At 36.0% G+C, this 58,079-nt stretch overlaps 4 protein-coding genes across 5 annotated transcripts; 3 read left to right on the top strand and 1 right to left on the bottom strand.

Moving 5' to 3' along the window:
- Positions 1-7,197: 7,197 nt before the first annotated feature.
- LOC109020755 (sm-like protein LSM5) lies at positions 7,198-9,967 on the bottom strand. Its single transcript, XM_019003278.2, has 4 exons — positions 9,774-9,967; positions 9,545-9,668; positions 7,747-7,819; positions 7,198-7,494 (listed from the first exon to the last, which is right to left on the bottom strand). The coding sequence occupies exons 1-4, from the start codon at positions 9,808-9,810 to the stop codon at positions 7,462-7,464; spliced, it is 267 nt and encodes an 88-aa protein (XP_018858823.1). The 5' UTR covers positions 9,811-9,967; the 3' UTR covers positions 7,198-7,461.
- A 13,831-nt stretch (positions 9,968-23,798) lies between these two features.
- LOC109020757 lies at positions 23,799-29,197 on the top strand. Of its 2 annotated transcripts, XM_035694557.1 has the most exons (4): positions 23,799-23,925; positions 25,497-25,744; positions 27,635-28,807; positions 28,931-29,197. In XM_035694557.1, the coding sequence occupies exon 3, from the start codon at positions 27,655-27,657 to the stop codon at positions 28,789-28,791; it is 1,137 nt and encodes a 378-aa protein (XP_035550450.1). In that variant the 5' UTR covers positions 23,799-23,925; positions 25,497-25,744; positions 27,635-27,654; the 3' UTR covers positions 28,792-28,807; positions 28,931-29,197. The 2 variants fall into 2 exon arrangements, with proteins under 2 accessions (XP_035550450.1, XP_035550449.1); XM_035694556.1 differs by having other exon boundaries at positions 25,497-29,176.
- A 3,182-nt stretch (positions 29,198-32,379) lies between these two features.
- Positions 32,380-34,205, top strand: LOC109015729. The gene is made up of 5 exons (XM_019003279.2): positions 32,380-32,633; positions 32,719-32,803; positions 32,897-33,354; positions 33,576-33,801; positions 33,913-34,205. The coding sequence occupies exons 1-5, from the start codon at positions 32,628-32,630 to the stop codon at positions 33,930-33,932; spliced, it is 795 nt and encodes a 264-aa protein (XP_018858824.2). The 5' UTR covers positions 32,380-32,627; the 3' UTR covers positions 33,933-34,205.
- A 10,156-nt stretch (positions 34,206-44,361) lies between these two features.
- LOC108982513 (F-box/kelch-repeat protein At3g24760) lies at positions 44,362-47,385 on the top strand. Its single transcript, XM_018953913.2, has 2 exons — positions 44,362-45,710; positions 46,911-47,385. Exon 1 carries the CDS (start codon positions 44,530-44,532, stop codon positions 45,688-45,690), a length of 1,161 nt encoding a protein of 386 aa, XP_018809458.1. The 5' UTR covers positions 44,362-44,529; the 3' UTR covers positions 45,691-45,710; positions 46,911-47,385.
- Positions 47,386-58,079: the final 10,694 nt, after the last annotated feature.

Here is a 58,079-nt window from a genome sequence, read left to right as displayed (position 1 = left end):
TCTCATAGTCATAAAGTAACTTATGGCCATTCAACTAATTTGTTAAAAATATTTATACGAACACTATTAAATGGTATTACTCCATTGAAGTTTACGTACCTATCTCTTTAATTTGAGATCCTCAAGTTGAGATAAGAACTGGGATCCCCTCAAATTTGGAAAAGAACTCAGGACCCTCATTCGAACAAGAACTTGAGAGAACTTTGCTTCTCACATGGACTGTTTAGATAATATTAAATGTTTAATAAATATTGTATCTTCCACCTCGTGTGTGTGTATATATATATATATATATATATATATATATATATCTCCTATTTAAATATGTAAAATAAGTCTTATAAGGATTCACATCATCTAAAATAGAAAGATGGATACATGAATGTAAGTTTTATAACATTTATTGAGAATTTAATGGTGCCAAATAACTATAGTCTATAAATGTTAAATTAGGTAACGAGAATCACATCCTAACAATATTTATTGAATATTTTAATATTTTATAAAGATTTCATTCGAGTATTTATAAACATTGTAAAGTCCATTTTAAGCTTTTGTGTTTTAATAGAGAATTTAGAGACCTGAATCTGAGATATTTCACGAGATGTAAATGTCAATGTTAGGAGCCTATTTTATAACATTATGTAACAAGTTTTGGCAGCAACCCCTGCATTCGGTGGAGAAAAGGATCTGAAGGGAGGTGAGAGGCGAAGTGGTTAGGGTAGAAAACCTAAGCCACTTGCAAGTGAAGTGTTTGTCGAAGGGGACTTTCTGAGGAAGTGAAGGAAGGACTTCCATGTACTTGGTAGGAAGTGGAAGTCAAAGGGAGATTGATCACGGGCTGAGCCTGGGCCAAGCTTATCAGGCCTCTTAAATTAATTGCTTAGTTTATGTTAATGGATATTACGAATTGGGCCTTAGGATATCTGGGCCATCACTTTTAAATTTGCTTTGTTTGGCTGTTGTTATCTCTTGGGTCACGCACGTACAAGGCTAAGGCCTTTTTTCTATATTTTGCAAGTCTTTAGTTTATATGTTTTCTGTAGTGAATGTGAAGATCTATCTAGAAAGTAATGAAAACCTAATTTCCTTTTTTCATATTCTCTGTCTCTCATCCCCTTTGTAGAGGCGCTCCCCTCAAAGTGAGCTTTTTCCTTGTGTGTGTGAATCATTTTTGTCTTGGTGTGTTACAAGTGGTATCAAGAGCCACCGATTACTGGCACTGTTTACAATGACTGAGGGGACAAGACTCAACCAACTACAAGATGGGCTCATTGCCCTAAACAAATCTTCAGAAAATCAATAAAATGAAATGAAAAAAGCTTCTGATGCTAAGTTTTTACACTTGGATACTGAAATGGCTACCCTCAAAAGGCAGAATGAGGTGATAGTACAACAACTAGATGTGTTGACAGCAGAGATGCAGAAAAGACAGCCTCACGTCAGCCCCAGGGACTCATCCTCCAGTGAACAAATTAGGGAAGACGCTAACAAATGCAGCTGGATCAGACTTTTTAGTAACTTTTTCAGTAGCAACAATACCAGCAGCAACCCTACCAAAACCATCAATTTCAGCATTAAAATAGTGGCGATGTGCAGGCGCGAATAGTGAGATTAGACTTTCCTATTTTTAATGGGGAAGATCTTGCAGGTTGGATTTATAGGGTTAATCAATTTTTCCATTTTCACAACACAATGCCACATCAGAGACTAAGGCTTACTCTTTTCACATGGGGGTAAAGCCCTCATTTGGTTTCAAGAAATGGAAGAAGCAGTCCGGTTCAGGGACTGGGACACATTCACTAAGGCTCTGTTGATTTGATTCAGGCCCAATGCATATGAAGACCCTATGGAAGCCCTCACTAGATTAAGGCAAACTAGTACTGTAGAGGACTACTAAGCAAGGTTTGAAACATTGTCTAACAGATTGAGAGAGTTGTCGAACATGTACAAGTTAAGTTATTTTTTGAGTGGACTAAAAGATGAGATCCAATTAACAATGCGTATGTTCACACCCACCAACCTAACCACAACATATAGCCTAGCCAAAATTCAAGAAGAAAATGTGAACTTAACCAAAAAAACCCCAAATCCAGCCTACTATACTCACCTAACCCAGGCATTTTAAAAACACCACCCGCCCACCAAACAGACCCAACCAAAGACCAACCAACACAAACCAAGTTTTCTCATCCACAAAATCACCCAAAACCAAATGAAAGAGATGAGGGAGAAATGATTGTGTTATCATTGTGATAACAAGTGGGTCCCAGGCCAAAGATGCCAAAATCCCAAGTTATATTTACTAGAAGAAGTGTTACTGGGTAGTGAGTACAGTAAGCCCATTGTGGAGGAAATTTGTGAACAAAGTGAGCCCACTCAAACAGGTTTTGAAACCACCACTACCCCCATCCAACCTAGAAATATCACTACATGCTATTACCGGATCACATAATCCATGCACAATGAGGGTGAAAGGGAGAATTGGAAGCCAATGGGTCAGTATATTGATTGACAGCGAATCCACTCACAATTTTTTAGACCCCACTATCATTAAGAAATCCAACTTGCCAATAGATGATATGGGAAGAGTCAAATTAAGGGTTGCTAATGGGAATCTCATCCCAAGTGAGGGAAAATGCAAAGATGTAAGATTATTCATTTAAGGAACTGCCTTTCTTTTAAAAGTACAAATTCTAGTATTGGTAGGGTGCGATATGGTGTTGGGTGTCAAGTGGCTAAGGGAGCTTGGCTCTATCTTATGGGATTTTAAAAACATGTCCATGAAATTTTGCTATGAGGGCAAAGAGGTTATGTTGCAAGGCCTTACATCAATATATATGATCGAAGAAGGGTCATTATACAAAAGTGACAAAATGGAACACAAGGGAGTCATTTTGCAGCTCTTAGAAAAAGACACTGCCACTGACCAGCAAGTTGAAGAGGCCATTCTAACATATATTCAGACCCTGTTGGGCCATTTTAATGATGTACTTTTTGAACCAAAAGGGTTACCACCCCTACGTACCCATGACCATGCTATAAACATTATCCCAAACATCAACCCCATTTCCATAAGGCTCTACAGTTACCCTTACTATCAGAAAGATGAAATTAAGAAAATAGTTCAAAAACTCTTGAAAAAGGGGGTAATTCAACTTAGTCAAAACCCTTACTCTTCCCCTGTACTGCTGGTTCGAAAGGCCGATGGCACTTGGCGATTGTGTGTGGACTACCAAGGGCTGAATAGTGTGACCATCAAGGATAAGTTTCCTATCCTGGTGGTGGAGGAATTAATGGATGAGCTGCAAGGGTTAGTTATCTTTTCAAAGTTGGATTTGAGGTCCGATTACCATCAAATCCATGTTAGGCCCAATAACATTCCCAAAATAGCTTTTAGAACTCATGAAGGGTACTACGAATTCCTAGTAATGCCCTTCGGGCTTAATAATGCACTCTTCACTTTTCAAAGCCTTATGAATGAGGAATTTCACCCATTTCTATGAAAATTTATACTTATTTTTTTAAGATATTCTTGTGTATAGCATATCTGAAATGGAGCATATTACCCACCTAAAGCTCACTCTTGAGACGCTGAGATAACCTCTTTGTTTGCAAAACAATCTAAGTATTGTTTTGCTTGCAAGGAGATAACCTATCTAGGCCATTTAATCTCAGCTAGAGGTGTGAAGGCAAACCCCGATAAACTCAAAGATATGATGGAATGGCACTTACCAAAGTCCCTAAAGGCATTAAGGAGATTCTTGGAATTAACGGGTTACTACCAGAGATTTATTAAAGGTTATGGAGCAATTGCAGCCCCTCTAACAAGAATGCTTGAAAATGATGAGTTCTGTTGGAGTGAAGAAGCTAAGGTGGCATTTCACAAGTTAAAAGAAGCAGTGACCCAACCATTGTTTTAAATACCATATTGTACCAGTCGATACAATCGATATATGCTTTACCAGCCACTGATCTAGTATATGTATTACATATATTTCGGCCTTTAATTTTTTTTCTTCTTCTTTTTTTTATTTTTTCAAACTACAAGCTCATTTTTTGACCCTCAATTCAGACTAGGCTATTATGATTTATATATATGTATTTATATATAATTTATTCATATATCAACTATTCCAAAATGGTACACGAAACGGTACTTGTATTGAAATATTTCATTCTAGTGCCTTGACCGGTACGGCATTCGATACGGTATTCAAAACTCTGGACCCAACCCCTAGTGTTGGCACTACCTGATTTTACTATGCCATTTATGGTTGAGTGTGATGCATCCGGCACCCCTATGAGGGATGTTTTGATGAAACAGGGTAGACCTATAGCTTTTTACAACCAAGCTCTAAAGGGCAGGGCACTTTCTATGTTCACATATGAAAATTAACTTTTTGCCCTTGTCTCGGCAATGTTGAAATGGAGACCCTATTTGCTAGGAAGAACCTTTGTGGTGAGGACTGACGAGCAAAGCCTTAAACACTTGCTAGATCAAAAAATTGGAACACCAATGCAGTGAAGGTGGATTACAATGCTTCTCGGCTATGATTTTGTCATGGAATATAAGAGGGGATCTGAAAATAGAGCTGCTGATGCTCTATCCAGAATGGAGAAAATGGAAGATGGGACACTTATGTTGACTACGTTTCCTAGTGTGGAGTGGGTCTAGGAGTTGAAACAAGCTTATGGTTCAGATGCACACTTGCAAATACTCCTAAAGAACTACAACAAGGGTAGTTTGAATCTAAGCTACACCATAAGTGAGGGTTTGTTTCCTTACAAAAGTAGATTATACATTCTCGACAATGAAGACTTCAAGAATAGGCTAATGGAACTCTCACACAGCAGCTCGTGTGGGGGCCACTCAAGTTAAGACAAATCTATCCACAAAATGCGAAGGAATTTTTATTGGCCCGGGATGAAAAAAGATCTCAAAAAATTCATTAAGGCCTATGATATTTGTCAAAGAGTGAAATATGATAATTCACTACCCAGTGGACTACTACAGCCCTTACCTATCCCCTCCCAACCATGGACACACATAACGATGGATTTTATAGATGGCCTCCCAAACTCTCAAGGCTACAATAGCCTCTGGATTGTAGTAGATCAATTAACGAAATACAATCACTTCATCCCATTGAAGCACCCATACACTGCCAAGACAATGGCTAAATTATTTCTCAAGCACATATTTAAATTATATGGGCTGCCAACATCAATTGTGTTGGATAGGGACAGCACCATTACAAGCCAATTTTGGCAGGAACTCTTTTCCCTACAAGGAGTTCAGATGGACTTGAGCACAGCTTATCACCCGCAAACGGATGGCCAAATCGAGGCTGTCAACAAGTCGATAGAGAATTATTTTGTTTCACATGTGACAGACCAAAGGATTGGGTGTTATGGATTTCCCTTGCTGAGTGGTGGTACAATGCCACTCAACATCTATCCACGAAATTGACACCCTTCGAGGCATTTTATGGCTAACCCCACCTCGGATTCTAGACTATATCCCTAGGATAGCCAGGGTTGACTCAGTCGACTAGACACTATACAACAGGGATAAAATCACAAAGCTCCTTAAACACAACATTTAACAGGCACAACATCGAATGAAGAAATACTCAGACCTGAAAATGAAAGAACAAAGTTTTGAAATGGGAGAAGCAGTATACCTCACAACATCGCACCCAGATTTTATGGCCCCTTCAAAATTTTACAATGGATCGATCCATCGCCTACAAGCTAGATCTTCCACCATCCTCACAGATCCACCCAACAATTCATGTGTCTCAACTTAAAAAGAAATTGGGCTCCAAAATTTCTACAATCCAGACCCTACCACCAGTTGATGAGCACGGTGTCATTTACTCAGAGCCAGAGGAAATCATAATTAGAAGAATGTGGAAAGTAGGGAACAAGGCAGTGGTGGAATTATTTACCCGTTGGCATGGCCAGAAGGCAGCGGATGCCACTTAGGAAACTAACTCATGGTTGAAGGAGGGCTTCCCACACCTTGCAGGCAAGGTGTTCTAAGGGGAGGGGTATGTAACAAGTCTTAGCGGCAACCCCTGCATGCGATGGAGAAGAGGATCTGGAGGGAGGTGAGCGACGAAGTGGTTAGGGCAGAAAACCTAACCCACTTGCAAGTGAAGGACTTTCGTGTACTTGGTAGGAAGTGGAAGTCAAAGGGAGATTGATCACAGACTGGGCCTAGGCCAAGCTTATCGGGCCTCATCACTTTTAAATTTGCTTTGTTTGGCTGTTGTTATCTCTTGGGTCACGCTTGTACAAGGCTGAGGCCTTTTTTCTATGTTTTGCAATTCTTTAGTTTAAATGCTCTCTGTAGTGAAAGGAGGAACTGTCTAGAAAGTAATGAAAACCTAGTTTCTTTTTTTAATCTTCTCTATCACTCATCCCCTTTTTGGAGGTGCTCCCCTCGAAGTGAGCTTTTTCCATGTGTGTCTAAACCATTTTTGTCTTGGTGTGTTACACATTATGAGCTACAAAAATTTGTTGATACGTGAACTTGAGTAACTTTTAATAAACCTTAGCAACTTGTGGATACACCTGCCAATGGGTGAAAGAAATTACGAGCATCGTAGTTGGCGGTTGAGAGAGGCACCGTCTTGAGAGGGTTTCACTTTCATTCATAAAAAATCAACGTGAATTTAGTAGAATAAAAGAAAGGTATCAGAAGTATTTTTTAATGCATATTTGATATTATAAATTCGACGAGGACAAGAGCAATAAATTCTTCGAGGAGCTGTGGCAACTGCCAACCTCAAATGATTCGATCTTTACACCACCAAAAGACATTGAAAATGCCAAGAAAATAAAATAGACATCCCCTTGCCCCCTTGCCCATGTAGTGACCAGGAATTCTTCTTTAAAGCCCACATTTGAGAAAAATTATATTTTCAAGTCGGTGTATAGAGCACATCAAGTAAAGTACTTATAAGACATAATTTAATTTGAAAAATAAATTTTAAAATGTGAATCTAACAAATTAAATCTTACCATTTAAGTAATGTGAATGATATACTCTACACATCAAATAGCTAATTCAAAACTCCAAATTTAAGTACTAAATTATTTGTTTATCATAATAGGTAATTAGCCCTTTGATTTTGACAGCAGCAGAGAAGGTCAATAACATTTTTGAAACAAGCCATAAGATATATCTGGAGTAAAGGTCGAGCTCATGGCACTTGAAGTGGGGAAAAAAATAATACATTAAAAGTAGCAAACTACCAAAAACTCTACTTCATGATCATTAGGAAAACCTACTTCCCATTATCCTACAACCATGACAATTACTACACAACAAAATGGTAGAGAAAAAGAGCATGCTGGTGATCAGAATTTTCATTAAAACAGAGGAGTAATCTGACCCCAACCCCAATAAAAAGGAGAAAAATCGAGAATCAAGTAAGGTTAACTGCACTCTCATTCTGGATCGGGCGAACCACCGGGAACGAGCTGCATTTCACCCAAAAGTATAAGCACAGTGATTTAGATATCTAAAACATATATCCCTTCTCCCTTTTTTTTTTTTTTTTGTGGTAAGGCCACCTTTAGCATTAGTTACAATAAGCAAAAAGCAGCTAAAAACCTAAGACTTGCGGAAAGTAGTTTAAATCATAGAATTCAGAGACTCAAGTGTAATGAGAGACCTGTGACTTTTGATTTATTTATGGCCAAAAAGGGAATAAAAAACACTCTCACACTTACAATGGCAATGTTGTTTCCATTTAGTAAAATCTGATCAAGCTTTGTTATCCGCCTCCCTTCAGCAGTGATCTCACTGTGTACAAACATAGAAGCAGAAAAACTAATATAATCAGGAAGAATGAGAAGATCCTTTCACCATCAAGATTTTTTATGATTAAAAAAAAAAAGTAGACAGAGCATAGTTGGAAGTAGCATGCACGCACACTGGAGGGGTGAATAACAGAGGGTGGGTCAAAGCAACACCATTACATACTAAACAAGGCATTCTTGTGAGAATATACCATGAAAAAACATTAAGTGATTAGTAAAACCTCTGCCGATGTCACTAAATGAAACTAAGTTTTTGTATCTCAATCTTTTTTCTTATTAAGACCATACAACTGTAGAAGATACAGAAAAGTAATTGCAAAGTGATATAGAAGAAGAAGATACAAATAAATATAATCTACATTTTCCAAATTATTTTCTGCTTTGTAAGAAAGCTAGTTGTACTTTTTCCATACCTTCAAATTGTGTCGGCAAAAAATACACTTTCCATTACTAAAAAGACACTGTCCATTGAGAAGAAACACAGGGAATTGGAATGGCAAAAAACTGCTAAAAAGATCAGTTCAAAAAAATGCAACACACAGGCATACAATCCCACTTAGTCATGCATTTAAAATAAGCCTCTGACAACAATTTAAAAAAAAAAAAAAAAAACTACACTTGATTTATTCAATAGCATTTGTGTGATAACCTTGAATAGGAAATTTGAGAGCAAGTGAACTCCTATCTCTACATAATATCGTAATATTAGCTTTTCTGACCACAAAAGGCTTGGAGAAAGTGAATAAAGCAGCGAATGAGGTATCACTAATTCCCATCTTGGACTCTTTACAAAGAACAGTATATGAAGTTGAAAGACGTCATGAGAAGGATGCGCTAAACTCAAAGATTTGGAATACATCACAGTTACCTAATTTTTTTTCAGCAAGTCAAGTCAGTTACCAATCAAAAAGAAATACAATATACTGTGGTAGAGAAAGCATTACTGTGTTCCTTACCCCTTGTTTCAAACTTAGAAACATGTGACCCCCTAGAAAATATAGACAAAAAGGTTCAGGAAAACAATAATACATGCAACCTCTCCCATGGATCTAAAGATACCCTAAAAAATTGCTTCCTTCTTTTCCTAGATGAGAATTTTCCAAATATTTGGACAAGAAATATTTCATCACAAGATGGAGAAATCGGGTGCAACAATGAATTTAAACAAGAGAACCACAGGGCCCTAACTGAAAAATAAAAGGAAGGTTTTGCATTTACACAGCCATTTAGGACGTGACCCTGCAAAAACTCAAAAGGAGGGTGTCCTCGCCAGGGGCCAGACTCAAAATTGCTATTTGGAATAAACATTACCACTCTATTAGGCAAGATCACAATGTATCACCTCAACACAAAGGCCGGCAGCGAAATATGAGATCCTTTGTTTATTTGTTTTAAATCAGGTGTCCCCTTTCCCTCCTTTTCCTGTTAGGACTTCGATTCCTCTATAATAAAAAGGAGCATTTGCCTATTCAAATAAAAGCCTGTGTGCTGGAAACTTTATAGATGATGGTACCAAATATCTGAATTTTGTCTATTAACTTTCCTGAGCAATGGATAGAAACCTGGAAAGCTACTTATCACCTCTGTTACCTTGTCCCATGGCCCAGGTACACAAATAAGAAAACAATTCCCAGCCCGATTAGCATAAACTACAGAATAAATCTAAAAAACCTAATACAGGACATGAGCAATGCGGTGAGGAACATACTATTCAGTAACGTCTTCGAGGACCATGTTGACATAGACGTCGAAGCCCCTGAGAGTACCAACGAGCTCCTTGTCTCCCTTCATTATTACCCAAATCTTCGACCCTATGCACCTATCAATTAGCTCTGCACATTTTCCACCACAGAACCCCCAAAAAAAACCAGTTATAATTTGGCCTTCGATTTTCTTGAGAAAAAAAAAGAGAGAGAGAAGAAAACAAAGAGTGGGACCTGATGGGAGCAGCTGTGAAGGATTGTTGGCGGCCATTCGAAGTTCGAAAGCAGAAACCGGTGGCAGAACTGCGCGAATCGAGATTAGCCTTCGTGTTTGAAAGTGTGCTCTGGGATACGCAGGAAGAACTTTCTTTTTGACAAGGATCGTGCTACAGCCCCCGCTGGGAGCTCCCGCTGGGGCTGTAGTGTATTTTTATATGTGTTTTTTTTAAGTTGTTTTTTATATAATTTTTTTTAATATTTTTTAAAAAATAAAATAAATTTAGAACATTATTAAAAACACTTTCTTAATCAAGAAGTAAAAAAAAAATTATTAAAAAATACTTCCTTAATCACGAAATAAAATAAAAAATCATATAAAAATATTTTATATTTTACTTCGTGATTAAGCAAGTATTATTTAATAATATTATAAATTTTTTTATTTTTTAAAAATATTTAAAATCATTAAAAACATCTACATAAAAAAAAGAATTAAAAAATACACATAAAAAAATACACTAGAGCTCCAGCGGGAGCTCCAAGCGGGAGCCCCCAGCGGGAGCTCTAGCATTTTCCTTTTGACAATAGCAAGAGAGAACAACAGTAATGATATTTGCAGTGCGCAACTGTCGCGCATTTTAATTAAAATGAGTAAAAATATAAAATTTTACGGTGAATTCTATTTTTTTATTAAATACGTGACATTTATATAATGAGAATGGTTACACATCAGCCTATCCTCTCCACACATTGTATCTGACATCACTTTTTTTTTTTTTTTTAAACCTACAATGTTAAGTGTGATGCGGCTGCAGCGCACAATAGACTGCAATTTATATTTTCTTTTATATAGTTTAGAGTTTTGATAGTTAAGAGTGTAACTTTGTGTACCCTAAGTGGTAATCTCTTATTATTATTATTATTATTATTATTATTATTATACACAAAATGCACTACCTCTCATGCTCTCTCTCTCATCCGTCTACGCCATTCACTTTAAACTCATTCAACGAAACGCACCATTTGATGAACACATCAGGTGTGCACTCGGATGCATAGAAATAGTGACTGCTCTGAAGATTTATTGTATAACTTATGATTATGACTCTATAGCCACACATGGGGCTCCCAACAGTGTATTTTTTTTATGTATTTTTTTAACACTTTTAAATATTTTAAAAAAATTCATAACATTATTAAAAAATATTTACTTGATCATTAAGTTAAAAAAAATGTCACGAGCCCCCATATGATTGTATGCTTGCTTAAAAAATGTCAGTAGCATTTCTCATTTATGATTATATTTAGTATTATTCATATATAATAGAATATAAATAATTGGGATTACAAAAAATAAAAATTTCTTAGAATAATTAGAAATCTTGAGTGATCGGCAAGGTTTTGGATCAACCTAAAGATACTATCAAGGAATGAATACTAGGACCAAATGGTGCATCAAGGTTGCAAAATATTCTATATGAATGGCAATGTTTTACTTCAAAAAAAAAAAGTTGGAAAATGTTCATGCTTTGAATCTTCTTCGCCTCGCACAACACCATTTTTTGACCATATTTTTTTATGTTTGTCGGATCACTTTAGGCTTTGTTTGGTGGATGAATTAAACTCAATTGTATTTGAGTTTTTGGCTAAAGGTGCGCGTGGGGTCACGCGCCTTTCATCTTTTTCTTCTTAGGGTTTTTGTGATCGCCACTATTGCTATTAGAGTCCATGGCCCCGTCAGCCCTAACGACGGGGCCTTCTGGCACCCAGGTTGAGATGCCCATGCTTCTGGCGATGGTGAACCCTCTACCAGCATACCTCAGGCATCGAAGAGCTTTGTTGGTTTGCCTGTGAATAATTGTTATGTTGGGATTGCCCTGCCGGCTTCGACTGCGGGCTCCTCCCACACCTATGTCGAGCTACTCAAAACTCATGCACTAGCAACCTCTTCTACTAGTATCCCCATGGTTTCTCCGACGAATTTGAACAGCTACCCTGCATTTATTTTTTCTGAGAAGGAGATGGCAGTGGCTGAAAAATCTGTCAAAAATACCTTGGTTCTGAAATTCCCTCGTGGCCGACCTTCATTGGACAATATCAAAATACATGTGGTGAAACAGTGGGGGCTTACTAGCATTCCCACGATTGGAATTTTTTATAATCGGCATATCATGGTGATGACGAAGAGTGAAGATGATTTCACTAAAGCTTGGGCAAGAAAGGCAAGAGAAATAGAGAGCTTCACATATCGAGTTTTCAAGTGGTATCCAGAGTTCAATGGAAGAGAAGAACCTCCTCTGGCTCCAATTTGGGTAAATTTTCCATCTCTGCCGCTGTATTTTTTTTGAATTACCTTATCTTCATATTTTTTGAAGTGATATGGGTAGATTCTTATGTACTGACAATCTGACTAAAAATAGGACTAGACCTTCATGTGCTCGTGTATGTATTGAAATGGATATCTCAAAAAATTTGATTGATGGTTTTTGGGTGAGGACATTGGAGAATAATGGCTTTTGGCATCCTATGGTATACGAAAAAGTCCCTGCCTACTGCTCCAAATGTAGGCAATAATGACACTATGCAGGTGTTTGTCAAAATGACTCTAAGAACAATCTTTCGGGCAAATCTACTAAACCCATAGGAAAAGCCCCAAACATGAAGTATGTTGTTAAAAAACCACAGGGTAGCCAAAATGAAAGCCTTATGTGATTTAGGAGGCTAATACGAAAGACAATGAAATATTACACAACAAAATGGAAGGTCAGACGGAGACAGGTAAACATGAGGTGATGGTGATAGCTAGAAAGAATATGGAAGAGAAACTTCTTGATAATAATAGACACAACGCAGAAAGAGAGGATATTGAAGACATTACTGCTAAAAAGGAAAAAACAAAGGGGCAAAGGCTTGATGTACAGGTCCAAATGTGTGTAAAGCAGAGGTCCATTCAATCCAAAGAAATCTCAAACAGTAGTCTCACAAAGAACAATGCTGAGGCTACTTGCGGATTAGTACCGCCGTTTGAGGTGGATAACATGAGAGGGTCTAGCTTGGGAGAAATAGATCTATCAAAGGGCCAAAATTCACAGGGTGAATCAGCTGAAGAAGAGGGCCTTATGAACCCGATTTCAAATTCTCTCAATTCTCTCAAGGACCTGGATGACGAGGAAGAATTGTTACAGGCCATAGTCAGTTCTCATAAGGGGTATAAGTCACATTCTGAAAGACAAAAGCAAAAGGCTAGAAAGAAGGTAAGAAGAAAAAAAATACTAGTCCCTAGTTGATGGGACTATACTTACAAATTATACATGATCCCGAAGACCTTGGTCTGGAACATTTGTGGGATCGGTAATATGCCCACAATTGGAAAGCTGAAGAAAATTGTCAAAAAGTTTAAACCTAAAATGATTGCCATTTTTTAGCCTTTTATTAGTTTCAATAAGGGTGAAGCAATAGCTAAAAGATTATAGATGCAAAATTTTATATCAAATGAAGAGCAACACAATAAAATTTGGGTATTCTGGATGGATGATATTTCATTTTCTCCTGTTTCCATTCATCAACAAGCCATTACAGATTTCATTAATTGTGGTAATGTGTCATACATGGTTTCTTTTATTTATGCGAGTTGTGGGTATTTAGATAGAAGGATTCTATGGGATGAATTACAACAAATCTCCATCCTTAGTAATAAATGGTTGATATGTGGTGATTGTAATACTCTAAGGAGAAATTATGAGAAGATTGGAGGCAGAGCTAAACCGCAAGTGGTTATAGATTATTTTAATAATTTTATTTCTCAATGCAATTTGTTGGAACCTAGTATTGATGGTTCCAAGTATACTTGGTGTAATGGGCGTGAGGGACAAGCACGTATATGGGCCAAGTTGGACTGTACTCAGTTTCACACGACTTGCTTGTGGATTCTCCTTGGTCCTATACTGCGGTCTTAGCTAGGACATGTTTTGATCATAGTCCTCTCGTTATTCAATTCAAAGAGGAAGTTCTGAGATATGACCCTCCTGCTTTTAGATTCATGAGGATGTTGTGCACACATAAGTCTTTTACAACAGTCATCTCAGATAACTAGAACCAACCCATTTATGGGGGAGGCCTCATGAAATTTGCTGCTAAAGTAAAAATGTTGAAACCCATCCTCCGAACTTAGAATAAAGAGATTTTTGGCAAGGTGAAATTACATGTGCAAAATGTTGAAGATGAAATCAGGAATACTGAGGCTCAATTAATTGCTCAGTACATGCATGTCTTAGCTAGGACAATTTTTTATTTGAGTTGGAACATGCAGAAATCGCTCGTGAAATGGCTAAAAGAAGGGGATTCAAATTCCAAATTTTTTCATGCAACTCTACAGACTAAAAGGAATAGAGGGATGTTACAATATATGACGCTAAAAGATGGAATGAAACTCAATTCTCCCTAGGAGATTTATGAGGAAGTTGTTAATTACTTTAAATATGTTCTTAACACAAAAGGGGTGCATCATATGGATAATTGGAAGGATCTATTATTTCAATCGGTTATCATAGATGAGGAAAATGCTGCTCTTTGTCAAAGTCCTTCGTTGTAGGAAGTCAAAACTGCTTTGTTTGACATTCTAGAATATAGCAGTCTAAGACCTGACGAATTTGGTTCTTGTTTCTTTATGCATTGTTGGGATATTATCAAGGAAGTCCTTCTAGAAGTTGCCGCTGATTTCTTTCATGGCTCTTCTCTACCTAAATTTTACTCATCCACTTTTATTGTTATTATTCCAAAAGAAGACAATCTCTCGAGTTTTGCTAAATTCAGGCCCATTAGTTTGTGCACAGTGGTATATAAAGTATTCTCCAACATTCTGGTTAATAGGCTCAATCATTTACTTCATAAAATTGTCTTGAAAGAACAAGGGGCTTTTATCAAAGGCCATAATATTCATGAAAATATAACTCTTGCCTAGGAGATGATTCAAAGTATGAATGCCAAGGTGTGTGGAGGCAATGTGATGATCAAAGTAGATATAGCTAAAGCATATGATAGACTCGAATGGAATTTTATTATGGAGGTGCTCCATGTTTTGGGCTTTTCTACTAAGTGGAGACACCTAATACCAAATTGCGTCACAACTCATTTCTCTCTTTTAATGAAAGGCACTAGTAAAAGCTATTTCCAATCTTCCCATAGGTTGAAACAAGGAGATCCGTTATCATTTTATTTATTCATTATTGCTAAAGAAGTCCTGGGCCGATTAAGTAATAAAAGTGTTGCAAATGGGAAGGTCATTGGATTCAAAACGCAGATGAGCTTATGATCTTTCTAAATGAATCTAAGAGTTTGTTGAAGGCTTGCATGGATACTTTAAGGTTGTATGAGATCATTTTTGGCCAGAAAATGAACCATTATAAATCTGTTATATATTTTGCTAATCAGACCTCCATGTATGAAGGGTCGTTTCCTTACTTATATTTGGGTACACCTATATGTATGGGTAGTGTTCGTGCTACTTACCTTGAGCCTCTAATTCAAAAGTGCATAAGAAATTAGCCTTTTGGAAAGAAGCTTTACTCTCTAAGGGGGGTAGATTAGTGCTATTAAAGCATGTGCTGGGTAGCATTCCTATACATCTTCTAACAATGCTTAAAATGCCTCGTAGTGTGCTTCACAAGCTTAATTAAGTTTTTGCAGATTTCTTATGGGGTACTAAAGATGGCAAGAGAAAAAAAGAAATTGGTGGTTTGAGATAAAATTTGTAGGCTTACGGAAGAAGGTGGGCTAGAAATACGAAAAATAGAAGACATGGAGTAAGCTTTTCATATGAAATTTGTGTGGCAGTTCCTGTACAGTAATTCTCTTTGGCCAGCTTTTTCCATGCCAAATATAGTAATATGCACTACCCTTTCTTAATTGATCACAGGTCCTATAAATCTAGTTTTTGCAAGGCCTTAAAACCATTGTTGAAAATGGTTATTAGAACATTAGCATTAGATTAGCCACCATATTCTTCAAATTTTGACTAATATGTAGTTTTTTCACTTTTAGATAATCATTTAAAACTTGAAGTCTACATTAGATTAGTCATCACACTCTCTATAATAATAAAATATTATTATTTATTATTTTTATATATTTTTAATTAATTTTTTTTTTCATAATCTCCAACAATTATATTAATTTTCATTTTCACAATCCAATAAACAAAGGAATATTATTACAAACACGAAATGTTTTAAGGAAAAATGAGAACAATATGAAAAATAATTTATACCTTATCCAAATATAAAAGTTTCATCACTGCCCACAGTACAACATTCATATATAGTTGCTGCCCACATTCACAAACACAGATATTTATGATCTAAAATAACAAAAAACCACAAAATAGCATAGCCTACAACCCCAATACAAATACAACCCCAAAATAAAAACAACCCCAAAACATTACACCAACAATATGATCCTCATATATAATCCCCATAAACACTTTTCATAATATCATTTTCATTATGAATATTACAACACTAACAGCAGTTTACAGAAGCCAATGAAATTTTAATTACTTGTATACAAGCAGCAAAACTAGGAAACATAAATGAAATTGAGCCTTATCGTGTTAAAATCAAAACTAAAAATTGAAAAACTCTTGCTGAAGACAAAATCAAACCAAAACAACATCAACAAAATCAAACCCAAACAATAAAATCAAGAGTAAAATCAAGGCTAGAGTTTCGAATTTTACCATACTATTGCTTGTCGTGCTGGAGAGAAGTTGTCGCGGTATCATGCTGGAGAGAATAGTCATGGGAGAGAAAGATGGAAGCTTTTTTAGCTGCAAGAGAGAAAGAGGGAAGAAGAAGAGAAATAAGAGAAAAAAAAAACTAGAATAAGAGAAATAAGGAAGAGATGCGAGAGAGGGAAGAAGAAGAGAAAGAAGAGAAAAAAAAACTAGAAGAGGATAAAGAAGGAAGAGACGCAAAAGAGAAAGAGGGGAGAAGAGAAGAAAGAAGAGACGTGGGAGAGAAAGATGGAAGAAGAAAAAGAAAGAAATCGTTGGAGAGAGGGAGTCGAAATTAATAAACAATGCATTTAGACTTCATACAGTATTTTTCATCTTTAAAAAAAAGATGAAATTACTGTAGATTATATTTTAAATGAAATGGGTTTGGCTAATTCAATGTGGGCCAACTATTGATAAAATTAGTTAAATTTGAAGATGAAATATTGTTTGAAGAAGTAGATGTGGATGCTCTTAGGGGTTTCAAATGGATTATTAATGAAGGTAATATCCTTTTCTGTTTTGAAAACTGGTCGTCTCTAGGCATCCTGGGTGAAATATCAGAGATCACTAATCCCTCTATGAAAGTAGCCGATGTTTATTTTGAGATAGGGAAAATTGGGAGAAAATACAAGAGTTAGTGGGGAATACCCTTACTGGAAATCTAAAATTACAAAATGTCAAGATTGCTATAGGTCTTGACATTCCGATATGGAAAGCTAAACAAAATGGTAATTTTTCTACATCTTCAACTTGGAATTACATTTGTGATTGCAGAGAGAAATTGGAGTGGACTAAATGGATATGGCATTCTTTACTGCCTAAAAACAATTCTACTTTTATGTAGAGAGGTATGAATAATGGCCTGCTTTTCGACAAGAATATTATGAAATTAAATATCTCTATGGCATCAAAATGTGAATGTTGTAAAGTGGCTTCATGTAAGTCATTGGATCATGCACTTCTGATGTGTGAGATTCTCACGTATGTCTAGATGGTATTTGAATCTACTCTAGGGCTGAATATTGGGTCTGCTCATACATTGGAGAAAAAATACATCAATGGTTATCTAAGTTTCAGGCGGTTTCTCAAATCAATGTGGTGATCGGTATTCTACCTTATATTATTAGTTAGTTTCTCTAGATTTTCATATTCAAAGCCCGCATAGAGGGGATTGTGGATTCAGGGGAGCAACTATACAATAAAACCAAGCACTTCCTAGCTCAAGTCTTATATACTAAATCGAATAAAAAGTTCAACAAAGCTTTAGATAGTGCTATCTTACAGCAACTCGGCTTACAGACTATGTCTGTCAAGAAAAATGAAGTTCAATTTCTACAATGGATGCTGCCTACACAGAAATTTATGAAGCTAAATGTGGATGGTAGTAGCATCGATAATCCAGGAAGAAGCAGAGGTGGAGGAGTTTTTAGATATACAAAGGGTCATATGATTTGTGTTTTTACCAAACATTACGATATTAGTTCAAATAATATTGCTGAGATCTGAGCGTTATCAGATGGACTAATCATTTGTGCATGGATGAATACAACTCATGTTGAAGTGGAAACTGATTCTAAACTTGTGGCTCAATGGTGGGATAAAGGTGGGCCTATCTAGTGGAGGAGTCAAGCTTACTGGAAACAAGTTAAAGCGATGGTGATACAGATCTCCCACTCTTTTCGAGACACAAATCACATAGCTGACATACTTGCCAAATTGGGTTCTAGTGGTAAAGGAGCTTTCTTTGAGTCCACTCACAGTCTATCGAAAGACATTCTGGGAGCTGTTCGTATGGATAAGGCTGGTTTACACGCTTTTCGTAATAAATAATAGGTTTGGTTACAAGTTTGTTTGTCTTGCCGTTTATTTTATTTTAGTTTATCTTTATCATTGTTGTTTTTGGTATTTTTGTTTTTTTCTGATGTACTATATAGTGCTTATCTTTTTTCTAGTTAGTTTGGATGCCTGGTGTGAGGGGGGAAAATAAAGAAGCCCATACGGGCCCAGCCACCTGCCTAGTCCACTTAGATAAAAACTAGGGGACAAGAGACAATGGGGGTTAGGAGGTAATCGGGGTGTGGGGCTATCAGGAGGTAATGTGGATGCCAGGGAGGCCAGGAGGTAACGTGGGGGTGTAGGGGCTGGTAGAGGGGGCGCAGTCAGACATGCAAAACGGGCTTGGCAGGCTCACACGGGAAAAGGGATTCAGATAAATAAAGGGAGGTTCTTCTTCTTCTTGGTCTCCAGTTCTCCTTCTTCCTGGTCAACTTCTCCTTCGAAACAAAATACGTAGGGAGCTTTAGTCAAGGCCTCTTCTCCAGTAAATTTATATTCAGCATCACCATTGTATAGTGAGATATAAGAGACTATAAACAAGAATATTATAGTGAATTTCTCCTCCCCAAACCCCTATGTACGTAGGCCTGGTGCCGAACCATGTAAATCTTGGTGTCATCTCTCTTTACTTTCTCTACTCTTATTTTCATTCATCGCCATGGAAGTACGCATCGCCGTCGTACAGCCACACCAAAATATTGTCGGGGGCTCCATAAAGCACTGAACAAGGCCCAAGTCGCCCCAATGGGCTGGGAATGACTTTTTCACCCCTTCTGGCCTGTTGAGCGATTTTTATTGCATCAACACCTGGGTTTATTTATTTTTTAATGTGTAACCCTTAGGTATCAAGATGTAACCACAATATTCATCCTCTATAAGTGATGACTATCAATAAAATTAGGAAACCGTCCTTTTCTTAAAAAGAAAAACTAAACTTAAATTATCTCAAACTAATAATTGATGAGACCCACTATTTTCCAATTTTCCATAAAAATTTAAATCTCAACTTACTTTATACATTTCAACCTTAAAAATTAAACTTATCTTAACCTAAAAAAGTTGAACTCATCTCAATGAGACCCACAAAATACTCTATTCACAACTTTAAATTGTTTTTCGTTCTTGCTTAATGTGTGGGTCTTGTGGCCAAGCATACTCGAGAGCCAATTTTGATTTGGCCTCTAGAAAACCTTTGCACGCCTTTGTTATCTTTTTCGATAATCAACAAACTTTCATTCATAAAAAAATTACATGGCAAACTGATCAAACCAAAGTGCATGATCCACAAAAGCTGGGACATGTTCCTACCACATCTGGATATCAAATACATTCCATGCAAATCATGCCAAGCTATGAGCTACCCCATTTCCCTCCCTATAAACATTGCAAATCTGTAAAATGCTTCATTAGATCTTTTACGTCCTTTATCAGATTATCATTTGATGAGGAAGGCTCATGACTAGATTGTAATTCCTGCACCAATACTAAACAGTCGGATTCTACCACCAATTTAGGTATACCAAGTGGAAGACAGAGTTGTAAGCCTCTCAATACAGCTAACAACTCGATTGTAGCAGGTTCGCAATAATATCTTCCTGTTTGGTTGCTACCATGACTACTTGCCCATCTTCATTTCGTAAAACCACACCTATTCCAGCTTTCCCCACATCTGCAAACACTGCCCTCTACATTTAGTTTTAAGAAACCTGGTGGAGATGGTTTCCATTTACAGATTTTTTTCTCTTTACATAGCACTAGAGGTTCTCAACTGTATAAAAGTTTTATGTAGAGATAGAGCATGATTAACTGTTGTCATAGGTTCAATCACAATTTTCTCCATCATTATCTTATAACGTCTGAATCATAAACTCTAACCAATCAAAAAGAACAAAGTAAAATCTGTCTCATTCCCTTTTTCCAAAACAAACCTAACTTGGTCCAAGAAAGTTACCTGCTGCTGAACTTGCTGCAATAAAGGGAAACACTGCAACCATACTAGTCTAACATGAGAGTAAAAAAGAATAGCACGTGCCACATCCTCCCCACTTGCCTGACAGAAACAACAAACATTAGCCTCATCTATTCTTTTATGTCTCAAGTTAGTCAGCGTTGGTAGAATATTTTTACAAGCTCGCCATGTAAAAATGTTAATTTTACTAGGAACTTTCATTTGCCATATACCCTTCCAAAGTTTCTTATCAGCCGTAAGAGAAGAGTTATCTCCATTACCTTCAAAACTCAAATTCTGTATCAACCGATAGGCACTCTTCACAGTAAAGTTCCCACTCGATTCTTCATTCCAAATCCACTTGTCTGTACACTCATCACTTGACAACCTGATCTAAAGAATCTTATCAGCCACATTTGGATTGAAGAAAGATCTAACTTGACTTGTATTCCACAATCTAGTATCTTGGTCAATTAGTGAATCTACTGTTTCTTCGTCATGTGCCTCATTAACAGAAATTCCATCTAGAGCTGGTTGTAAACAGCTATGGCTTGACACCAAAAATCAATTAGCCCTTTAGTACAAAAGAGAAATAGGTAAGGGGATAAATGATCCCCTTGCCTAATACCTCTGGTAGGAATAATATGTCCTAGGAATTCACCATTCACCAAGATGGAAAAAGAAACTGTTTTTACACATTCCATGACTAGATTTACAAAAGACTCTACAAAACTCAACTTCAACATAATCTTTTCTAAAAACAGTCATTCCATCCTATCATATACTTTACTCATATCAAATTTTAGAGACATATAACATTTCCGACCCATTCTCTTGTGCCTCAGATAATTCACAAGCTCATATGCAATCAACACATTATCAGTCATTAGTCTACCCCTAACAAAAGCAGACTGTGATTCAGATATAACATCAGGTAGCAGATTTTTCAACCTATTAACCATCACTTTTGAAACTAGCTTATACACAATGTTACAAAGACTTATAGGTCGAAAATCAGAAACCAACTCACAAGTCTTCTTTTTTGGAATTACGCTAATTAAAGTATGGTTAAGATCTTTAGGGATCCTTCCCGAATTCAAAGTATGCAACACAGCTTGAGTCATTGGAGTTCCAACAATAGGCCAATATTTCTAGAAAAAGAGTGGAGACATACCGTCAGGTCCTGGAGCTTTTGTTGGATGCATTTGTTGAAGAGCCACCTTTACCTCCTTTGCTTCATACGGTCTAGTGAGTTGCTAGTTCATATCTGGTGTGACTTTCCTCTCCACAAAATCTAGAACTCCCTGCTGTCCACTCTACCCAGATGTAGAAAAAAGGTTTTGGAAGAATTCAACAATCAGATTCTTCTTCGAAGTTTCTTCTAGCCATTCACTTTGCTCATTTCTTAGGCCCTTAATCTAGTTCCTCCTCCTTCAAGTATTAGCTTGGGAGTAAAAAAATCGAGTGTTTTGATCCCCTTCATGTAACCACTGCACTATATATTGCTATCTCCACATCATTTTCTCCCTTTTAAGCCATAATTGCAAATTCGCTCTAGCTTTAGACAAACTCACTGGATCAGGTGCTCAACATTTTTGGCTTGCATATCCTCCAGATTTTGCCTCACCTCATTTGTCTTTCTCTTTATATGACCAAAAGACATCTTATTCCATAAATCCAATTGATTACCACAAACTTTAATATGTTTCATTACCCCCTCCATATTATTACTTTCATTTCCATTCCCAGCAATCCAAATATTCTCAATAATGTCAGCACATGTTTTCTCCCCTACCCACATTGTTTCAAATATGAACTATTTCTTCTTTCTTCCTCCAACAAAAGAGCCCTCAGATTCAAACTAGATAGGTAAATGTTCAGAATGTGCAGTCACCCCATGCTTCACCACCAATTGAGGGAACAAACCAAAGAAACTATTATTACCCAAGAAACGATCAAGCCTCTCACTAATGGCTTCATCACCATCCCTTTCATTCGACCAAGTATACTTAGGTCCATGAAACCCCACATCCCTCAAAGAATAGTCCATCAATACTTCCTTGAATGCCTTTATTTGATTCTCAGGTCTTATTCTACGTCCCCTATTTTCACTCATTTGCAGTGCTTCATTAAAATCACCCCCCAAAATTCATGGTACATCATCATTAGCATGTAAATGATGTATCAAATCCCATGTGACAAATCTGCTAGTAGTATGCGAATTCCTATAGATACCCGTAAACCTCCATTCACGAGCATCATCTTCTCTAACAATAACATCAATGTGATTTATAGAAAAGGATTTTAACCGGACCAAAATATCCCTTTTCCATAACAACGCCAGCCCCCCACTCTTCCTTACACAATCTATAGTAAAGCAGGAATTAAAACCCAATTTATACTTACATACCTCCATCTTTCGAGTCGTCAGCTTAGTCTCTTGAAGAAACACCATCTTGGGATCTTCTCGTGCGATTAGATCGCGCAAAGCACGAATTCCTTGTGTGAAAAAAGTTTTTGACTCTCCTATCTTCCAAATTTTTGACTGTAATCTTTTTGTTAAAAAATGAATAGGCAAGTTTGTAATGGATGAGAAAATTTTTATTTATTTATTTATTTATTTTTTGTCATGAAACTTCTTCAAGGCACCCTTCGGATCCATCCTTATAGAGTAAGGTCTTGTGCACCGTACCCTAAAAAATTTTTCTACACAAAACTGATTAAATCTCTGGTTTTTCACTAGGAATGTGGTCCCAAGAGATTGTTTGTACTTATGAGATGTTGAACCTTGGATTTTTGTTTTTTTATAAGTCGAACCTTGAATCTTGAAGGGAGTGATATCACAAGAGTAAGACCTTCACTACTTGGATCAACCCCTTAAAATTTATTTAGTTTTTTTATAAGAGAAATTCATATTTATATTTTATTTAATTGCCTAATAATTGTTTTCCCATGATATAAGTCAAATTCCCCATATAAGACGTGATTTAAAAACCAAAATGCCCTATAGGGCACACCAACATGAATATCATACACCAATTGGCAACCAGCTATTTATTATTATTATTATTTTATAATAATTATCATCTATTTAATATTATATACGAATAGTTTTATTCATCGTTCTTATATTATATATTTGTTAAAAAAAATAATAATAAAATAAAACAGATGTATAGTATAGAAACGAGGATGAATATGATATTTCATTATATACATTAATTTTTAATCACATTAATCGTGTAAAAATAAAGAGTCTCCCCCGCCGGACATGCTACAGAATTAAGTAGCAGGTCTTACACCTACCCGATGCACGCCACGTGTAGATAAAGAAAATCTTGCGGCCACCGGCTGTCCACTTCAAAACCGCCTGTTAAAAAACTTCTGCAGCCTGCAGGGGTCCATTCGTCTTTTTGTTCGCACGCGCAAAAAACTAAAAAAAAAAAAAAACAAAGAAATGTGGCATTTGGATCTTGAGTCTGTCTATATAACCGATAGCGTTATCGTAGGCACAAAATTTTCACTTCTTCAAGCTTTTTTTCTAATTTTTCTCACGAAGTCCTCCCGCAATCTCATCGAATCTGGTGACGGAAAAATTCAATTATTTCGTAAATCCTCACCCTCAGATCTTGATTGAATTTTAATGTTTTTGTTTAATTAATTGTCCTGATTGATTCTGATTCTGATTTAATACGATCGTTGTCCGATCGGTAAATTGTTTATGGTGCGTTTGTTATTTTCATTTTCTAGATTTTTATTTGCAGAAAGATTTTTGAAAATTGGTCGCGTTAGAGTTAGGGTTAGCGTTTGGTAGCGGTTTCAACTTGTGGGAAGGGATTTGACTTGGATGTGATTTAGGGTTTTACATAGGTTTTGAAGCCATTGGTCTTCATGGAAATGAAAAAAGAGAATTTTTGGGGCGATCTTGCAATACCCTCTCTAAGCTTAACCTGTTACAAGTCTACGGTCTATTGGTGATCAAAATTATTTATTTTTTTAATTGAGGAATGTTATTCATAATCCTTTTATTGTCACATGAAGGGATGATGATTAAAAGGTCTGTGAATATCTGTTACAAGTCTACGGTTTATTGGTGATCAAAATTATTTATTTTTTTAATTGAGGAATGTTATTCATAATCCTTTTATTGTCACATGACGGGATGATGATTAAAAGGTTTGTGAATATCATTTTTCATGTTAATAATTGTCTTGATTTTCCATCTACTGGATTTCAATTTGTGTATTTGTTCCGAACTGAAAACTGATGGGTATCTTGTTGACAATTTATCTTGTGCAATTGTCTATAATTGCAGATGCATGTGAATAAAATCTAATGTACATTTGGAATCTCAGAAATACAGTAGAAAGAACCTATCAATACTACAGTAGCATAGAGATGATTGGTTTTTTAGATAAAGATTATTGTTCTCATTTTATAATCATGACTATTTTTAGATAATGCCTAATGCATGCTTATAATCTCTTCTTATACTTAAAACATTATGCTAATGTTTGTAAGAAGAATTCTCATTTTCCAGTGAAGCTTCATAAATTCCATGAACCTTAACCAGTAATTGGCTATAAATGCTGGCTGCTGTGTTATATTTAAATCAGATCTCTCTTGAATTTCTGTTTATTATATTCTTCAATAGAATTCTCAAGTACTTGTCCAATTTTTTTTTTTTTTTTTTTAAAATGCTCGATTACTTATATATATAAAAAAAGAAGTGTTGAAGTTTCTTTAAATTTTTTTCCCTCTTGGATGGCAATGCATTTTTCAAATGTTACATATGGTATACGATTCTTAAGGAAGTCAGTTTTGGATGCCATGAAATAATTTCATGACGATAATGTGAATTTATGCGATTTTTTGAACTGCAGGGTTTTCTAAACTGGTGTTGTCCTCACTACTATATTAAATTCTCACCAGTTGATGGGAATATAGCCCCTTGAGTTTATGAACAGTCTTAACTGGAGCTGCATTTCCTTGAGCTGTTTCTTTTTTCTTTAAAATGAGTTTCCTTTGCGTGTTATAATTTAAAGTAGACACTGTTTCGTTTTATAATTAAAATGAGTTTCTTTTTTACAATCATGTCATCTACCATGTGGTTTTTGATAAAATAGTTGATTGGAATCCGAGTATGTGACTGTCACTTTCGTTTGTTGTACAATTGCAGCTTTTACTATTTATTGGTGACCTGGTGGCTCGAGAAGCAGTCCATAGGCAATTATTCAAGACCTTTTGCTTCGAGTTCTGTAGTACTATTGCACTGCATTATTTAGAACACAGTCTGGAGCATTGCATAGTGTATGCTTGTTATTTAGGATGTAAAGTGACGTAAAGATCTGTATTTTTCAACTGGCAAAACAAGTAGAGATTCAGACGCCTTGATTAGGAAAATATTTAGAGCAACTACTACTCTTGGTGAGTCTATACGCAATTGAATATGTTTTTTTCTCTCGTGTCAGTTTCTGCCTCGTCTCATTTACTAATTACTTTCACATTACACAAATGTGTTTTATTGGCAGCCTTCTTGTTTTATTTCCTGCTATATATGGTTCAGCAGTGTTTATTCCTCTCACAACACAACATCACTTTGTCTTTTGATCGTGTTTGTGGCTTTCATAGTTATCTATTCATTAGTCAGAGTTGTGTTCATCCTAATCTGCAGGGGTAAGGTTTTGGGAGTTAATGTCTTCTTTGGGTGATCCATTGCATCAATGTTTAGAAATTCATATATTAGTAGGCTTTGGTTTGAAATTAAAGGAATTAGTAGGTTTGGGTTTGAGTGGGTCATTCCTGGACAAGTAGTGGAGTCGTTGGCAAGCAGACAGAGCTCTTGTTGAAGTCGGAATTCAGAAGTTTGGAGGATGGTTCCTCTATGCTTAATGTAGTGCATTTGGCAAGTGGTGGAGTTGTTGGCAAGCTGACAGAGCCCTAGTGGAAGTTGGAGTTCAGAAGTTTGGAGGATGGTTCCTCATGCTTAATGTAGTGCATTTGGCTAGAATGTAATGCCCTGATATTTTAAGACTGAGAGGATGGCAAGAGAGTTAAAAAAACCATAGTATTCAGCACCCTCTATGCTTCAATGGCCACTCACACCAGCTCCCCACTCCTTAATTTTCTAGATTTCAAAGTTTTCCATTATTTTTTTCTTCTTACTAGTTGGTTGTATCCCTTTGTATACCTTCTGTGTACTAGGGTTGTGCCCCTCTGTGCTATTCATAAAATTAAATTACTTAGGCAAAAAAAGAAAAAAAAAAAAACTCGGTGAGCATTGGAAAACTGTGTGCACAGAGACTATTCATTCACTTAGAAGTTTGATATTGTGGTCAAAACACTTTTTATCCATCATAATTAGTGGATTAAATTATTTTGAAGTTGTTTAGTTTCAGTAGCCTACTCATTCTGCTCTTGTGCGCGTGCATGCCCTTATTGAGGCACATTTTCTGGTAAGATGTTGGACATATTTTTTTTTTGATGTTTTTATTTTCAGAGACACCTACTTTTAGATCTTGTGCATGTTGCACCTCATCAAGGCTAGTTTTCCAGTAAGATGCTGGTGATTTTCTTTTCTGAATTTGGTGAGGTGGACTCAAACTTAGTTTTATGAATAGTTTTTGTGAATTTAAGAAGTGAACTGAAGGAATTTGGTAGGTGAAAGATTAGCTGAAAAGGGCTTACAGCGTTTTAAGATGGATATAACTGGATGCAGAGAGTCTTGAGGATGCTGTCGAAATTGGATGAGAAAGAAAGTATCACATTTGTTATTTAGAGGACAAGTATATAGGCCAATATGATGATTTCGTTGTGGTTCCAATAATATTGACAAATTTTTCCTATGATAAGGCTGATTAGATGTCGGTCAGTTTGTTCATAACATCTTTTTTGTGATCAGTGACTGTGGTCTATGGTTAGTATCATACTTTTGAATGCTTAAGAAAAAGAAAAGAAAAAACTGAGGACAAGTGTATGTTTTCACTTTGCTGCTTATTTAATTAAAGAACCACCTTGATCATGACGTGATAAAAGACAGTATGATTTTGTTGCCTATTTTTTGGAAGTCTGAAGGGTCCATGCGGGTGATTTCTTTTAGTCATTTTGGTTTTCCATAACCATCTACCATCATTTTTTTTCTGTTTGACACAAATGTGCTTTCATCTCAATTTAGATTAGAATTTCTCTGTTGCATTGATGTGTCACTGACAAGTTTTGCCTTCAACAATGTGTTAAGTTGTTAGTATTTCTGTTCATTCAATGTAGAAGTATGCTTGATAGTTCTGGTTTTCTGACGAGTGAAATGTGCTTGAGTAGTTTACAACAGTGCAAACAAGATGGCTGGTGTAAAACGAAGAATGCATTGTGATTCAGATATATGTGCTCTTCACAAAGAGTTGGATGAAGTTTTGTGTCCTATCTGCATGGACCATCCACATAATGCTGTTCTCCTCCTGTGCAGCTCACATGATAAGGGTTGTAGATCTTACATTTGTGATACAAGCTATAGGCATTCAAATTGCCTGGACCGCTATAAAAAACTAAGGGCCAACTCTAGGAACAGTCCAACTTTACCCAGTTCTTTGCCTGTAAACTCACACAATCCTAGTAATTCCTCTGATATGAACATGAGTACTGACTTAAATGAGGCTAGTGAAAACCACCACAATCTAAATTTAAGAAACACAGTAATATCTGCTGGAGCACCGGGAGGAGATGAACGTGAACCAAGTAGATTTGTAGAAATACAAGAAGGTATATTAGAAACAGTTGATTCTGAATCCTTTCAGGAAGGAGTTGAGATTGAAGATTTAGGTGTGGAGAACTCATCCGAATTAAAATTGAGCTTGAAATGCCCATTGTGCCGAGGGACCATACTTGGCTGGGAAGTTGTGGAAGAGGCCAGGAAATATTTGAACCTCAAGAAGAGAAGTTGCTCCAGGGAATCGTGCTCATTCTCTGGTAACTACCAGGAATTGCGACGACATGCCAGAAGGGTTCACCCTACAACCCGACCCTCTGACATTGATCCATCTAGAGAACAAGCCTGGAGGCACCTTGAGCACCAGAGAGAGTATGGTGATATTGTTAGTGCTATTCGTTCAGCTGTGCCTGGTGCTGTTGTGGTTGGGGACTACATCATTGAAAATGGAGATCGACTGGCAGGCGAAAGGCAAAGTGGTGCAGGGGACACTAATGGCCCATGGTGGACTACCCTGTTTTTGTTTCAGATGATTGGCTCAATGGACAGTGTTGGGGAACCTAGGGCCCGGTCAAGGGCTTGGACAAGGCATCGACGAACAGCAGGATCTTCATCAGAACGGCGGTTTCTTTGGGGCGAGAACCTGTTGGGTTTGCATGGTAATGATGACAACGATGAAGACGTTTTACGAATTTTAGGTGAAGATGCATCACCAGTTCCTAGAAGGCGCCGGCGCTTAGCACGGTCAAGGTCCAATGAAGATAGACCATGAAGCATAATTATATATGGTACATTTCCAGTTCATTGCTATTTACTGGAGTTCTTTTCCAATTTGGGTTGGCTGACCCAACTGGTGTCTTTGCCATTATCGATTCAGTGATACCTGCTCTGATTAAGAACCATGATTTCAGAAACTTATAAGGTCGGTCCCTGTCAAGAAGCAGCAGAAAGTCTGCCCCCAGATGAGGGGGATTCTAGTTTAGCTCAAGTTCTGTAAATGGAGTGGAAAAGAGAGTTTCAATTTTATTGCTAAACACGAGTCACACTTGGCTATTTCCATTGCAGGTGGAAGTGGAGTTTATGCATTGTTATTGCTTGGGACTTTGTATTTGTGTTATGAATTATGTCGGGATGATTTCCATTCGAATTCTTTTCTATCATTGAAGTTATTTTCTTTATTTCTTTTTTTTTATTATTATTCCAAATTGTAATTCTGGTAATGTAATATAATTTTTCAGAACATTCCTTTCTTTAATGGCCATTACCGTTTATAATAAGTCAAATAAATAATTTGAGTAGAAGAAAATAAGATAGAATTTAGCTCTTCAAAAATTGGAATAATTTTAATATTGGTATGTTAGCTTGCAATTGCTTGTATGAGAGACACACAGCAAACGTGGATTGCCTTCCCACCAAGCAAGCTAGAGACCCCAAAACCAGATAAATTAGTGCCACAAGATCCTAAACATTGGTCTTTTCCTATTAGATAAGACATATTCCCGGCCCCAAATCTTAAAAGACAAAGGGACATGTCCATGGGACTGCCAGACACACCCTCTCCTCTCTCTAAAAAACCCAGCAATGGAGGGCAGAGTGCCACGTCAGCTCACTTGGTTTTCATCAGATCCTATGAGGACGAAAGGTGAGATAAGCTCACACACATATGTATAATGCACAACGAAGCAGACCTCTTGCTCTTGGTGTTCAGGGAATATAAGTTTAATTGCTCTGCCCCATGTGTGAGGGCATTAGGAACTTATCCTTGCCCACAAAATTTGATACTTCTGGGTTCAGGTCTCCATGCTCTTAAAATATCTCTTCCCATCCCCCACATGCTCAAGCTAAATTTATAATTAATATCTGAACCATTTTGATAGATATGCAGAGATGGAGACACAGAACATCTACTGTATCCTTAAAATGGAGGGCAATGATACATACACAATTCTTTTTATAGTTTTTTTTTAGAACTTTGTTTTAAATGGAGGGTATTTAGAAGTGGCAATTTATGATACAATTTATTTCTATGAGATGGGTCGTGTTGATTATTAAACGGGTTGTGCGGGTCTGGTCAGGTCGAGTCACCCATTATTTATATGGATTATGTTAAGATTTTAGAGTTAAACCTATTTAATTAAACTGGTCGGGGATCAAGATGACCCATATAGTCAAAAACTTGTGATACGAAACGACCATAAATTGCCACCGATAAAGAATTTATATAAAGTTTGAAATTCAAATAACATGAGAAACTCAAGAGGGTTAGTAACTTGATGAAATGAAGCCATTATACTAATTGTTGTAAAATTGATTGTAAAATAATTATATCCATATCATAATTTTGAAACGAAATATTGTTAGATCTACATGGAATTTTCCTAGCTGGCCTAGGATGAGAAGGAAGCTTGGGGACTTATAATAAATTACCGGCACTTCTGACAACACCATAAGCTGCATTATCTATGGAGTCTCCTTTTGTATAGTGTTCTTTGGTTTATATCATGTGCTTATTCTACACCAGTTTTTGTAGACAAGATCATATTTGACACGTTTTCATTTTAGGTGTTTTCATGCGTTTCTAGTAGTTTGAGCTAATTAAATAGTTAAAAATTGGGATACCGTCCTCTTACTAAAAAAAATAATTAGGCTTTTTCATATGTTTTGAGTATCCGTGTTAATTAAATCTCGAGATGTAATTTCATCAGTATCCATATTAGAATTATTGCAATTATATAAATCCTAAGTGAATCACAATGATAAAAGAAACCATGTGAGGTCTATAACTAGGAGGAGTCTTGCCATGTGAATTATATTCCATATTTTTTAACCACAATTATTTTGGTAGGGTTCATATGAACAGTGAAGATACTTTATAGGTATTGTGGATGTCCAAATGTATATCATGTTAATGAAGACTCTATTAGTTAATGATCTTAATGGTTATTGTTTTTAAACTATAAAATAAAAATAAAAAACATTGATGCAATCGAAATTTCAGATCCCAATTTGAAATTGATGTCAAACTAAAAAGCCCTTAGATTTTGACCCAATTACACAACTATGCCTCAAATTATAATATTAACAAATTTGATCCTAAAACTCTCAGCAAGGTGCAAAACCATCCTTATGTCTCTAGTCTGTCCAAATTGATAATAGAACTCATTTGATGGTCACTTAACCAGTAGAAGGCATTATAAAATGGGAAAATAAAGCTTAAACTAAGCTCATTCCTAGTTTGATAGTATAGTGAAAAGAGAGGAACTTCAATAGAATTAAAAATAAATAAAGCTAGCTAGGCTTAAAGGTTTACTCTTTTCAAATATTCTTTCAGATAATGCCAAGTTCATGCTTTCAAATAAGGGTGGCAATATCTGACACGACCCGTTAACCCAACACGAACATGACACGATAATAATGGGTTTAGGTTTAGTCTTAACGGATTCGGGTTAAAACGGGTTGACCCGTTAAGACATGATTGCTTAATGGATTGATAACGGGTCAATCCGTTTTTACCCGTTATGATTAATTAAGAAAGTTAAAGTTACAATTATACTCTTATACCTAAAAGTAAAATTGTTGGGATTTTAATTTCCATATTTTTATTGTTTATATTGTAATTTTGGACTTGTAGTTAGTTTTATATTTTTTTTTTTATAGATATTATGATTTTAATATTTATATAAAATTATGCTAAACTTAATCAGGTCAAACGGGTTAATTTCAAGTCTATTTAACCCATTTACATTAACGGGTTGAATGGGTCGGGTTGGGTCGTGTTAACCTATTTCGTAATATTCAATAACGGATTGATACAACATGACATGTTATGTGAATGAGTCGTGTTAGGATTTGAGATTTTGGCACGATAAGATTAACGGATCGTGTTTAGATTGATCCATATAATATAATATACATGCCTTGACATGACACAAATACAACCCGTTAACATGATTTGACACCCCTAACTTTTTGCTGGTCCAACATTGTTTTCAAAGTTTCAACTTTCCACCACAGACACGCTTGTACATCAATTAGGACCATTCACCCTCACAACGATAGCCTTTCCCTATCATCTAAACACACTTCATTCTAAGTCTAAGAGCCTTTGATTTCTCAAGAAAACGTTCGAGTAAATCTAGGGGTTAAGTAAAATCCTAGACTGTGATCCATGACATGGGGACCGACCGGATCGATGAACCATGGACATACAAATGTATGGCAAAGAAACATGACACCAGGCTACGAACATCTTGAGTCTTTAATTAATCCAAAGTTTGCTTAATACTGCCACCACATGGTCATCTCCTTATATAATTCTAAACCCCATGTTACAAAAGAATCACAAGCCAACCCTCACCCACTCACTGCCCGGTTGTCTCACCATCTTCCTTAGATTCAGTTCCCTGTCCTTTGTCTTCATCTCCAAAAAAGCCTCAAGACCAGAAAGGAATCTCTAGCAAGCAGACAGCACAGATAGATCTCTTTGTGCTGTCCATTTGACCAAGAAAATTACACCTCTCCCTCTCTCTCTCTCTCACGCGCGCGCGCGCACACACACTCACATACACAGTACTATTATAAAGGAGGCTGTAAGTATCAAACTTAGACATGCAGGTATCCTTTGCACTTTCTTTACCAAATGGTCTCTTGTGTAGCATTCACTCCAAAGCTAAAGTCTCTTTTTGGTGAATTGTAGCAGATTCTTCAATGGCTCTTTAAGGTAACACATGAACAAACAAAGCAGAGCACTTCTAGTCCTTCCAACAAGAAGGAAACAACTAATGGTGAGCCAAGACTTTCAGATCCTTTATAAATTCTGCGCTAATCAAGCACATTGAAAAGGATTAATTTACCTTTTCTCTTTTCCTGCCTGCCAGATCATGAAGCTAAATCAAAACATATAGTTCTGTTTAAGCATTGTGGGCTGCGTGGTAGATTGATAAGCAAGAATTTCAAGCCATTTAAAATTTTATTTAGAAGAGATACTGCAAAGGCTTGCTTCTATAGCACCCTCAATTTAAAAAGACTAGGAAGTATTAACAGAAGGCAGCATCGAGTCCACTCAACAAAGATGAAAAAAGAAGATATTGCTCGGGGATTAGGAATCAGCCTTAAGGTGGCCGATTCTGCTAATCATGCAGGAAATAAAGTTTTACCAATTAGCGAGACAACGTTGTCAACCTCAACTAACACAAATGACCAATGTGGCTCGTCAGAAAAGAAAGACAGGCTTAAAGGGGACAAAACCAAAACCATGTCAAGAATGAAGGAGCTATTGAGATGGGCTGCTGCTGCTGCAAAGTCAGAGAAGGGAGGAAAATTCATTGGCCGAAAGGTAAATTAATTATATAACCTCATGATTCGAGACAAACCCTTTTCTTTGTTCAGTTTGTAAGATTTGGCCTCACTTTGTCTCTTCCAAAACTCAGTTCCCTGGAGAAATGTCTATGACATTTTCTTTGATCATGAACCCTTGTTATGCATGTCATCCTTTGTAAGAATCTTTGGACTCATGCACGATCCTAGACTAAAAGCAAATTAAAATTAATGTTTCAGGTTCTTCACTTTCGAAATCGTGGAAACCTGAGATCAGTTCCAGATGATGATCAACTAAGCAGTGACTCTCCTAAGATCAGTTTTTGTTGGGATGTGGAAAGCTGCTCCACCGTTTCCTCTGCCTACTCAGCAATTTCTATGGCGTCCTCGTCAAACCCAACCAAAATTCAAGACAAAGCTCATATCACTTCAAGAAAAGGAAATTGGATCACCACAGACTCTGAATGTAAGACCCTTTTTTCCCTCCATTTTTTTCCCAACAAGAAAGGAAAAGAAAAGGCTAGGCCTCTTTTCACCTATGTCTATATACTTATTTTTTATTTTTTTCCATTGGCAGTTGTGGTGCTAGAGCTATGAAGAAGGGAGAAAGAAGATTATATCTTCCAAAAGGTTAAATGATATTAACTGTTTTAGGCTTTGTACTGCATCTATTGGTAGGTGGGTTCTTGTTCATTCTAGTTTCTCCTAAATATTCTAGGAGTTTCATTTACATGAATGTAAGGCTCTTAAATGTACTTGCACCATAATGAAGATGGCCTACATGGTGACTTGCCTAGTGTGACTGGAGAATATCTGCCATCCATCTTACCAATGATGATGGATGGATTTTTTTGGAGTGATTTAACACATCTTTTTCGAGCCAATTTCATCGTTTTATCAAATAGAAATGTTGTTTTTTATCCTATATGAAAATACTTTAACCATAAATAAATTATACAAAAATAAACATACAAACTGACGTGGCTTGTTGTAATACATCATATTGTAAAGTATATTTAACGGATCCCATAAAACTACGTCAATTTATGGACTTACTTTTGTATAATCTCTTTGTATTTGTAGCAGCTCTCTATCCTATATATTATCATCTCCAATCACATATATTATCATGTGATCACTTAAAATGTGCTACATCAATAATATGAAAAGTACTCTTCTTCGACCTCCATGAGTGGAAATATATCAGTATAGGGATATGGAGCTTGAGTTTCAAAGCCAAAATAATAATTATGGGCAAATCCAATTTTGAAGCTCAAACCATTGTTTTAAATTTCGTACCGTACCGGTTGGTACGGTTGAAATTTTCTGTACCGGCCGTTGGGCCGGTACAGGTACCCCATATGTTTCGTATTGGCCGGTATTGATCGTATCGGTCTCAATTTCGATCTGTACCAGCCTATATTTTGACCTTCTAATTTTTTATTTTTTTCATTTTTTCAAACTACAAGCTTATTTTTTTTTTTACTCTCAATTCAGACTAAATTATTTATAATTTATTCATATATCGACTATCCCGAAACGGTATATGAAACGGTATCGATATCGAAATATTTCATTCCAGTACCTTGACCGGTACGACTTCTGATACGATATTCAAAACATTGACTCAAATCCTGTTCTAATGGTGGAATAATATAAGAATGAATTGATAAAGGAAAATACTTTATATAATGATGCTAGAATGCACTCGTTTTGCAGAGAAAATGATTAACACTTAAATTATGGCCGGATGCCCAAAAATGAATTGAGGTTCGAGAAAGTGGCATGAAAAGCTATGATGAAAAATTAAAATAGAGTCCATTCTTTTAATTTTTTTAATTTTTTATTATTTTTCTCAAAGTTGTTTTGTTGTTACTTAAATGTTTTAATTAATTTTCTTTTATACATCTTTTTGTTTGTTTTAGAACTTAAATTGTTATACTTTTTATATTCGACTTTGAATATGTTTGTTATACTTTCATGGACACGTGGCATGCCACGTTGAAGTTGAGTCAGCAATTTCTTCGGTGACAAATTTCCTTGATTAAGGTTTCAGATTGATTATTGACTGAAGAACAATTCTTATTGGATGAACAGAAGACTCTTGTTTTTTTCTTCGCTTCTGCTTTTAGCTCAGAATCAGATAGATATCATCGTTTTCATAGGAACCAACTCAGAGACTATATATTTTCTAGTTTTTCCAAAGTATAATTCCTATTGATGACAATCAAATAAAAGCTTCATCCACGAGGGATATGATGAGACTTCAAATTCCGAAAGGTTTATAATGGCTTAGGGGATAACCCTTTACTCTAACCTGAAAGCAATAAGTTATGAATTGAATTGACTAGATTTTTGCTTGGAAAAGAAGCTATTTGTGGGTTTACTTTTGTGTAATCTCTTTGTGATTAAAATATTTTTTTTTAAATAGAAGAATTTAGATTTAGATTTAGATTTCAAATCTTAAACGATAATTTTAAATTTTAAATTCTAAAAAGTTTTAAATTTTATTTGGCTTTAGTGCAAATTCAAATTCAATTTTAGTATATGATGCAAATAATATATTTGGATTATAAAGACCCAAATTCTTCCCATCCAAAGACTCCACTAGTAACCAAGAGTTTCATTGTCTGATGACATATAGTCCGTTTTTTCAAATAAAAAGTCAGTTCGAACCCCATTCCTTTATAAAAAAAAATAAATAAATAAAAAAAAAGACTCCACTAGTAAATTAATTTTAAAACTTTGCTCATATTTTCTGGCCAATACTAATAATAATTTTGACACCCTTTCATTTAGTTTGCCTTTAATAACCTCTGACCAGCTTTGACATCAGTAGAACTCTTGTTCTGGTCGGAGAGGGGGCAGGTTGAAGTAACTTCCAATTTTGACGCTGGTAGAAAAAAAGTATTCTGACGGCTACCTAGCAAAGGAAATTATGGATTGACAAAGAGTCAAATAGATAGAGAACATTTAGATAATTTGGAGATTAGAGTTTACTGATAAAAGTCTAAAAAGCTCCCTTTGAAGCTCACAAGCCGAGCTTAAATAGCTAAGAGGTCTGGGCGACTGCCCAATAAGAAATAAAATAAGTATCTTGCTAAAATCTGGCCCCAAATTGAAAATCGAAATCATCTCTTAAAATAGAAAGTGAAATATCACCATTAAAAAAAACTTAAACGAACCATTCGTAGGGGAAAAAGGCTTATTTCGGAGTTGAGATAGGGACAACTAAGTATAGGATGGTGACCACAACGTGCATGCCGAGAAAAGCTTTTCGGATTGGACCCATATGCGCGATTCCGATACCCGTAGTCAAAGTTATTATCAAAATACTAACGCATGCGTAATATCGCTCCAAATTCCGAGATCTTCACATTTTTTTATCATATTTATGTCGATCTGCCTTCTCGAGGTAGTCCAATGATATCAACATTGAATCTATCAGCTCAGTGACATCAAAATCCAATGCCATCAACATTGAATCTGTTAGCTGAATGACATCAAACCTGGATCCCCTGCATCAAATCTCTACTCACTAAGCTTCTCTCTAGTCTTTGACTAAAACTATGACCTGACATGCACTTCCAACATGAGAGATCCAAACCCTAATAAAGGGAAGAACTTGTGTTTCCTTCTTCTAATGGACTAAACCTACAAATTGAAATTAGAACATGAATACAAAACATTGTTGATTAGAGCAATGTTATCTGTATCAATAAGACATCTTTATTTGATTCGTGTGTTACCATGGGGATGTGGCATTATCTATCAATTCTTATATGAGAAATGATTTATATAAGCTCCAAATGGAATTCTCGCACAAACCCTTTTATAAAAAAAATGGACTTCACCACTAAAAAGCATAAAAAACTCTTTTTTTTTTTTTATTGATGGGATCCACATGTTTACAAAAGACTTGTGTAAAGCTTGTGCATTTAGGACTTGCACTTAGCATTACTCTTTTTATATTTTTATTTATAAAAATAAGAGTTATTCTAATTTTTTATGGAGAATATTACGTCAGCATAGTATGATGAAAATGAAATGAGAGTGTTGTTTATGATAGAGTATTTTATTTGCTAGGTGGTAATGCATTAAATTTGCACATATTAGAGTTAGATTCACAAAATTATCTCATATTATAAGACAACCAAAAACTTTTATTTTTAAGTAATTAGAAGGTATATCTGTTCTTTTTTGGTGATATATTGTAAGAGCACTAGCATTGGACTCATCAAATTCATCTTCAAATTTTGATGAAAAGTATATGTTTTTCATATATCTAAAACTTCCTTATCCATAACTCCACATTGGATTAGCTATTGAATTCATCAAAATAATAATATAATATTATTTTTTTATTAATAATATTTTATGTTTTTTCATATTTTATAATTACACTAATCATATATTAATTAATAATTTAATTTGATTCTTGCATTATTATTATAAGACAGTTGGAGATTAAACGTGAATAAAAAAATCATTGGAGATTAAAAGTGAATAAAAAATAGATTTGATGAGTGAACAATATCCCTTCAAGTTTGAAGAAACATATCCTTTTACTGTAACTCAAAATTTCACATTTATCTCTTTAGCTAATCCAATGTAATTCTTTTTTGATGAAATTTATCATATTTTACATTTGATTAGACTTTTGATGAAGCCAATACCAATACTATAAGGCCCATAAAAAAATCTTGCTTTGGATAAAAGAAAAATGTACTAAGAATTTTACAGAAAATCTTGCTTTGAGGGCATTATATTATATATATATATATATATATATATATATATGGGATATTTGGATCCCCTAGCTATCCATGCCACTACTAAGAAGCAGGTTCAAAACTTTAGCCTAGGGTCAAGAGAGCTACGTTTAAAGAGCCTATGATTGTAACTACGCAACAAATAACTACCATGAGATCGGAGTATTGATCCATAATTAAAGGATATTATCTTAAGGAAGATAATACCTATAAAATATGAGTTATCTCCCCCCTCGATTAGTAAGGGATCATGAAAGATATACGCACGAGAATGGTGGGTTAGAGTCAATTACCATCACATCACGTCCTTGTCCTTCTATAAATAACCTATGAGAGGTAACAAACAACATCTTCTTCATCTTTATATACATTTATTATCACATTTTGTTACTAACTTAGGCATCAGGATCTACTCAGGGCAACCAATGCTGTCTCTTCTTTGTTACAACTCATCTGTAAGGTTGGTGATGTAAAACACGTCATTTACATATATAATAAGATTAGGTTGAAGGAGATTCAAGGGTAGAATTTTCTAGTTTGGTGGTTGTCTGTTGAGAAATCTCCTTCAACAGTGTCATAAATTCCAAAGAAGTTGCAACCATGACTTTAGGCAACCATTTCTGGGAGCTCAGGTCCACATCTAATAAATAAAATAAATAGCATACTAATGTTGCGCCATCTCTCTTTTTTCTCAGTCCGCCCATCTTTCATATGTATATGTATATACTAGTAATAGAGTAACGTCTAAGGGACGTCTGTCTAATATAATTAATTAAGAATATGATTATATTTAAATTATGTTAAAATTTTAATTATTTATGTGATTTTACTTTCTTAAAAAATATTTAACAAAATTTTATCATTTATTTAATGATGAAAGATTAATATTTTATAAAATAAATTTGATAGTTTATGTATGATATGGTATTTATATTTTAATTATCTATTTTAAAATAGTTTAAATTAGTGTTTAAATTTCTACCATTGGATCAAATCTGTGACTTAAGATGAAAGGTTGAGATTTAAATCTCCAAAACTTTTATTTTCTCCTCATTTTCCCTCTTTCCCTCTCTCTCCTTCCGCTTCACGTCTTCCATCTCTCTCACCTAATATCCTCCCTCAAGCAGCCCAGCGCCATCGTGCTTCGTCACCGACCACCTCACCGGCTTTCCCTCACGCCGGCGACCAAACCTTACAGTCAAAGTCCCTTGGCAGCTCCTCCCTTAGCCACACGCGAATAACCCGAAATGGGTCTCAACGCACGGGTTCTCCACCCTTGCGCCACAGTGGCTCAGCCCCAGCTCCACCAAACACCACCACCGAGTTCCCCTCACGCTGTGAACCATTTCCATAGAACCCACCACTTGTAGCTACTCCCTAGCCCCACCGACGCAATGCCTATACACGCACGAGTTTCTCCTTATAGCGCCATCGTGCTTCGTCACCGACCACCTCACCGGCTTTCCCTCACGCCGGCGACCAAACCTTACAGTCAAAGTCCCTTGGCAGCTCCTCCCTTAGCCACACGCGAATAACCCGAAATGGGTCTCAACGCACGGGTTCTCCACCCTTGCGCCACAGTGGCTCAGCCCCAGCTCCACCAAACACCACCACCGAGTTCCCCTCACGCTGTGAACCATTTCCATAGAACCCACCACTTGTAGCTACTCCCTAGCCCCACCGACGCAATGCCTATACACGCACGAGTTTCTCCTTATAGCGCCGCCGTTATCCAACCCCACGCCACCGCACCACTACGACGGCCTTGATCCGCTACCTACAGCCCACGACGTCACCACCAGGCTTCCACAGCATCTCCTCTGCTCCTCCATGCCCAGTCGAGTCTCTACCTTTCCCATTTTGTGATTTTGTGAATTTGTACATTTTGTGATTTTGTAGAATTAGGATGATTTACAGTGAGTTTGTGATCATCTTACGGTGATTTTGAGATGATTTACGATGAGTTTGGTCTGTATTTGTTGTGATTGTTGTGAGGTTGTACATATCAAAAACATAGGTGGAAGACGGAAGTGTATACTGTTCATCAACCGATAGGCTCTTTTAAGTACAAATATATATATATAATGGTGCTATGTACTTTATGTACTCAATAATAATGGAAGTCTGACTCCTTACGAAGATTTACGAGAGAAAAAACAACAAACACGTTAAAAAAGGAAGACAACAAACCTTATCCGAATCAAAGCTGGAATGAGGAGAAGAACAGAAAGACAGAAGAAAATGATAGAAATTATCTAAGAAAATATTATGCATTGTACTTTGATTCAAATTGGCAAACCTTTAATTACCACTTGTTTTTCTAATTTTTAATTTTAATTTTATGGATTGTAATATTTGTTGTAGCGTGTTTGTTTTGATTCCTCGAGATTCTCACCCCCCTCATTTATATTTAATCAATATTATTCCATAATTAAAGAAAGGAAAATGCTTGGGGACTATAACGTGACCCCCGATATATGTTTTTCTTTTTTCTTTTTTTTAATTTAATGGTTGAGGAATTGATTATTAATGATTTTATGTATTTAAGAAAAATGATTAAAGATGTTTAAAAGATATGTAAAATAAATAAAAAAAATAAATTATAACGATTGCTTCAAACTGTCAGTACCTTTTATCGATACCGATAGCAAGATCATTTTCTTAATATTTAAGGAAAAAGAAAATCGATTCAGTGTTTTTTCTTAAATAATAAGATTTTAGTAATAAAATTAAAATTTTAAATTTTTTATAAATTAAATTATATTATGTAAGTAATTTACTAAATATCTTATCCAGACCGATTTATAAATAGAATTTTTATTCATTATTATGTATTAATCCTCCTCATTATCTATAATTCTTTATTTTTTATTTTTTTTATTAAAAAACTATCCAAAAGAAATAAAAAGATAATTATGGTCAAACAACTTAACTTTCACTTTACAATTTTTTATAACCACAACTTGTTTATTTTATAATTCAAATACAGATAAACATGGAACTAGAATAATTTGATTAGGATTAACAATTCTTCAGACAACATGGCTGAGCTGGCATCGTACTTGTATTGCTGAGTGGAGCTCCTACGCCGCCCCACCCTTATCGTAGACGTATTGTCCAATATTTTTTTTTTATTTTTTTAGCTTTTTATTTTTTAATATATTTAAATATTTTAAAAAAATAAAAAAAATATATTAATACATTTGAAATTATTAAGTAAAAAAAAAAAAATTAACCAACGGTCAACTTATGCGATCAAATGAAAGAGGCAAAATAGCTTTCTCTCTTATTGCTACCCCCACCGTTTAGATGCCTGGCAGGGGCAAAACTAGATTGGTCAACCAAAACTGGGATTACTCATTACATGGTCAAGGTTTTTTATTATTTGAATATAATAAGCGAGAGAGGGTCATATAAAGTGATCTATATATCGCTATTCATATAAAAATTTTGGATAATATACAGGCCGTATTAAAAGAATTTTTGAGTAATGTTATTTATAATTTTAGACTATAAGTCTCGCATACTTTTTTTTTTATAATGAGTGTAATTTATCATTAAAAAGTAATTTTTTGATGTGAATCTCATATTTATCTACTTTTTTTAAAAGGAGTGCGTGAGCTTGCATACTCTAAAAATATAAATATTATTTATCAATTTTTAAATGAAAATTATATTTACAGTCTTAGAATATATAAGCTCTGCTCATTCCTTTTGAAAAAGTGAGTCAATCTGAAATCTACATAAAAAAATATTTTTTTAATAGTGGATCATACTTCTTTTAAAAAAGTTATTATATTATCAAGTCGATGTGTAGAGCACACAATTCACATCACTTAAATAATAAGATTCTAATTTTAAAATTTATCTTTTAAATCAAATTATGCTATGTAAGTATCTTACCAAGTATGCTCCATACGCCGGCTTGAAAATATAATTTTTTATTTTCAAAGGAAGTGAACGGAACTTGCACACTCTAAAACTGTATTAAGTATGAGTAATATTAGATACAATCCTTTCTAGGTCTAAAAAACCTGCGCATTTATTTTGAAAAAAAAAATAAGGCCTATTTTTAAAAAATCATTTTTATATAAATTCTAGATTTACCTAATTTTTTTAAGAAATCTGTTACATACAATCGGTTTCGCACACCCCTTGCTCACCTCGACTGACGAGGTAGAACTTGTTTTATTAAAAAAATTTGAAAAACACATTGAGAAGAAGACGACTGACACAAACTCTTGAAAAGCTCGGTTTCGTTTTCCCCCCCGCATTCAGCTTGGCTCGTTATAATGTGGTTGGGCTTCAGCTTCCATAGCATAAAAAAGCTAAGAGTGGGTTGATTTGCCTATGATTTTCAATACTAGTACTACTCCTGCAAACCCATTAAGTTAAGGCTCTTGTAAACCTTCTTTTCTCTCTTGAGCTCACTTTCCCTATTTCCCTCTCTTTCACTCTACCCCCAAACCCTTTCTAAAAGTCAGAACTAAATGCATTTCGCACTTGTATACTGGCTCTCCCAACTATGGAAGCTTTCAGCTTGCTCAAGCATTAGAGAGACCTTCCTTACGCGTCGTCGGGACTACCACTATAGTCACCATCATTGCTTAAAGTAGTGCTGGGGAGATCGACGATGACGATGACAATCCTTTTTTCGACTTAGAGTTTACTGTTCCCGACGAAGACGATGATGTGGAAGATGGGGATGAAAAAAACAAAACAAGGAACAACCTGTTGAAACGTCTTAGGCAAATCAAGAGAGCCAACCCTAGCTTGCTTCCAAACACTAGTCAACAAGCCATTCAACGAAGGAGTTTGCATGACCTGAGACATAAGACTTGAAGAGGCTAGCTGCTCTGGGTCCGATCATTTGCATTCATATTATTTACAACAGAGCAACGAGATTCTATAGAATGCGATTATGGGTGTAATTGGTATGGTTTGATCCGATTTTTTACAAAATTTGGAACCGAACTGATATGCACCGATTTTATATTTTCAAGAATCAATTCCGTATCAGTTACTCCCTAAATTGGTACTTTAGGTTTTATTGGTTCTAGTCTGGTTTTTCGATTTTAATATACTATATTATATAATAGTATATTATAGTATATAATATTATAATAATAATATATTGTAGTATATTATAATATATATTATAGATTATAGTGATATAAGATTTAAAATTTAATATTATATTAATTAGTAATTTATCATATAATATAAAATTATATATTATATATAAAAATTATATACAATATAAAACATTATAATATATACGGTCCGATCAGGTTTTAGAAAAAGAAAAATCGAAATCGGACCTGTTTTGACCTATTTTAAGAAAAATAAAATCAGTACCAAACCAAACCAAACTCGATATCGGACTAAACCCACCAGTTCGATCCGGTCTAGTCTGTCCGGTTTACTGGTTCACCGGTTTTTCTTACACTCCTAAATGCGATCGTGGGAGAGAAGGAGTGGATTGGGGAAATGGAGGAAGAATCGCTCTATTTCCCCCCATCCCATTTTCATCTCCTGCTCATATGAAAGCGTCCAATTTCGCAAGATCAAAACGTCCCTTTCATTTTGTGGGTCTCATGCCATGCAAATAGGGTGCGCAAGGGGTGTGCGAAGTCGCTTGCATTTAGAGTTTTTCTTTTTTCAAAAGGAATGCGAGACTTGCATAAATCGTTTCTCATTTAGCATTACTCATTTTAAATATAAACTTTATCTATTTATATTAAATATTTAATATTAGAGTAATATTAAATATAATTATAGATTGTGAAAGAACTGTACATTTAAAAAAAAAAAATCTATTATTAAAAAGTTAATTTTTTTTATACAAATCACATATTTATTCAATTTTCTTAAAATGAATAGACGAAATTTACAAAGTGCAAATATTATTTCTTTTAATATTATGAAGAAAAAAAAAAAAGAAAGTGCTTCTAGGGAGCCGCCAAGTGCTGGACGTGTCCCCTAAGTAAAATTCATGTTTTTTATTTTTTTTATTTATATTTATTTAATATTTTTAAATAATTTCTAAAATATAAAAAATATCATTATACTAATACTGGTCTAATAGTCACTTCTGTATTCAATAAATAAAAGAAAAAATGTAAAAAAATTCAAATGCATGAACGGTTGAAAATGAAGATACAGAATGGGCGGGATATTATTAAAAAAAAAAAAAAAAATCCGAGAGTACGTTGTTAGTTCATGGGGGTTGGGGTACTCGTCGAGCTCTCTTTCTTCGAGGAGTTATTTTCACTTCACCTACTACTCCTTTTCAACTTTCTTCTTCTATTGTTTGGACTTTGCAGTTTGAACCAACTCGCACGAATCATCCACCTACTACTCTCCCTTCCACCTTTCCCGTCTCTCTCTCTCCTGTGTTCCTCTGTCTCTGACTCTCCGAAATGACAGGATTTAGCTCTCTTAGCTCTGACCTGACGGAGCACATCCTCTCCCTCCTCCCAATCCCTACCCTCATCAGAGCCTCCACCGTCTGCAAGATCTGGCACTCCATCATCTCCTCCCCCACCTTCCCCTCTGCCTCCTCCCAACCCCATAGCCGCCCCTGGTTTTTTCTTTACGGCCTCCACAACACCTCCTCCAAGAACCATCAGTCCTTCGCCTACGATCCTCTTTCCGATATCTGGTTTCGCCTCCCTTGTTCCTCCTTCCCTTTCCCTTCCCCCACTTCTTCCTCCTTCCTCGGATCCCATGGCTTCCTCTTCATCACCGCCCCCTTGTTCGCCTTCTCCCCTATCCTCCATCGCTTCTCCAACATCTTTACCACCTCCCCTCTCAACTACTCCCGTGTCAACCCCCTCCTCGGCGTCTTCTACGCCAATTCCGACAAACCCAGATTCATTGTTGTCGGTGGTGTCAGATTCATCGGCAACCTAGTTGACATTGAGGATCGTTTGGCCGTCGAGATATACGATCCCCATATGGATTCCTGGGAGATCTGTCCTCCTTTACCCGCCGATTTCAGGTCTGGTAACTCATCCTCCTCCTTGTCCTCGGCCTTGTTCGGAGGCAAATTCTACGTCTTTGGCATCTACTCCTGTTTCGTGTCGTCCTTCGATTTGGAAAAACGTGTCTGGAGCGAGGTCCAGACGCTTCGTCCTCCTGGGGTTATCTTCTCGTTCATGATCTCCTGCAGGGACCGGCTTGTTCTGGCCGGAATATGTAATTCGCCGCAAGGGTCTTCCTTTAATCTGTGGAGGATTGACGAGAACACCATGGAGTTTAGCGAGATTGCGATCATGCCTCAGGATTTGCTTTACAGCTTGTTTGATAGTGACGAGGATGATAAATTTGCAAGCTTGAAGTGTGTTGGGCTAGGTGATCTTATCTATGTTTTTAACGAAGAGTACCATAAGAGATACCCAGCTTGCGTTTGTGAGGTTAGTAGTGAGTCTGGCAAATGTAATTGGAGGAGAGTGCCTCAATTGCCTACACCTGTCAACAAGTTTCATAAGGTCATTAGCTTCTGTTCCACCGTTTCACTGTATAATATGCTTCGGGGTGGAGAGGAAGGGGTCGATGAGGTGCAGGCTATGTCTGAGTGATCATTTCGTCAATTTACGTGGTTCGTTTGAATTCACCCTGAAATCTTTTATTTTTATTTTTTTGTCGTGATTATCATTGATATCATGATTGAAAGCAAGTTGGATTGACTACTTTTATTTTTTCTTTCAATGAGGAAATGTACCGTGTGTCTAATACTTATTACCATATGAAGATTATAAGCAAATTTATTTGAACTGTGAAATCTTTGAATGGGAAAATTGTGCTGTTTCCATTAGTTACTTTATATAAGCAAAGCATGCACTTATGAAGATTTTTAATTTATTAAATTTGAATCTTTTGTGTTAGCCTTTTTATTATCATGTTTGTGTACTGGAGTTTATGGAGTATTTGAGGTAGCTTTTGAATAGATCTAGGGCTGGCTGTAATTGGTGAAAAATGAATTGATCATCCTATTTTACTTCCAAAAGAAAACGTCATTAAATACATTTTGAGCAAATATAAAACTCTGACTTCAATGGTTTGAACATGCAGAGTGTCCTAGTTGTTTGGGAACCTTATCCTTTTACTGATCTGTTATTCACTTGTCTCCTCTGTTGGTTGATTTTTGGTGATTAAATGGGTTATGCTAACATGATTGCCTTTTTATTCGGCTGCCATCTTGGCCTTGGATTATAGATGTTAGATCCCTAAAATTCAAGTTTCAGGCTCTTCTGCTATATTTTGTGGCTTTGAAGTTGACCAGACTGGCAGCACTGCACTTCCTAGTTCTTTTCTTCTAGTAATCGTTGTTTTATTCACGTTTTTCTTTTTTCTTTCTTCCCTTGGTAATTAACCTTCATGAACAGTCTCTTGTTTTCTGCCCTTTTGCCTTCTATGACACAAAGGAGGAAATAAGTTCATTCATACCTAGATGAGGGGGTTGACCTCTGTCATTACTTTCCACTTCCAGTTATTTTTGGTGCCTAAAAGGGCATACACCCCTTGAATCTCTGAAGACAATGGATGCAATGGGTTCATGGCACGTTTTTCTTCTCTATTTTCTATTGGTAATCACATTCCATGAACAGTATCTTGTTTTCTGCCTTTTTGTCTTCTATGACACAAGAGAGGAAATAAGGTCATGCATAACTAGCTGATGAGAGGTTTGACCTCCATCATTACTACTTTCCTCTTCCAGTTATTTTTGTTGCCTTAATTTCATTTGCATCGAAATGCAACGGCAATTGTGGTGTTACTAACATGTCAAGTTGTATGACAGGAATGCAGATGATGGATTTGCAACATTCAAATACTTGGTGAGGTACAGAAGATGTTTTCATCAAAATGAATTTATAATGCAGCTGGAGTTGGGTTCTTTTAACTTTCACCATATGCATTTTGTTGACTTCCATTCAGTATTGCCCAAAAGATATTCTTGGTAACATTGAAGGAAATCGTGACAGGAGCAAGTGTTAATTGTTAAGTCATTTTTTGTTTGTATATCAATCCCTTGAGGCTTCCTCTCAGTGCTCTTGTTGTTTAATTACATTGGCATCAAAATGATAACAGTTATCATTGTAATTGTAATGTAGTTTGTTTATTTGGTGATCTGGGGTGAGTCTTCAAATGCACTGAAATAAACTGTATGCTGTAATAAGTTTCAGATTGATACTTAATTTCTGTAAACCTTTTTTCGTAAGTAATTTGCATTCTGTAAGTAAACATTAGATCAACAAGGATGTGTTTGTTAAGCACACACAATTTCTGAATTCTCATCTCATTAATGTACTGTGCAGAGGTTTCCTTTTATACACAACTATGAGGGAATAATGTTTGTTACAAGAGAAAGAGATCCAGTGTAATACATAAATTACTAGTGTACCTGGAGTATGTCCAACAAAGTGGTCTAGTTTAATATGCCCCTGCGAGTCCATGGGGATTTCACTAACATTGAGACTCGAACGAAAAATAGAAAACTTTTCTGAGATTAAGGGTTTTGTAAAAGTGTTAGCAATTTGATCATTTGAGCTACAAAAGGCTACTTTTAATGTTTTGGTAGCAACTATGTCCCGCACAAAGTGGTAGTCAATATCCATGTGTTTAGTGTGAGAGTGAAAAACTGGATTGGCAGAGAGGTAAGTAGCACTAATGTTGTCACACCATAAAATTGGAGGTTTGGAAAGAGTAATACCCAACTCTCGAAGCATGGTCTGAAGCCAAATAAGTTCAGCTGTCGTGTGAGAAAGGGTCTTGTATTCAGCTTCAGTGCGGGATTTTGCAACTGTTTTCTGCTTTTTGGAGCTCCATGAGATAAGAGGACTGTCAAGATATAGACAAAAGCCACTAGTAGAACGTCTATTATCTGGACAGCCACCCTAGTCAGCATCACAATATGCTCGAAGAGTAAAAGAGGATGAGTACTTGAAGAGTAATCCATGATTAACAATACTCTTAAGATATCGAAGTATCCTTTTAACAGCATACCAATGTGTGAGTTTAGGAGAGTGCATGAACTGATATACTTTGTTTACAATAAAGGATATGTCAGGTCTAGTGTAGGACAAATATTGGAGGCCTCCAACAATGCTCCTGAACCGTGTACAATCATCAAAGCCAGGTGCATCAAATTGCGAGAGTTTGAGAGAGGCTGCCATAGGAGAGGAAATAGACTTGGCTTGAAGCATATTACTACGGGCAAGTAGATCCTTGATATACTTGCATTGAGACAATATAATTCCAGAGTCACATTAATCAACTTCAAGTCCCAAAAAATAAGATAAGGAACCAAGATCCTTAATAGGAAAAGTCATGCTCAGACCACGAATGACAACATCAATGGCATGTGGATGTGATGAGGTGATAACCATGTCGTCCACATAAATCAAAAGAAATATGTGAAGATCACCACGATGTAAGATAAATAGAGATGGCTCAGATTGAGAGGCAACAAAACCATAATCACTTAGCCAAGATGTTAATTTAGCAAACCAGGCCCTCAGTGCCTGTTTAAGGCCGTAAATGGCCTTGTGCAATTTGCACACATGAGTGGGAAATTTTGGATCAATAAAATCTTGCGGTTGCTGTATATAGACATTTTCTGATAACTCTCTGTGTAAGAAAGCATTTTGAATATCAAGTTGGCGGAGTGGCCAACCACAGGTAACAGCAATTGAAAGTACTAATCGAATGGTTGATGGTTTTACAACCGGACTAAATGTTTCATTATAGTTCAATCCAGGTTGTTGGTGGTAGCCCTTAGCTACCAACCGAGCTTTTCTTCGCTCAAATGTACCATTCGAATGAAATTTAGTGCGATACACCCAACGACAACCAACAATATTAAGAGAGGGATCAGAAGGTACCAAACTCCAGGTATTGTTTCGAACGAGAGCATCATTCTCAGTAACCATAGCTGCACGCCACTCAGGAAACTTGGATGCGATAGAGTAGCTTGTAGGTTCATTTGGAACAGGACCTGTAGTAAGAAGACAATGCCGTGGAGGATATGGTATAGTGCTATCGGTAGAAATGCGAAGTCGTGACGAGTTTGTATGACTCCGAGTAATGACAGGGGAGCGGGGAGGTTGCAAAATGGGTGGGTGGGAGGAATTTGAAGGTTGCAGCGGAAGAGAAGAAGACCCAGAAGAGTTTGTAGGATCTAAAAAAGAAGTGTTAGGGTTAGGGGTTAATTGGAGACAGGCCGGGTAATTGAGTTGAAGTAGATGGGTTTGAAGTAGAGGGGGTAGACGGGCTTGGGCCTGGCCCGAGAATAGAAGGGGTGAAAATTAGAAGAGAAACGGTGGGTTGAGAGGATGAGATTGATTCAGAAAGGGGCTTTGGGCTACAAAAAGGGAAAGAGGCCTCATTGAAAAGAACATCCCTAGATATGTAAAGCCTGTTGTAACTTGTATTTTAAAATCAAGACATTTATAACCATTGTGGGAAGGAAATTGATGAGATACACAGCTGTTTCAAAGGCTTCAGGCCAAAATTTTATGGGAAGAGATGAGTGAGCTAGAAGAGCAAGACCAGTTTCGACGATATGTCGATGTTTGTGCTCAACAATACCATTTTGTTGATGTGTATGTGGACAAGAAAATCTATGAGTAATATCCAATTTTCGGCATAGTGGAGTAAGGGAAGTAAATTCGCCTCCTCCATCCGTTTGAAGTGTAATTAGTTTAGTATTAAAGAGACGTTCAACTGAAGGAAGAAATTAAGAAAAAATTGATAGCACATTAGACTTGAGTTTTAAAGGAAAAAACCATGAATATTGAGTAAAATGATTAACGAAGGATACATAATATTTAAAGCCTAGTTTAGATAATACAGGACTTGGGCCCCAAACATCAACACTTACTAACTCTAAGGGCTTGGTGTACACGGCCCGACTAGAAGAAAAGGGTAATTGGTGACTTTTGGCCACACGACATTCTGAACAAATAAAAGGAACATCACTTGGAGAGAAATTCAAACAGCTGGTATGCATTATACGAGAGACAATGGTGAGAGATGGATGACCCAAGTGCTGGCGTCACTGAGAGAGAGGAATGCATTCACCGGTGTGAGTGGAAGGCTGTGAAGATGCAGAAGCTGAAGAGGGAAACACGTACAACCCATTACAAATTGGGCCAGTGAGGAGGATGCTCTTGGTCCGATTGTCCTTGATATAGAAATGGCAGGAATGGAATTCAAAGAAATAGTTGTTGTCAGTGCAAAAAGTGAAGAACAGACACGAGATTTTTAGTGAAATGAGGTACATGAAGTAAGTTGTGTAAATGAAAAGAAACAGAGTTTGTAATAAGAGAGGATTCTTCGAGATACTGAATAGGAAGGCACGAACCATCTCCAACACGTATTGCCTCATTACCTTGGTACTGCTCAGATGAAATACTCAAGTTGCTTAGATAATTTGTGATGTGGTGAGTAGCGGCAGAGTCTGGATACCAAGAGGAATCTGAGAAGGAGGTGGGTGAAGTGTAGTTGGCTGAAAAATGAGGATTGGGTGGGTTATAGGATGGAGAAAAACTTTGGGGTGGTTCGGTTTGATAGGAACGATCAAACCGATACCTGCATTGGAGAGCAATATGGCCATTTTTGTTACAAACTTGGCATGTAGGGCGAGGACTAGCAGGTATTTGCTGAAATGTCGCAGAGGACCCAGGTGAATAACGGCCACTACGACCAGAGGATTGACCACGCCCTCTGCCTTGTCTGCCATCACGCAAGAAAGACCTTCCACGTTGGTCACGACCTCCACTAGCACTATAATTTAGGGAGGGCTCAAAGGTGTTTTTAGAGGTGTGTTGCATTCGGCTTTCATGGATAAGCAGAATTTGATATAGTTCATGGGAGGAGATGGGTTCAAACCAAGTGGTGATTGACGTGACAAAGGGCTCATAAGCAGGGCCAAGACCATTAAGGACATAGGAGACGAACTCCTTACTAGGAAGTGGGTTTTCAATAGATGATAAGGTGTCTGCTAGTGAACAGACTTTGCCATAATAATTTGTGATGGACTGATCTCCTCGTGAGAGATTGGTAAACTAGAATTTCACTTGAAACTCTTTAGCTTGGGAATGAGAGGTAAACATGGAGAACAAATCGAGCCATAGTTCCTTAGAAGTGGTAGAGGATAATACATGGCCAATGACTGAGTTTGACAATGAAGAGAAGAGAACACTAAGGACAAGTTGGTCAGTCTTGGTCCAAGTATGAAATTCAGGATTTGGTTTGTGAGGTGCATCAGAACCTGAGGCAAGGAATCGGGGAGGACATGGAAGAGAACCATCAACATAACAATAGAGATCTTGTCCTCTAAGGTATGCAGTGATCTGAACTTTCCAAATGAGAAAATTATCAGCTATGAGTTTGGTGGTAACAACGTGAGAAAATGAAGAAAGAATGGAAGAATTAGGTTAAGGGGAGGAAGAGGAATTAGGCGTGTCCATGGATCAGAAGAGACTGCTAGTCGAGCAGCTCTGATAACATGTTAAGCACACACAATTTCTGAATTCTCATCTCATTAATGTACTGTGCAGAGGTTCCCTTTTATACACAACTATGAGGGAATAATGTTTGTTACAAGAGAAAGAGATCCAGTGTAATACAGAAATTACTAAACTGTCCCTGGAGTATGTACAATAGAGTGATCTAGTTTAATAGTGTTCATGTTCTAAATTTCCCTGAACGAGGATGGCCGATCCTGTGCAATTTTCTTGCCCTCTTTGTAAAGTTGAATGCAACATGATTCCAATTGAGATACCAAATGGAATGAATAGGCGAGTGCGAGAACTCAATAAGCTTTTGTAAAAAAAAAATCATTGAGAGTTGAGACTAGTTATTTGGCCTTTAGCTTTTTACAAAAGCTTGTATGAGACTTGTCTAATTGGAGCTTGTATAAATCAGCTCTCGTGATACAGTGACTCATTAAGGATATAAATGAATAAGACTGCACATTATATGTATCTCAAGGCCTTCAGTTAATTGGTGTTGTTGTCTATTGTCAACGTTATAAAATACATTTGGTTTCATTAGTAAATTATAATTGTGATTATAAAACATATATACTTATTTATTTTTTATTTGTAATGTTGTGTAGTTTTTTTTTTTATTCGGGGAGGGGGGTCGAACCCAAGACCTCCAATAGGTCATATGCCTTTGGCGTAATGTTGTATAGTTGATTGTATATTATGAACCGCTATTTTCTTGTTTGAGTTGATTTTTAAAAGTCTAATTTAACTTGATATTTCTTAAAATCATAAACTTCAAAAATTGACAAACAAATCGAGTCAAATTAAACTTTCAGTAGAGTACCTTACTCGAGTTTTAATCAAAGTCTTGAGTCAAGCTCAAACTTGGTTTCAACATAAAGGAGTTAAGCTTGGACGGCCAAAATACCTTGAATCGAATTTCAAGTCGACTCAATTAGAGCCCTAACCTCAATGCATTTAGTAGCATCTATGATTGCATTTCCACTCCTCTTTGGAGTTTCTTTAAAGGGTTCCTCAGAAAACATAGAGTGATGATTGAAATTTTGCATTGCATATGAATAATAAAAAAAAAAAAAACTGTCATTTATAATGATTTTAAAGAGCTTAAATTATAATATTTATAATCTTTTTGAACTATAAGTTCATATGTGACTTGAATTTTTCTCGAGTCCTTATAAATGAAATTATAGTCAATCCAATAAAGAATGTGAGACTTTAGCCGTGCCTCCTATAGCGGAACCATGAGAATAAGATTATAGGATTTAAAGAAAGAATATAACGTCCCGGATTAAATATAAGAGGGTTTGAACGGATCCCATGACAACTATTTGAGAAAAAAGTAGTCTTTTATAATTCTTTCAAGGAATTCAAGTTATGATTTTGAGATTTTTTAATTATTAATTTCCATTGAGAAGTCAAATTAAGAAGGGGAGGCATATGTTATGCATATTCTATAGTTTGAAATAATGTGAATCCTATGTGTATAATGTGTTGTTGAAGAAAGAAAAAGAGCCGGAGTGGAAGTAGGCCAATATAATACTCCTACAGAGATAACTCACATTTATAATGATGGAAAGTGTTAACAAGATACTTATACAATCTAAAAGATAAGTACCAAAAATTAAGGGAAGATAATCATGCAACTATAAGACTAGAGTTAAAAAAAGAACAACACTTTATAAAGATTATACACTGATAACTACATGATCACTAACAGCTCCTAGACATGCAGATGCTCTTGGACTCTGCTACTTGATCCTCATCTAATACCTCAGCTAGACTGAGACTAGAATCCTAGTGAGATGGACTGAGACTAAGGATTGTAGTGAGAGGAAGGGACTTTACTTATCTTAACGCTCCCCTACAAACTCATGGGAGGTGCAATGACTAGGTGTCTGTCCTTAAGCAGCGGGAACCAAGATGCAGTAAGCTCTTGGTAAACACATTTGCATACTGATCTGTAGTAGAGATATAAGAAGCAACAATGTCCTTTTTTAGAACCTTTTCCCTGATAAAATGGTAGTCCACTTCCACATGCTTGGTTCTAGCATGGAAGATTGGATTGGATGTTTAGGCAATTGCACCCAAATTGTCACACCACGGCTGAAGAGGTCATGTAAGAGAGCAGTGTAGTTCCTTGAAGAGCATAGAAGCCAATAGAGTCCTGTTGTAGTAATAGCCATTGACCTATATTCAGATTCAATACTAGATCTGGTTGCCACAAGTTGTTTCTTTGACTGCCATGAAACAAAGAAATTTCCTAGAAAAATCCCATAGCCATTAGTTGACATTATTGGGTCTCCAGCTCAATTTGAGTCACAATAAGCTTTTAGTTGCAAAGGACCAGAATTGAATAAGAGACCATGGTCGATAGTGCTCTTGAGATACCTCGAAACCCTCTTAGCTGCCTAGAAATGAGTGGTAGTTTGACAATGTAAAAATTAACAGTTGGTTTACTGAAAAAGAAATATCAGGTCAAGTCAATGCGCAATATTGTAAGGCTCCCACAATTCACTATATGCCTATAAATTGTGAGATCAGGTAGAGGATCACCCTTAAACTTGTGTAACATTTGCCTTGAAACACATGGTGCAGAGTAAGGCTTGGCCCCAAGCCTATCAATTCTGTCCAGCAAGTCAAAGATGTACTTTGATTGGCTAAGATGCAACCCATGTTTATGGATTTGGACATGAGTTCCCAGATAATATGAAAGTGTGCCCAAATATTTTATTTTAAATTCATTCTGCAGATTATCAATAAGCCATGAGATGCTTGAGGCATGAGTACTGATCACAATGAGATCGTCCACATAGATGAGCACATATAGATGAACTGGTCCATTATGGTAGATAAAGAGGGAACCTGTGAAGCCAAGACTTTGTAAGGACTGTGTGAGTCGAGTATACTAAGCCCTAGGAGCTTGCTTGAAGCCACAGGTGGCCTTCTTCAGTTTACACATGGTTTGGATTTTGATTTTCAATGAATCCCTTAGGTTGCTCCATGAAGACCTCTTCTATGACATACCATGTAGAAAAGCATTGGAGACATCAGATTCCTTGAGAGGCCAGCTAAAATGCAGTGCAAGAGTTAGGAGCGGTCGGACAATGGCTGGTTTAATGACTGGACTGAAAGTCTCAGAGTAGTCCACTCCATCCCTTTGTTCAAATCCCTTGATTACTACTCTGGCCTTATACCTATCTATAGTTCCACCTGTTTTTTGTTTGACTTTATGTATTGTGGATTACATGCCTCCCATCAGATCTTGGGCGGAGTGTTCAAGTCTCATTTTTAGCAAGGCCTGAAATTCACTTTCCATTGAATGAGGGTTAGATACTACCTGAGAGAATGATAGGGGCTCAAGAGATAAAATGGTTTTGTGGAGGGTAGAGATGAAAGTCAGGTAATTCTTTAGGTTTTGCATGGTCTGTTATGGATCTGATGATAGCATGGGGTGATTGTGGAGCAAGTTGTGGTTCAAGGGCCTGGACTATGGTGAGGAAGAGGTGCCCATTTCTGTACTTGGATGTGGACTAGACTCAGGTTCTACAAGTCCAAGGGAAGAGATGGAGGGTGGTGATGGAGTTGAGACAGAAGTGATCTGAGGAGGTGGAAGCTATGGGGGTGGCTGAGAAAATAGTCTCAAGAATGGCACTGTCTCTACTGTCTAGAGAGTTAATTGAATAAAAATGATAGGGAAAAAGAATTGTACCTGAGCTGTAAGGTTGTCCTTTTGCAGGGTAGTAAGGGAGGCTTTAACTTGTGCAGGGAACAAATGTTCGTCAAAGACAACATGTCTAGACATGAAGACTTTGTTTATTGCTAAGTCAAGGCACTTGTAATACATTCTTTTTGAAAAAAAAGTGAAGTCGCTTATTAAAAAATTTATTTTCTATATAGATCCCATATTTACTTACGTTTTATAAAAAGAGTACGCGAGTTCATCACTAACTGAAGTCCATTCCATGCACGACATTTTTCGTCTTAGTCCAGCTATGGTATCAGATGAGGATCAAGGGGTAAGTCCAAGAGAGCAAGTATTTCAAAGTCCAAAGCTTGTATATATCATTACTATATTTATTTTTTTTGGGTGATAATACCCTTACCACCGGCTTACAACCATTATACAATGGGACGATGTGGCCATTATAAAATGATTGGAAAAAAAGAAAATGATATTTACAATTATGGAAATGTGTAAGCACCGCATACTCTTTTTAAAAAACGTAAATAAATATAGAATTCATATTAAAAAAATAATTTTTTAATAGTAAATTCTATTCTTTTTTAAAAAAAATTCACGACATTTATACAATCCATGACTGTGTCTAAAATTACTCTTAGAAAAAATATGTTTTGGAAAGGTAAAAATTTTGTTGAAAATCTTCTCTCTCTTCTCTTTGTCCACAATCTTTGAGCCGAACTTTACAAACGCTGCCATTAAAATCAACTTGATCTCCTTCATCTTCTCATCAATACACAATAAAATCAAGTGGCTTAATCAAGTGACAATGGACTCAGTAAACGAAAAAAAACTAATACCCAGTAAAACAATAGACAGAATGAAAACAAGAACCTTATTTTTCGATTTCTGGAGTATTGTTTACATTGAGACAACCAGGGGAAAAAACAAAGGAGAAGAAGAAGCTGTAAGCATCTCCAAACCAAGAGGCAACATCATCCAAAAATTCAAAACGTTCTCATCTTTTTTTTAACAATTTCTCTCTGGGAGTTGATATACAAATGCTAAAGAAAATGAGCAAGAAGAAAAGTTTAGCTGCAAAATTACGAAGCCTTGAGATCTTGAGAACAGATGTTTTCCCGTAGTAACTTGTTCAAGTTCAAAACCTTAGGTAGGAGTTTTCCCAAAATTGAAGTCTGAATGGGAAGAGGAAATGCAGATATGAGTTTTGCTACAAATAAGTGTGTGATTACATATCGTTTAGAGTAAGTACGATACATATACAACTCTTTTTTGAGTCTATGTGATTACATATCATTTGATGTTAATTTTATAAATTATTTTATAAAAGTGAAATTATATTTATAGTCATAGAATGTATAAATGTCGCGTATTCTTTTTATAAAATCTAAGTAAATATGAGATCTATATAAAAAATAAATTTTTTAATAATAGACTTCACTTTTTTTTAAAAGAAATGTGCTACGCTTACACAATACATAATTATATTTAATATCACCTTTTATAAAAATATCATTCATTAAAACATAATTATATAAAAGATTGTATATGTATCATTTTCTTATCGTTTATAATGGAATCCATTATAATTTTAAAAAACTAAAATATCAATTATTTTTTAACATAGTTGACATGACTCAACTGTAAGAGCATTCTCAATGGCTTATTCATCCTATCTTTTAAAATATATTATCAAAATTCATTTTTTCTATTTTACATACTAACTTTTATAATATATTATACATCAATTTATCTATTTTTTCTTCATATCATTTAAATATTATACTTTTTAAGTTTTTTATTCATTTGAAATATTTTCACTAACTACCAATGATCTCCTTATATCTTTTAATATTTGTAATATCTCCACATATACAATATCATATAATCATGTCTCATTTTAAATTAATCCATATTTATAAGCTAAACTAAAATATAAATTAATTCAGAAAATAAAAAGAAGATATTATATAATGAAAATATTCTCAAAGTAAAATATGAAAATATTCATTTTCGATAATTGTGAAAAAATATTCTCAAGATATTCTTGGTCACATTTTGAGAATATCTATTTTCAATAATTGCAAAACAATATTCTTAAGATATTCTTCGGTATATTATGAGAATATCAATTTTTGATAATTGTGAAAGAATATTTTCAATATATTCTTAAGTATATTATGAGAATATACATTTAGTTTTCTCAAAACTTCAACTATAAATAACATCATTTGTTCATAAAGTTTCACCAACATATTTGTTTATATTTTTTTTTACACGATTCTTCTAGTTCTCATTTCTATGCAATTCTTATGGATCTCATCTTTGAGGTATTTGACTCTTCGTTGTTTGACGATGAGTTGTCATTAAATTTAGTTCTTGCTATGGAAGAAGAACACTTGGGTAATGAAAGAAGTTCAACATCGCGTCGTAATTCTATTTCCTGTTGTATATTCATTTGAAGAAATTCTTTTGAAGGCCACCAACGCCTTTTCTTAGATTATTTTGCTGAATCACCCATATATCATCTGAATGTATTTTGTAGGAGGTTCCAATGCAACATCCTCTCTTCTTATGTATTCAAGCTGCAATCAAAGCATATGATCCATACTTCATCCAAAGAAGAGATGCTACTAAAAGAATTAAGCATTCATCCATTCAAAAAATAATTGCTGCAATGAGAATAATAGCTTATGGAGGATTTGGTGATTTTTGGACGAATACTTAAGGATTGTAAAAATACAATAATTGAGTG

This window comes from Juglans regia, chromosome 10 (genome assembly GCF_001411555.2).
Source record: "Juglans regia cultivar Chandler chromosome 10, Walnut 2.0, whole genome shotgun sequence".
Classification (NCBI taxonomy): domain Eukaryota; kingdom Viridiplantae; phylum Streptophyta; class Magnoliopsida; order Fagales; family Juglandaceae; genus Juglans; species Juglans regia.
This window is presented reverse-complemented; position numbering and strand designations above follow the sequence as displayed.

Excerpts from the sequence above, each read along its gene's own strand:
- LOC109020755 (XM_019003278.2), bottom strand. The coding sequence starts at position 9,810 with ATGGCCGCCAACAATCCTTCACAGCTGCTCCCATCAG. Across the intron at positions 7,820-9,544 it reads CTCGAAGACGTTACTGAATA|TGAGATCACTGCTGAAGGGA; the intron begins GTATGTTCCTCA and ends GTTTGTACACAG. Across the intron at positions 7,495-7,746 it reads ATGGAAACAACATTGCCATT|CTCGTTCCCGGTGGTTCGCC; the intron begins GTAAGTGTGAGA and ends GGTGAAATGCAG.
- LOC109020757 (XM_035694557.1), top strand. The coding sequence starts at position 27,655 with ATGGCTGGTGTAAAACGAAGAATGCATTGTGATTCAGATATATGTGCT.
- LOC109015729 (XM_019003279.2), top strand. Across the intron at positions 32,804-32,896 it reads CAAGAAGGAAACAACTAATG|ATCATGAAGCTAAATCAAAA; the intron begins GTGAGCCAAGAC and ends CCTGCCTGCCAG. Across the intron at positions 33,802-33,912 it reads GATCACCACAGACTCTGAAT|TTGTGGTGCTAGAGCTATGA; the intron begins GTAAGACCCTTT and ends TTCCATTGGCAG.
- LOC108982513 (XM_018953913.2), top strand. The coding sequence starts at position 44,530 with ATGACAGGATTTAGCTCTCTTAGCTCTGACCTGACGGAGCACATCCTC.